Consider the following 72,089-nt stretch of genomic DNA (forward strand, 5'->3'; position numbering starts at 1 on the left):
TGTATTCATCAACAATGGTGGTGATTTTGGTTTCACTGCAGGCGGTGCGCCAGGTTCTGTGGGCAATACTCTGAAGGATAATCAGTTTCCTCCTTTCTTTGGAGCTGTGGAGGATAGAGAAGAATATCAGTTCTCGGTGATGAATGAGCAGTTTGGTCAGTATGGTGTTCCACCACCGAGCAAGGAGATTCAGGTACTAGTAGAAAAGATCAGGGCTCTGGAAAGCCATGCTACTCCTGGGGCTATCAATATGACAAACATGGGGCTGGTTGAGGGGATTGTGATCCACAGAAGTTTAAAGTGCCCACGTTTGATAAGTACAATGGAAGTTCTTGCCCGGAAACTCATCTTCAGGCCTTTGTCCGAAAGATATCTGCCTACACCATGGATCAGAAGCTCTGGATGTACTTCTTCCAGGATAACTTATCTGGCGGGTCTCTTGAGTGGTACACCAAGTTGAGATCATCAGATATTAAGAGCTGGCAGGATTTGGGAGATGCTTTCTTTAAACAGTACCAATTCAATGTTGACATGGCACCTAGCCGTACCCAGTTGCAGGGTATGTCTCAGAAGCCGAATGAAGGGTTTAAAGAGTATGCACAAAGGTGGAGAGAGTTGGTTGCCAGAGTTCAACCACCGTTAGTGGATCGGGAGATGTCTAATTTGTTCATGGGTACCCTTCAGGGGACTTTTGCTGAAAGGATGGTGGGTTGTCCCGTCACTGGTTTTGCAGACATAGTAGTGGCTGGGAGAGAATTGAAAGCTGGTTAAAAATAGGAAAGATACAGGGAAATGCTTTGTCGTCTGGAGCGAAGAAGCAATTTGGGAACGGACAGCGTAGGAAGGAGGGTGACACGAGTGTTGTGTATGCCCAGAGAGGACATGGTTGGGATCGTTACTACCAGCATACTGCTGCAGTAACAATTCCTGCTGATAATCAACCCGCACAACAGCAACAACAACAACAACGACAACCATTTCAGCAGAGAACACAACGGGCCAGGTATCAAGTGAGAGGAAGGATGACTGATCGTCAGTTCGACAGGCAACCAATGACGTATGCCCTTTTGTTGAAAAGGTTGAAGGATATTGGGTTGGTTCAGCTGAGGAAGTTGGCTCCGTTGAGACCAGATCAGAGGCCTGCAAGCTATGATGAGAACGCCAAGTGTGAGTTCCATTCTGGTGCCCCCGGACACAATGTTGAGGGTTGTAAGGCCTTTAAACATGTTGTTCAGGACTTGGTAGACTCCAAGGCCATCAATTTTGCACCATCGCCGAATGTTAATGCTAATCCCATGTCGACGCATGGTCAGATGGGGGTGAATGCAATTTTGGAGGATAAGAGGAAAATTGGGGTGATGGAAGTGGATCAGTTAAGGACTCCAATGGCTGTGGTTAATAGACAGTTGTTAAAGAATGGAGTTTTTTCAGGTTGTGATAATTGTTGTGCTGCTTGCACTGTCGCTACAAATGGGTGTGTAATATTGAGGGAGACGGCTCAGAGAATGATGGATGATGGGGGTCTCCGATTTGAGAAAGTTGATTTGGAGAAGGAGGATGTTTCAACAATAACCATTTATTTTGATCCTATCCACTTGTCAGCGCCGGAAGATACGGCTCCAGGTACCATCACGGTACCGGGACCCATTCCATGTGAAAATGATGATGTTGTGCCGTGGGACTATGGTGGGGAGGTGTATTGTAATGTAAAGAAGCAGGAAGATCAGGCTGCAGGTGATACCACCGTTTCAAAGGTGGATAATGTCGGACTTAGTGGTTTCACTCGCAGCGGGAGGTTGTTTGCGCCTGACACGTTAAGGAGTGGGGATGCAGAAAAAGAAAAGAGAGATAAGCCCGAGGCTTTAGCCAGGGCAAAAGGTAAACAGGTGGTGAATGAGGGTACTCCTAAAGCGGCACCGACGCATGTTGGGTCGGAAAATGAGCTTGATGATGAAGCCGAGGAGTTTTTAAGGATTATCAAGAAGTCTGAGTACAAACTTGTTGATCATTTGCAGCAGACTCCGTCCAAGATTTCAATCTTATCTTTGTTGTTAAGTTCAGAAGGGCATAGAGATGCTTTGTTAAAAATCTTGAAGAGGGCCTATGTCTCGCAGGAGATTACGGTCAATCAGTTGGAGACAGTGGTGTCAAATGTCAATGCCAACCATGGGTTGGGTTTCACTGATCTCGATCTTACTGTGGATGGACGTAATCACAATAAGGCATTATACATTTCGATGGAGTGTAAAGGAGCAGTGCTTTCACACGTTCTGGTTGATATCGGCTCGTCACTCAATGTGTTGCCTAAGAAGGCCTTGGCCAAGTTGGACTGTGAAGGAGTGGTTTTAAGGCCGACTGATTTGGTGGTTAGAGCGTCTGATGGCTCTAAGAGGGTTGTGTTTGTGGAAGTTGAGCTCCCTGTGAAGATTGGGCCCGAGGTGTTCAAGTCTGTGTTCTATGTCATGGACATCCAGCCGGCATACAGTTGCTTGTTGGGTCGACCATGGATACACGCTGCTGGGGCAGTAACTTCAACTTTGCACCAGATGTTAAAGTATATCTAGGACGGGCAGGTCGTAACAGTTTGTGGGGAGGAGGATATTTTTGTCAGCCAATTGTCATCGTTCAAATATGTAGAAATGGACGGTGAAATATTTGAAACACCAAGCCAGGCGTTCGAAACCGTCAGGGTGAAGAATGCCATTTTTGCTGAGAAAGAGAAGAAGTCGTCCATTGCTTCTTATAGACAGGCTATAGAAGTGGTGAAAAGTGGAGAGGCCCCATGTTGGGGAAGAATGATAGACATTGCGGCAAAAGAGGACAGGTTTGGGATTGGCTATCAGTCGGGCCAAGGCTCGTCTAGACAGAATAGAGGACGTCGTCAATCGTTCACGTTTACCAGTGCTGGAATGCTAGATCCAGATCGCGTCTGTGCGGTGGGTGAAGAGATTGATAGTGACTGCGAGCTCGACTCGTGGATAAAACCGTGTGTACCAGGGATGGAGATCCAGAACTGGAAGGCCGAAAAGATCATCACTGTCACTCTGCGTGAAGAGTAATATTTCTGTTTTTCAATTCTGTTTGCATGAAAGTCATACGTTTTGCCCGAAACGTAATGGTTCATTGTAAGGGCCACCTCATGTGTTTCATTTTGCAATATTTGCATCAGTAATAAACGGAAGTTTTCACATTAAAAGCGGTGTTCTCTGTTTTTCATTTATTTTTGCAGTTTATAAAAATAAAATAAAAATGGCAATGTTTATTTTCATTTTCCTTCCTTTTGATTTGTCTCGTCCCGACTCTAAAGCAATGCATGAATCAACATTCATGCAGATGCGATCATTCTCCGGATCTCATTGATAACAATTCTGTTGTACCCCTATATGACTTCGACAACCCGATCTATCATGCCGAAGAAGAAGGCGAAGAAGATTGTGAACTGCCGAAAGAATTAGCCAGGTTTTTGAAGCAAGAGGAGAAGGTGATTCAACCGCACGAGGAGCAAGTTGAGATTGTTAATCTAGGTACCGAGGAGGTCAGAAAGGAAGTAAAAATTGGGGCCGCTTTGGAGGTAAATGTCAAGAGCAGAATGGTAGCGCTGTTGAAAGAGTATGTTGATATCTTCGCCTGGTCTTATCAAGATATGCCAGGGTTGGATACCAATATTGTTGTACACAAGTTGCCATTGAGAGAAGATTGTCCTCCAGTAAAGCAGAAGTTGCGCAGAACTCGACCCGAGATGGCCACGAAAATCAAAGAGGAAGTACAAAAGCAGTTGGATGTTGGTTTCCTAGTTGTCACTAATTATCCGCCTTGGGTCGCGAATATTGTGCCGGTGCCGAAGAAGGATGGAAAGGTGAGGATGTGTGTGGACTACCGGGATTTGAATAGAGCTAGCCCGAAGGATGATTTCCCATTACCTCACTATAACACCCCAAAATTTTCCCTCCTCATTCATGCATTCATTTAGCATTTCATATTGCATTTCATCATGTCAATCAGAATTAGATCCAAAAAAAAAAAAAACGGAAAAAAATAAACAAATAAATAAATAAATAAATAATAATAAAAAAATAAACAAAATATAATAGAAAAAACATGGACTTCGACCTCTCTCATTTGGGCCCACAAAGCCATGAAATTCAGTCTATAAAAGAGGGAGATCGGACAGAAAAAGGAAGAGAAGCAAAATACTCTGAGGTTTCCTTGAAACAAAACCCTGGACAAAACCTGAAGAGAAACCTGATAGGGAACTCAGAGCAACCCCCAGGCAGCTCTGAAAAATTCAATCTGACTCACACACTTTCAGCTCAAGCAAACCCTGACATTGGTTTGCAATCCCAGCTGTGCCATTTGATTTCAATCGGTCTCTCCCATCAGGTTTGCCTCATTCCCATAATTTTATGCTCTTAATTTGGATCATCTGAATGTATGAGGTATGATGGATGAATTTCATTATGTTTTTGCCCACGGGTTTAATTATGCATGAATGGGTGAAACCTATGCCTTGAATGTTTAATCACATGATTTCTGAAATGTATGCCACAGGGTTTGAGGTTTCTGAAACCATACTGTTATCCATGAAAAAGATGCTTATCGTGTTTCACTAACCCTTTTGTTGAGTTTTTGTGAGGGCTCACTGACTCTTGCAGAGATGGTTTGCGTGGTATTCCCACTTTATTTGTGGGATACCCCCTGGAGGTTCATTCCGATTACCTGTACTGACTCACCTTTCTTTGATGGCATTAGCTTGGGATATCCCTGGGTTTCTTACTCCTTTAATTGCTGTTACTTCGGATCTTTATCCGTGTGGTACTTTTACCTCTTTTCCGCATTTTATCGCTTTCTTAGCTGGAAGACCTCGATAGGAGGCATTTGTTTTCTTTTGTTTATTTACTTCTGAGCCCCTTGTTGGCACATTTACTTTATACATGTTTGTTTTGTATGTGTTCGTATCCCTGCAGGTAGCGCGGTTCCTTCGTCAAGGACAACCTTTTTGCCCTTGAGCATCCCAAACCCTAAAACCCAAAGCAACACGTTAACTCCTTCTACTACAGGCGAGTAAGTCTCCAAAGGTCGAGCATCCGGTAGATTGCGTAGTAACGTCGTTCGTCCAAAACCCAATCCATAACCCCGTAGTTAGCCGAACTACGGCTTTCTCTGATTCTCATTCCAGATGAGATACGTAGACATAAGACGCGATGTCTTAGCGAGCACACATCCCCCCAACCCATAGGTCAGCCGAGCTACGAAGACTCTGATTCTCATATTCAGATGAGGTACGTATGCAGTGGATACGACATCCGCGCGAGTCATTTTCATTTAACCCTTTTTTTTGGTAAACAGCACAAGATAAACTCACACCCTTTAGACAAGAACTACAAAAGTGGATCCCGTAGAGTACTACGGATGCGTAGGGGTGCTAATACCTTCCCTTCGCATAACCGAGTCCCGAACCCAAGATTTGGTTGCGAGACCCCGTCTTGTCCTTTCCTTTTTCAGGTTTACTTCGAGTGTTTCCTTTCCCTTCTTTGGGATGAATAACGCACGGTGGCGACTCTTCTGTCATTTTCTTTCGCCGGTTGTTTTTTCGCGCACTGTATTTTTCAGGTTGCGACAGCTGGCAACTCTGCTGGGGACACTAAGAAGTTGACCTCTTGCTGGTCCATCTTCCCTAAGCGAGCCCCTCCTAGCTTTTGTGATTTTCTTGTTTATTGGGTGTTCATGCTTTTGTACATTTATTTACTTACCTGCTTGCATTCATCTGCTGTATCTGTTGGATCTGTTGTTTGTTTGTTGGGATGGGGTGTTCTATGAGAGATAAGCCCATTACCCAGGCTTGAGTGTACACACAGGTTTTATAGTGGATAATCATGAGGATTGCGTGGCGTGTTGCTACGTTAAGTCGTTCGTGAAGAACCACACCCAGACGAGGTTTCTTTTGGATATATTATGTCTTACGGGTGTTCCGTAATGGCAGGATGTTCCTCTAGAAATCGTCGACTCTGGTGACCATTTCCCGAGAACTCAGTCGAGGCCTCTCCTCCGAGACGTGATTATGTTAGCTCTGGTGGGCGCATTCTCGCTGCTCAATCCGAGGACCCCGAGGCTGGGAACTTGCTATTAGGATGTCCTGTTGAGGGGAGTCAGTGGAGGTCTTTTGTCTCGTAATAATACCAAACCTTCAGTGGTAAACGTATTATTCGCGACTGAAGGGCTGAAGCTGACGAACTTCTGTTCTTAGAACCTACCAGTGAGGGGCGGGCTAAATTCAGGAAACCTTAACCTCCAACCAACCCGGTTTTCTGGAGCAGAGTTTTGGTCTTGTATTATATTCCTCAGTGAATTTCTCTCCAGGCAGTGCAACCTGACAGATGTTCAAGCGGATCCATCAATTCTGATTGACATGCCTTTACATTGCATAACATCATCTGCATATTTGCACCCAATATCTCATGCTTATTCATTTGCAGGGTATTCCCTTTCAAAACGGGGGTGCCTTAAAACTGAACAAGCAGTGCATCGCATACCATGCATATTAACCCTTGTCTATTTTGCAGGTGTCACCGCAGTGTCTAATGTTTGTTCCCTGTATCAGGAAGTTATTGGTCCCAAGCGAGTCCACAGGTACCCGACAAAGGAAAATCGTCCACAGCTAGCGATGGACCAAATACAGAAAGAGCTAGCTGATATGTGTGAAAGGATGGATCAGTTCATGACATTGATGACTGGTATGGCAGAAGGCCAGGAAAAGCTTAGGGAATTGGTTGAGCAACCGAGACCCGATCCGGAGGTGGAGATACCAAATGCTGAGGGAAACCCTGGTAACCCTGGGAACGCTGATAACCCTGTGAACACTGGTAACGCGGGTAACGCAAATGCTGATGGAAACCCGGGTAATGTTGGCAACACAGGGAATGTTGGAAATGGTATTGGCGGAAGGTACAATGTGAATCAAGGAGTTCGGATTAACGGGCGCCCCGTTACTGAAGATTATCAGTATGATCAATTTTCTTTGCACGACGAGGCCCTCGAGACCACGCGCCGTATGGATGAGCTTGCTGAGAAGCTCAAATCTTTGGAGTCTCAAAATTCCTTAGGCTTTGATGTCACAAATCTTGGTCTGGTTCAGGGAGTGAGGATTCCTCACAAGTTCAAACCCCCTACTTTTGAGAAATACAACGGGGCTTCTTGCCCACGCACTCATCTCCAATCTTATCTGGGAAGGTTGGGAGCTCACACGGAAGATGAAAAGTTGTGGATGTACTATTTTGAAGACAGTCTAACTGGAGCTTCTCGTGAATGGTATTCTCATTTGTCTCGTACTACCATCAAGAGCTGGAAAGACTTGGCAGAGGCTTTTGTCAAGCAATATCAATACAACTTGGACATGGCTCCAAATCGGACCTTGTTGCAAGGTATGACTCAGACTGCCAAGGAAACCTTTAGAGAGTATGCTCAGCGTTGGAGACAGATTGCTGCGTCCGTCCAACCCCCTATGTCTGAAAGGGATATGGCGGACATGTTCATGAACACTCTTCAAGGCAATTATATAGAGAAAGAATCGAGTGTCTGTTGAAGATGGGCCGAATTCAAGACAATAGTGCTTCCAACTCATCAGGTCCCAAGAGACTGTTTGCTGGTAACGGTCAGCGAAGAAAAGAAGGCGAGGCAAGCGTTGTGTATGCCGGCAGAGGCAGGGGTAGAGGACGCCCTAATTCTTATCAAGATCAAGTGGCCACAGTTACTATTCCAACACCTGTTCCTCAACCGCAATATCATCCGCAATAACAACCCAAGTACAACAATCAACAACAAGGAGGTAATCCGGGTCAGCAGAGACACTATCAACAACGTCCAAGGCAGACGGACCGGGTCATCGAGCCAATCCCAATGCCTTATTCAGTATTACTTCCCAAGCTGATTGACATGAATCTGGTTACGTTGAGAACTCTGGCCTCACCAATCGATCCCAATAATTTGCCTAGAGGTTATGATGTCAACGCCAGATGTGCTTTTCACTCCAACGCACTTGGCCATACTACAGATAAATGCAAGGCTCTCCAGTTAAAGGTACAAGATTTGAGAGATACCCAGGCTATCATTTTTGCTCCGGTGCCTAATGTTATCCAGAACCCGATGCCGGCTCACGGCGGGCAGAGGATTAATCCTGTTGATAGTGGGAAAACTTTGAATTTGGTTTCTGATGTGACTAAGGTGAAGACATCGCTATCGGTGGTTAAAGACCGACTTCTGAAAGGACATATTTTCCCGGGCTGTGGGGAAGAATGCAGAAATTATCAAGCTGCCGAAAATGGATGTGACAATTTGAGAAGAGGTATTCAGCAACTGATAGATGAAGGTTGTCTTCAGTTCGATCAGGCCCGTCCAGTGAAGAATGATGTATCGACGGTGACGTTTTATTTCACTCCTGAAGAAATATATGTTCCCGAGAGACTCGCTCCGACAACAATATATTTCCCAGAAAGTACAGAACCAGCAGCGGTGAACATCGAAAGTTCAGCACCAGTTGCAATTTACTCTGACAGCCCTCAACCGACTTTGGTTGGTCCGATCACCATCATAATACCAGGACCTGTTCCGTATGAAAAAGACAGTGCTATCCCGTGGCACTATGGGGCTGATATCTACTTCCAGGGGCAGAAAGTTAACGAAGAAGACATTGACATTGGTAGCTCCGCTGTAGACAATGTTGGAGGGGTTGGTGGCTTCACTCGCAGTGGACGCCTATTTGCACCATCAACATTACGCGTGAATACTGAAGTCGAGGCAGCTGCCAAGGCTAAAGGGAAACAGATGGCCGCCGAAGAGGTTACTACTGAGGAAGATCCTCCTAAGACCGCATTCGAGAAGGAAGTGGGTGAGTTTATGAGGATTATAAAGAAAAGTTACTACAAGGTAGTCGACCAGCTAAATCAGACACCCTCAAAGATCTCCATTCTCTCACTATTGTTGTGCTCTGAGGCGCACAGAGCAGCCTTGTTGAAAGTACTGAATATGGCCTATGTTCCACCGGAGATAACTGTTAACCAGCTGGAGTCGGTAGTTTCTAATGTAAACGCTAGCCGGAGGCTAGGTTTCACCGATAATGACCTGACATCTGAGGGCAGGAATCACAACAAAGCCTTGCATATCATAATGGAGTGCAAAGGGGTGATGCTTTCCCATGTTTTGGTTGATACAGGCTCTTCTCTGAATGTTCTTCCAAAGAAAGCCTTAATGAAGTTGGATTACGATGACACCATCCTGAGGCCAAGTAACTTAGTGGTGAGGGCTTTTGATGGCTCTAAGAGAGCTGTCTTTGGCGAAGTTGAGTTGCCAGTTAAGATTGGACCGCAGGTGTTCAAGAGCACCTTTTATGTGATGGATATCCAGCCTGCCTACAGCTGTCTGCTAGGTCGGCCTTGGATTCATGTTGCCGGTGCTGTTACTTCTACCCTCCACCAGAAGCTCAAATATGAACTAGAAGGTCAGGTCGTCACTGTCTGTGGTGAAGAGGATATTTTTGTTAGCCACCTGTCTACATTTAAGTATGTAGAGATGGACGGCGAGATGCACGAGATGCTGTGTCAGGGCTTCGAAGCCATAAACATCAATGAGGCCGCGCCAAAAGCTGTCTTTTCACCTGAGTTTGAGAAGGTTGGGACTTCTATCTCTTCATACAAGCAAGCTGTCGAAATGGTTAAAGCTGGTAATGCCTAAGGCTGGGGCAAATTTGTGGAGCCAGTCATCAAAGAAGACAAGTTTGGATTGAGGTATGCTCCGGGATCTCAGAAGAATGAAACCGGTACTCTCTCCAGCGGGGGTTTGGTTTCTCCCCACATCGGCAATGCTGCAGATGAAGACAAGGCTGACAGCGACTGTGACTTAGATAGCTGGATTCGCCCGTGTGTCTCGGGAAAAAAGCTCGACAATTGGTCGTCTAAAAAAACCGTCTGGGTTACTATACTGAAAGAGTGATTTTTATTGTTTTCCTTTTATTACATGCATAATAAAGTCTTACACTTTGCCCAAGGTGTAACGGCTCATTTGTAGGGCCATCCATTTAGTTACATTTCGCAATTATATTTATCATCAATAAAAGACGGCTTTTGCAAACAATTTTGTGTTCTCTTTCTTTCAGTTTTTTTAACTTTTACAAAAAAAATGGCAATGTTTCTTTTTTCGTTCTTTCTTTCTTTCCAAAAAAAAATCTCTCATTCTAAGGTAAAGCATGATCCTCCATCTTGCAGAGCGGACCACCCGGATCTCACTACTAACGACACTGCTATGGCCAAGTATGACGTCGACAATCCTATCTATTAAGCCGAAGAAGGGGTTGAGGAAGATTGTGAATTGCCTGAACGGTTAGCCAGATTGTTGAAACAAGAGGATCGAGTTATTACACCTTATCAAGAGGTGATTGAGACCGTCAACATCGGTACCGCAGACGACAAGAAAGAGATCAAGATCGGGGCAAGTCTATAGGCCAAGAGGAAAGACCGTTGATCATGTACTTGACTGTGTTAGAAAGGTCAATGGGTTGTGTGCTCGGTCAGCATGACGAGTCAGGTCGAAAAGAGCATGCAATATACTACCTTAGCAAAAGTTTACCGACTGTGAACAAAGATACTCATTGCTAGAGAAAACTTACCGCGCTTTGGCATGGGCTGCTCGCCGACTAAGACAGTATATGTTGACTCACACGACTCTATTGATATCAAAAATGGATCCAGTCAAGTATATTTTTGAAAAGCCAGCACTTACCGGAAAGGTTACTAGGTGACAAATGATACTGACAGAGTATGACATCCAATACACTTCACAAAAAGCCATCAAGGGAAGTGTCTTGTCAGACTATCTTGCAGAGCAACCGATTGATGATTACCAACCTATGAGGTTTGACTTTCCTGATGAGGACATCATGTTTCTCAAATCGAAAGATTGAGAGGAACCACTCCCGGAGGAGGGGCCTGACCCTGAATCCAAATGGGTTATGATGTTTGATGGGGCGGTCCACGTCAATGGTCGCGGAGTTGGTGTAGTGTTGATCACACCGGAAGGGGGTTCAAATGCCATTTGGTGCCAGAATAACTTTTCCCTGCACCAACAATGAAGCCGAATACGAAGCTTGTATCCTAAGACTTGAGGAAGCCATCAATATACAGATTAAAACCCTGGATGTATACGGGGATTCAGCTTTGGTCATCAATCAAACCAACGGGAAATGGTATACACCTCAGCCTCATTTGGCTCCTTATAGAGACTACACGAGAAGATTGTTGACTTTCTTTATGACGGTGAGGCTGCATTACATTCCTCATGAAAAAAACCAATTTGCTGATGCTTTGGCTACCTTGTCTTCGATGATTAAGGTGCTATGCTGGAACTACGTACCCAGAATTGACGTATCTCGGTCAGAGACGAATGAAGAAAGCATTTGGTCAGAAAGTGCGCCCTCGGGGGTATCAAGTCGGTGAATTGGTACTCAAAAGATTTCTTCCTCCCAACACAGATCACAGGGGCAAATGGACACCAAACTATGAGGGTCCGTACGTGGTTAAAAGGATTTTCTATGGCGGAGCTTTGATGCTAACAACCATGGATGGCGAAGAATCCCCGTCTCCTGTCAACTCAGATTCAGTTAAAAAAAAATACTTCGCATAAAATAGACCCGCTGGACGATAAAAAGAATAGTCCAGGCAAAAAAAAGGGCATCCCGACGAACCAAAAAAAAAAAGAATAAAGAGGTTCGGGCAAAAATTAGGGATATAAAAAAAGAGTACACCCGGTGAGTCGAAAACCCAAAAGGGCGGCTCAGGCAAAAATGGGTATCCCGGTAGATTGAAAACCCGAAAAGGGGGCGATCCAGGCAAAAGTTAGGGAATAAGCGAATGACTGTGATCTGAGTTCATCAGTGTTATATCACCGTTTCATTCAATCCGGCAATCTTCGAAGGTTAAAGATCGACTAATCATCCACTTCAGAAAGCAAGATGAGTAGAGCGTCTTGAGGACATACGAGCCATAGCAGAGTCGAAACTCGGTGGGACCCCGTATCCCCATTGCCATTAGGATAGTTCTCTTTTTATAGCGATCACCTCTTTTCAGGGATCAGCTTCCTGATACCCTCGCCTATTCCTGGCACAAATTTTCTCCCCAGTAAGAGTCGAATAATTCAGTTAAAGAGCCTCTTTATTTTTCATTTATCAGTTTGTTTGCAAAAATGTCCGAATTTTTGATAAAACATATTGCATATGAACATAATGGTGGCTTTTGCAGATGATTTGCACAGGAAATCATTTAAAATTGCTTTGAATGTGCTTAATCCCGGACGGTGAATTCAAACCGAGTAATTCCCCCGAGGCATACGTGTATTTTTGGTTGCAGGTCACAGGAACCGGATGCCAAGTCATGAATCCTCATCCCTAAGCGGTTGATAAAGTCTCTCCTCAGCAGAGCATGTTCCCCAGCAGAGTTGACAGTATCCAGACTATATATCCCCAACGGAGTTGACAGTGTCAGACTGTATCTTCCTAGCAACAGCGGAGTGGTTGCATAACCAACAGATGATAGGGTGGCGTTCCCAGTGTTCATCTTATTCCCCAGCAGATTATTTTTAACAGATTTGTTAATCCCCAGCTTGAGGGCGATTAGCAAGTTCATATCCCCAGCAAAGGTCGTTTCCTATGACATTTCCCCAGGAAGTGTTTTCCCCACAGACTCTCCTCACAGAGCCTCGCCGAACAAAGTTTCCATAGTTTATACGCCCCCCCCCCCCCCCCCCCCGCAAAGTCAACTTTTCAAGCAGCCAATTTGTTTTTGGTGGCTCATTGGTCCCGGCAGACGGATCATTCCCCACAGAGCATTCAAGGATTGATACAGCGATCTGTTCCCAACTGGAGTTTGCTTCCCCAAGCAGATTTCTTTTTACACCATGCATAACATTTGCATTTGCATGCATATCATATCAAGCATACACATAAGCTGATAAACAGGTTCTTCCAAGCAAACTGAAGAATTACTTTACAACCAAGGTCATGAGATCCAGCCAGAGGATCAAGCGTGAGTGATCCAGCCTGAGGGTCATTTCGAAGATTCGGCCTGAGAATCGTTTTCCAGTGATCCAGCCTGAGGTTCATTTCGAAGATTCAGCCAGAGAATCGTTTTCCAGTGATCCGGCCTGAGGTTCATTTTGAAGGTTCAACCTGAGAATCGTTTTCCAGTGATCCAGCCTGAGGTTCATTTCGAAGATTCAGCCTGAGAATCGTGTTCCAGTGATCCAGCCTGAGGGTCATTTCGAAGATTCAGCCTGAGAATCGTGTTCCAATGATCCAGCCTGAGGGTCATTTCGAAGATTCAGCCTGAGAATCGTGTTCCAGTGATCCAGCCTGAGGGTCATTTCGAAGATTCAACCTGAGAATCGTGTTCCAGTAAGCCAGCCTAAGGCTCAATTTGAAGATTCCCCAGTGAAGTCGCCTACAAGCTTTATTTCCCCAACAAGCCCAAGTCTAATTGAGGAGTCGTTACAACGTGTTCTAGCCCGAAGAATATTTACGAAGCCCAAAAGTGGAATATTCTCGAAGCTGCATATCTAATATTAAGGTTGGGTGTAGAATTTATCATCAAATCAATCCAGATCTAGCCAGAAGATCGAAGTAGATCTAGCCAGAAGATCGAAGAAGATCTAGCCAGAAGATCGAAGTAGATTCAGCCAGAGAATCGAAACAAAGAAGATCTAGCCAGAAGATCGAAAATCGCGACAATTCAGATCTAGCCAGAAGATCGAAGTAGATTCAGCCAGAGAATCAAAGGAAATAGATTCAGCCAGAGAATCGAAACGAAGGAGATCTAGCCAGAAGATCGAAGAAGATCTAGCCAGAAGATCAAAATCGTATCCAGCCCGAGGATCAAAATTAATATCCAACCAGAGGACTAAATGGAGTATAGGTTCAGCCAGACGATCGACACTCCAGATTAAGCCAGAAGACTGATTCAGATCCAGCCAGAGGATCGGAAGAAAAATAAACAGCGCGGTGTATTTCCGCATTTTTGTGGTGTTCTCGGAGCGTAAATTTTTGGTCTGTCTTTGGTATTCAATCACAGTTCACCCCGTTTGTCTGATAAGCTGTTCGCTTTCATCCTACTCGAGTTAGCTGATGATTGAATAGGGGCAGCTGTAACACCCCAAAATTTGCCCTCCTCATTCATGCATTCATTTAGCATGTCATATTGCATTTCATCATGTCAATCAGAATTAGATCCGAAAAAGAAAAAAAAAACGAAAAAAGAAAACGAAAAAAAAAAACGAAAAAAATAACGAAAAATAAATAAATAAATATATAAAAAATAAAAAAATAATAATAAAAAAATAAATAAAATATAATAGAAAAAACTTGGACTTGGACCTCTCTCATTTGAGCCCACAAAGCCATGAAAATCAGGTTATAAAAGAGGGAGATCAGACAGAAAAAGGAAGAGAAGCAAAATACTCTGAGGTTTCCTTGAAACAAAACCCTGGACAAAACCTGACAGAGAACTCAGAGCAACCCCCAGGCAGCTCTGAAAAATTCAATCTGACTCACACGCTTTCAGCTCAAGCAAACCCTGACATTGGTTTGCAAACCCAGCCGTGCCATTTGATTTCAACCGGTCTCTCCCATCAGGTTTGCCTCATTCCCATAATTTTATGCTCTTAATTTGGATCATCTGAATGTATGAGGTATGATGGATGAATTTCATTATGTTTTTTCCCACGGGTTTAATTATGCATGAATGGGTGAAACCTATGCCTTGAATGTTTAATCACATGATTTCTGAAATGTATGCCACAAGGTTTGAGGTTTCTGAAACCATACTGTTATCCATGAAAAAAATGCTTATCGTGTTTCACTAACCCTTTTGTTGAGTTTTTGTGAGGGCTCACTGACTCTTGCAGAGATGGTTTGCGTGGTTTTCCCACTTTATTTGTGGGATACTCGTGTTTCACTAACCCTTTTGTTGAGTTTTCGTGTTTCACTTACTCCTTTAATTGCTGTTACTTCGGATCTTTATCCGTGTGGTACTTTTACCTCTTTTCCGCATTTTATCGCTTTCTTAGCTGGAAGACCTCGATAGGAGGCATTTGTTTTCTTTTGTTTATTTACTTCTGAGCCCCTTGTTGGCACATTTACTTTATACATGTTTGTTTTGTATGTGTTCGTATCCCTGCATGTAGCGCGGTTCCTTCGTCAAGGACTGCCTTTTTGCCCTTGAGCATCCCAAACCCTAAAACCCAAAGCAACACGTTAACTCCTTCTACTACAGGCGAGTAAGTCTCCAAAGGTCGAGCATCCGGTAGATTGCGTAGTAACGTCGTTCGTCCAAAACCCAATCCATAACCCCGTAGTTAGCCGAACTACGTCTTGCTCTGATTCTCATTCCAGATGAGATACGTAGGCATAAGACACGATGTCTTAGCGAGCACACATCCCCCCAACCCATAGGTCAGCCGAGCTACGAAGACTCTGATTCTCATATTCAGATGAGATACGTATGCAGTGGATGCGACATCCGCGCGAGTCATTTTCATTTAACCCTTTTTTTTTGGTAAACAGCACAAGATAAACTCACACCCTTTAGACAAGAACTACAAAAGTGGATCCCGTAGAGTACTACGGATGCGTAGGGGTGCTAATACCTTCCCTTCGCATAACCGACCCCCGAACCCAAGATTTGGTTGCGAGACCCTGTCTTGTCCTTTCCTTTTTCAGGTTTACTTCGAGCGTTTCCTTTCCCTCCTTTGGGATGAATAACGCACGGTGGCGACTCTTCTGTCATTTTCTTTCGCCGGTTGTTTTTTCGCGCACTGTATTTTTCAGATTGCGACACTCACATCGATGTGTTGGTAGATAATACAGCTCAATTCTCGGTGTTTTCCTTCATGGATGGCTTTTCTGGCTATAATCAAATTAAAATGTCGCTAGATGATATGGAGAAAACAACGTTCATCACACCATGGGGCACTTTTTGTTATAATGTGATGCCATTCGGTCTCAAGAACGCCGGTGCCACGTATCAAAGAGCTATGGTGACTTTGTTTCATGATATGATTCATCATGAAATCAAATGCTATATTGATGACATGATAGCAAAGTCCCAAACAGAAGAGGGGCATTTGATAGACTGTAGCGGTGTATTCGTCGCTATATGATCTATCGATTAAATCATAAGCTAGAGATACGTTGAAATTTTCGAGTCGCCACCGCACTTTTATTTATCCAAAGGACTGGCTAAAAAGCGAACAAAAGCCTAAGAAGTTTTACACGTAGAAAACTAATAAAAAGATCAGAGATTCTGGGTAAGGGGTAAATTACGCAATGGGAAGGTGTTAGGCACCCACTACGTCCTAGGTACTCCTAGGGAGCCCTTTTCACACTTGTTATGCAAAAATTATTATTTGTTATGACATAAAGATTGTGCAAACATGATTGGGATGATGAGAAAAGAATATACATTTTTATTTGGGTTATTGGGTTCGAACGGATGAACCCGTTGCCTACGTACCTTCCATCAAAGGTAAGGATCAGAACGCCGTAGTTCGGCTAAAAGATTTCCAAAAGTGGGTTAGGTTCAATTTTAAACACAAACCCTAGGTCTTACGTTATCCACGGGAGAAAACTCAACCTTATACAAACAACAACGTCCACCATGTGAGAACAGCTTCAACTGGCCAGAGAGGGGTTAACCCTATAATAGGCGAGGAAGACTTACAATTCAATCACTAAAGACAGAAGGTGAGATTAACCTCAACCACTAAGATAAATCAAACCTATAGCTCATGTATAAAAAGATTAATGGACAAAGCCAAAACAAGTGAATGAGTGGAGTTACTGATTATGATTATGAAAATGAAGTCAAAATATGATTAAGATCAATTCAAATAAGTATTATGAAATGAAGTTTGGAAAAAGGTCAAGGACTTGAGTCCAGGTTTTTAGTTAGAAAAACATGAAGATGTTTGCACAACACTTATGTCAAGTTTTAAAAGATAAAGTGTGAAAAGGTTCTAAGACGTAATGAATGATGAATGGATGAAGGATGGATAGTAAAACTTCTTAGAAGGTTCACTTCTTGAAATCATATAACAGATGATTCAAGTGTGTCCTTTGGAATGCAATAGATAATAACAAACAAACAAAGCAAAGGCGGATATCGGATGCCAATCAATGGTCTTATACCAATCTCCTAAAACAAAACGGGATATCAGAAGCCACTCAATGGTCTTACACTAATCTCCACAGGAAAAGAAATAAAAGCGGATACCGGATACCAACAAATGGATTTACACCAGTCTCCTAAAATAGAACAGGATATCAGATGCCACTCAATGGACTTACACCGATCTCCTCAAAAGAAAAACAAAGATGAAATATGGAAATTAACTGCCAATCTATCTGGACTTAGGTTAACTCCACAGTATGCTCACAGGAAATCCAATGCCACATCACAGGGACTTACAATGGATCCTCACATACAAGAACAAGAGCAACAATATGATCACAGGTATGCAAATGCCAACTTACAGGGACTTATAATTGCAACCTCTCACACAAACAGATAAACAAACTATGATCACAGGAAAGCAGATGCCAACTTACAGGGACTTATAACTGCAACCTCACATACAAGAACAAAAGCAACAATATGATCACAGGAAAGCAGATGCCAACTTACAGGGACTTATAACTGCAACCTCACATACAAGAACAAAAGCAACAATATGATCACAGGAAAGCAGATGCCAACTTACAGGGACTTATAACTGCAACCTCACATACAAACCAAACAGATCAAATCATGATCACAGGATAACAGATGCCAACTTACAGGGACTTATAACTGCAACCTCACATACAAACGGATAAACAGAAGATATGAGTGACCAATGAGGTCTTACACTCTATCCTTCCATATCATAGGAGCAAAGGCCAAAAGAGATGGACTTACAATTGTCCTCAATGGGCAAACAACAATGATAACATCACAAAACAAATGAGATGATCATGCACTAATGGCAATTGATGATGATGATAAATGCATAGCATATAAGCAAGCAAGTACATATGAAGCAATCAGTCAATCAATGAATAGCAAACAACACACTCTATAGCCAAACAATGGGGGCTCACACAAGAGGGTTTGACTTAAAAAGTCCACTGTAATGGGTAAAGGTTGCTCTTAACCTGGCCATTGAGGGGCTCAGGTGAAGCAGATGAATAGGAAATGAGGGGTGTGCCTCATTGCTTCAATCTCATATCAGAGAGAGCATCAAAGAAAGTGTGGGAGTTCAGAAAGTAGGAACTCTCTCCACATTATTGACTCGATTAGATCTTGGGTATTTATCTCATTGCTTCAACCAGGTACTGGGAGCAAAGAGAGGACACACTGAATAGTGGGGGATAGATTGCTTATCCCTACCTTCCACCGATTGCCTTACTTGAAGGACTTTTCCTGCTTAGGACAAATTTAAACAAACACAGGCATTGCCTCTTAAGGAGGACTTCAGACAGTTTGCCCGGTCAAATAACAGACCGGGTCTCCAGACTACATGAAGAAGAAGTAATTATACCTCAAAGCAAATGCTAAAAAGCAAAGCAAGCAAGCAAGTTCAAAGAACTTAGGCAACTAAAGCACTTGTTCTTGAAGAAAAATGTGAAACAGTGGCCCTTGGTGTGTGATAGCTTGAAACAGGTGAAGACCTTGGCTCTAAATGATGGATGATAAACTCGTTTCAACTCACACTTGCTTGGACTTCTTCAAAACTCTAAACTGCCATGGTTGGTTCCTTGGAAAACAGAAAATGATGAAGGCTGGACAGATGAAATTTTTATGGTTCAAAGAAGCTCACCAAGGTGTTTTTGTGGAGAAACAATGAAGGGGATTCTAGGGTTTTCAGTGTTTTGTGCAGAAAAACCAATTTGGCCAAAATGCACAAGGAGAGAGTGAGTGGTTTTTTCCTGTGGCTGCTGCAAAACTAGGGTTTATTTGGACAGAAAAACATTTATATATCACCTGTTTTACATCACTTGATTAAATGGTAAGCTTGTTTTATGCTAAATGATTCAATTTGCCATTTTGCTAATTATGGAACAAGTGAAAATGGTGGGTGTGTTTGTCTGCACAAATGGGCTTATGAAATGCTGCAGAAGGACCAATGCAATTGCTACTTGTGGTTTGTACAAAAGCTGCTGTACTGGTTTTTACTCTTTTGAAGCCAATTGCTAAAAATGCCAACTTTGTATTTTGATTCAAAATGATGGGAAAATGGTGATATGATCATGGTTTATGGCTTGAGGCAAGTTTCAAATAATATATGGAACATTTCCCAATTGGTAAAAATGAGAAAAAATGCATAAATCAAAAAGTCAACTGTGAGTCAAACTTTGATTTTTAAAGGAATAGGTCCAAAAATGCCATTTTGAATGGTAAGGTTTTAGGTCATGAAATTTATATTTTTGGAAAGATGATAAAAAATGTGATGTGTAGGAAAAAACCCCACCAAATTTGGCCTTATGGTTTGAGAGATATGGCTTGTTGAAGTTCAAAAATTGGTGAAAATGATTTGATCATATCTTGACAACCACACATGGGATTTTGATGTTCTTGGACTTTTTGAAAATGGGAAGACAAGATCTTCAACTTTCATGTTGGGCAAAAATTCATTTGAAGCTTGTATCATGATGTAAGTTTAAGATCAAGAAGTTTCCATTTTTGGCAGTTGAAATTACAGGTCCACTTTCTATTTCTGGAAAATTTTCTGATTGACTTGATTTTCTTCCATGATGAGGTTGAACATGATAGATGAGGTTTATACAAGTATGAATGAACTCCTTCAAATCAATTCTATCCATTAAATCCCTGATTAAATCCGCAGTTGACCAAGTTTGACTGTCTGTTGACTTTTCTAGGGTTTTGAGTGACTGAACTTCTTCTGATGATTTCAAAACCCTAAATCCTTGAGACCTTAACTTCAAATGATGTCTCAAGTTGTATGAACTCTTGCTTAATGATCATGATGCCCAAATTCTGCAAGAATGGCCACCATCCATTGCTTTGACTGACCAATGACTGATTTTGACCTAATTGCTGATGATTGCTTCCACTGCAAGCAACAAGGTTAGACTGACAATATTTTTGTACTTTTTGAATGATAAACATATGAAAGCAAAGATATACAAATGCAAAGTATGCTTGGTGATCAAGAAACAAACCCACAAGGCAAACTATCCACTAGAAGGGGACAAAGGCATGCAATGATCCTTGAGGTTATGATATGATATGATATGGGCCATGAGGGATCTTAGGGCCCAAAATTGGGGTCTTACAGATGCCCCTATTTAAGGTCATTCTAGCCGGAGAAGTGAAGTTTAGAAATCTTCATCTCGACGCAGTAGAATGGGCTTAAATAACAGTAATGAGACAAATTTTGGTCCCTAAGAGACCTCATGATGCAGATGTATGCATGCAAAAGACACAAATTCTGTGGGGAATATGATTCACACAGAAGAAAAGACGATCCATCGGAGTAGTACACTCACCAGGAACAGAGACTCTAATAAGACTCTATGGGGATAATAAAAGAAAAGGAAATGTGTGGACAATACACGACTCCAAACTGGGGAAGATAAAACTGACATAACGTGAACAAGCCACGACTCTGATTAGGGAATACGGAAAAAAGATTGGAGAACTCACTGGGGAGTGAAGAACTCACACTGGGGAAAAGAATTCCAAAGGAAAATAAATCCATTGGAGAGACCCAAGCTGACTCCTGGGGAGAAGCAACAGAAAGTTCCACTGGGGAAGTAACAAAGCAAATGAGATGTTACCAGGCATACGGATAACAAACTCAGGAAAATCTGACTCCACAGGGGAACCGAGGTCATAATAGGGAGCAGAAAGGAGGGAACACCAAGGATACCGGTTACTGGGTATATAATAGGTGACCGACCAAAGCGTGAATTGGATTTCACTTCCAAAACACTCATCATCCTGAAGAAAGCTAGAAAAGCAGACTTGTTTATAGGATGGACATTCAATTCCACAAGGAAAATGAATCTTACTCATGAGGGGAAAACAATCAAAAGATCGACTCAAGGGCGAACGAGATATAATATCCATTACCGTCAGAACGTGGATAGAATACTCAGATGAGACATATTATTCATTACCGGCAGACCGTGAATAATATACTCGAAAGGAAAATTATCCTGAACCGGTTACTGGGTTGTTTAAGGATAAAATCCGAAGACGTGGATTGGTTTTCACTTCCAAAACACTCATCATCCGAAAGGAGGGCTTGAAAAAGCAAATCAACTTAAAGGATGGACATCCGAATCCACTACGGGAAAACGGATCTTACTCAACTAGGGACACAAACCCAAAGAGTGCATGAGATATAATATCCATTACCGGCAGACCGTGGATAAGATACTCGCATGAGATATATTATCTATTACCGTCAGAACGTAGATAATAAACTCGCATGGTAAGAAACACCAGAGATACCGGTTACTGGGTATATAATAGGTGGCTTACCGAAAACGTGAATTGGTTTTCACTTCCAAAACACTCATCATCCAAAACACAAACTGGTTAAAGGATGGATATTCGATTCTACAAAGAATACGAATCTTGCTCAGTTGGGGAAAATCAACAAAGGATTCCAACTAAAGAGCGCATGAGATATATTATTCATTACCGGCAGACCGTGAATAATATACTCGAAAAGAAAAGACACCAGAGATACCGGTTACTGGGTATATAATAGGTGACTAACCAAAAAGAGAGACGATCGATACCAAGCATACGGGTAAACGAAAGACAACTCAAAGGGATAAATTGCAAGCATCCGGCAATTATCCAACAACAAGAATATTCGACTCCACAAAGGGAAATAACGAATCTTACTCGACCGGGGAAACACAAAAGGCTTCGACTGAAGAGTGCATGAGATATATTATTCATTACCGGCAGACCGTGAATAATATACTCGCATGGAAGACTATCCACAACCGGCTACTGGGTCAACAAAGGATAAATCAACCGAACAGAAAGGCATCGGGATACCAAATTAGGTATATAATGATAACCAATCAAAAGGAGCAACAGACATTATCAACAAAAAGGGTAAATGAAAGGCGAACTGCTGAGGATAATTTGCAAGCATCCGGCAATTATCGACAGAAGACTAGCTGGGGATACATTGATAAACAACCAATGATCCGGGGAACAAATCACTATCATACGGTGAAAAGACCCACTGGGGATAAAATTGCTAGCATACGGCAATTATCCACAAAACTTGCTGAAGATATAAGTGCTGATCTGAGCAATTTATACAAGCAAAGGAAAATCATCATCAAATATTGGATGAAGATAACCACAAAATTAGGGTTTACATCTACCGAATACGGGGTAGAAGACCAACAACTCCGCGTGGGGATAGAACAAATCATAAATCCGCACGGGAAACAAAATAGGGTTTATAACAAACCACAAACTGCTGAAAAGCAGGAAAATAGGATTTACGACTACCGGGTAGTAGGTAGAAGACCAAAACTCTGGCTGGAGAATAAAAGGTGTATAACCACAAATTCTGTTTAAGAAAGCCAGGAAAGATAGGACTTACAACTACCGGTTACTGGGTAGAGGCCCAAAAACATTCCGCTGGGGAACAACCCACTGGGAAGTACAAGATGTTTGACAAATAGCCAATTCGGGAACGATCCGAAAAGACAGACTGAATCAAGACACGTCCTAATGAGGATATAACTCAAATAGGAACATCCATCCCAATATATGTGTTGGGAGGAAACGGAAGAAACCGTCATCCGCGAGGATATATCTCAGTGGGGAACTGCAGAAGGAAAGACAATATATTTTCTGCTTATGGGGTTGACTCTATATGGAGAGATTTTAAACACCCAACATCTGCTTGGGGAGATCTGTAAAGAGATCTATATCACCATAGCAGGAGACACGACAAACAAAAGATATATGGCAAGAAATGCAACATGAATATCTGAATGTTTATGAATATGCATGAATATGCGTGATTTATGTTTGATGAATGCTGACAAAACAGACAATTCTAACACAAACAGGTTCAGGAACCAAACGTCCGGTATTATACTTCCAGGGGAAAAACCAGCTGGAGAGCCAATCTGCGGAGATCTACATGCTGAAGAGCAAAGATCTGCGAGTACTGCTGAAGAAGCAGAGAATCAGAAATATCAGGAAACAACCCAATCAGGGTACAGAAAGTCACAACGGGCAAAACAGCCACCAAGACATATCTGTAGGGGAACAAGAGAAATCCCAAAGTATATGCAGGGGATCCCAGTGTCAACTGAGAAACAAAGAGTGCGTAAGCACGAACTGCTGTAAAAGCAAATCCACATAACTCCGCTGGGGGACAACCCACTGAGGGAGAATGATATCATCCAAATAGAATCTAACTGCATAAGCAACTCTATTGGGGAAAACTGTCGGCTACTCTCTTGGGAACAAACCACTGAGGGAGGACAGATCAAACAAGTTGATTCTGCAACGAACCATTCCACTTGGGAGAATATATACAGCAAACTGATCACAACAAGTAGATTCTGCAATACAAGCCACTCTACTGGGGATCACAAACAGTCAGGAAATCAGATCCGTTCACTGGAGGCAAAAGCAATCATCCGACTATACGGGGATTGAAGGGAGTAATCAACGGGTGAAACTGCCACAACAAACATTCTGCAGACTACGCTGAGGAAAAGATGATTGCAATACTGGGATGTCAATCCAAACAACCACTGAGTAGGAAAATAAATCCTGCTCTGCCGGAGAGAATAACTCTGATGGAGAGATAACAACAATTCCACAGACGACTTCGCCGGGGAAAAGGTAAAGTACCGGGTATCAAACCACTGACTTACCGAGTCTTCAAAAAGAAAGCGATTGTGCTGAGGAAACAGACAGTTCCGCTGGCACACTGCATGGGGAAAAGCGGTAACAACTCCACCTGCAACCCTGGTGGGGATATTAATAACAGCTATACTCGCGACTCCGAGGGGAGTATCAATCAATCAGTTATGCTCATGACTGTGCTGAGAAGACAAATAAAGTCTGGGGATATAACCCACTGGAGAAAGTGAAGGGGCACCAAGATGATAGACCATCAACCGCCGAAACTTCACAAGAAAACACCCATGCTGGGAAAACTGCTGCTGGAGAGAACAAAGTCTTCAACAACAAATCACTTGCGACTGTACTGGGGAACAACCCCACCAACAACTCTGCTTGAGGGATAACCTCAACAAAGATCTGGAGAAAGAAAATACCACCAAACCAGGAATATGAACCAATGTCTTACCTGTTGGGAATCATGCCACCCTCGGGAGAGCACTGAGATATTCTTGAGTATCCTTTCAATCTTGTGAATGTTCACCTTGTTTAAAACAAAAATTTTGAAAAATTTGATTTTAAAACAATGACATTTTATCAATTTAAAACATGCAAAACATTTGTTGAATTGAAACAAATAAGAGTGCAAATAATTGGATAAAAAGCTCAAATTGATTTGATAGAATGGTAGTCTGCAAATGGCAAGACTCCATAGATCTGTACAAATTTGAAATCAGTGATATATATTGGAAGAGGGCTACATTGAACATAATGATCCTTTCTCTACCAATTTGAATCTCGATGTATCCGAAGCTTCGGTTGACGACGAATCGAGAATCTTCTGACGAAATGACGACTGATAAACCAGAAAGTCTTGTCAGGATGCAGTTACTTGCCAAAATCCCTAAATTTTTGCCTAGATTGCCCCAGAGTGAGGTACTCAATCTAGCGGGTATGCAAATATATTATTTTTCAAGTCTCTAATTTTTGCCTGGATTACCCTTGCGGGTTCTCCACCGAGACGCTCATTTTTGCCTAAGCCGCCCTTTCGGGTTTTCAACTTAGCGAGCTATTCTGTTTTTTTCATTTCATTTTTTTTCATTTGCATATACTTTTTTTTAGGCAAAGTATCTCTTAACTGCATCTGAATTCACAGGACGAGTGAAATCCTCCCCATCCATTGTTGTAAGCATCAAAGCTCCGCCTGAAAAGGCTCTCTTAACAACATATGGACCCTCGTAGTTTGTAGTCCACTTGCCCCTGGAATCGGGCGCGAAAGACAAAACTTTCTTGAGCACGAGGTCACCTTCTCGGAACACACGAGGCTTGACCTTCTTGTCGAATGCTTTCTTCATCCTCTGTTGATACAACTGACCATGGCACATGGCAGTTAATCTCTTTTCTTCGATCAAATTCAGTTGGTCATAACGACTCTGAATCCATTCAGCATCTGTCAACTTGGCTTCCATCAAGACTCGCATTGATGGGATCTCCACCTCTACTGGGAGAACGGCTTCCATGCCATAAACAAGAGAGAAGGGGGTTGCCCCTGTTGAAGTGCGTACAGACGTACGATATCCATGCAAAACAAATGGCAGCATCTCATGCCAATCTTTGTACGTGACAGTCATCTTCTGGATAATTCTCTTGATATTCTTGTTAGCAGCTTCAACAGCCCCATTCATCTTAGGTCTGTAAGGAGAGGAATTATGGTGTGCAATCTTGAATTCAGCGCACAACTCATCCATCATCTTGTTATTCAGATTGGATCCATTATCAGTAATGATCCTCTCTGGCACACCATAACGGCAAATCAACTGGTTCTTGATAAACTTCACAACCACCTGCCTGGTTACATTCGCGTACGAAGCGGCTTCAACCCATTTGGTGAAGTAATCAATTGCTACGAGAATAAAACGATGTCCGTTGGACGCTTTCGGCTCAATCATACCGATCATGTCAATTCCCCACATAGAGAAAGGCCATGGTGACGAAATCACATTCAGGAGTGTCGGAGGAATATGAATCTTATCCGCATAAATTTGACACTTGTGACATTTCTTCACATACTTGCAACAGTCAGACTCCATTGTCAGCCAATAGTAGCCTGCTCTCAACATCTTCTTAGCCATGGCATGTCCATTGGAATGAGTACCAAATGAACCCTCATGGACCTCAGTCATCAACAGGTTTGCTTCGTGTCTATCCACGCATCTGAGCAAAACCATATCAAAATTTCTCTTGTACAGCACTTCACCACTGAGGTAGAAACTGCCTGACAACCTTCTCAAAGTTTTCCTATCTTTCACAGATGCCCCAGGCGGGTAGACCTGGTTCTGGAGGAAATTCTTGATATCAAAATACCAAGGCTTGTCATCTTTCACTTCTTCAATTGCAAATATGTGAGCGGGTCTGTCCAAACGCATCACAGTAATGTTGGGGACATCATTCCACCATCTGACAACAATCATAGAAGCAAGCGTAGCAAGGGCATCTGCCATCCGATTATCTTCTCGAGGAATATGATAAAATTCAACTTCTGTGAAGAAAGTTGAAATTCTCCTTGCATAATCTCTGTACGGAATGAGACCTGGTTGATTTGTCTCCCATTCACCCTTGATCTGATTGACAACCAAAGCTGAATCACCATAGACATCAAGATACTTGATTCTCAAATCAATGCATTCTTCAAGTCCCATAATACAGGCTTCGTACTCCGCCATATTATTCGTGCATTTGAAGGTTAGCCTTGCTGTAAATGGAATGTGCGAACCCTGGGGATTAACAATTACTGCCCCAATTCCATTTCCAAATTGATTAACAGCGCCATCAAACACCATCGTCCATCTGGAACCAGGTTCTGGACCTTCATCAAGCGTAGGCTCATCGCAATCTTTCATCTTCAAATACAGAATTTCCTCATCCGGGAAGTCATACTGAACAGACTGATGATCTTCAATTGGCTGGTGCGCTAGATGGTCAGCCAAGATACTACCTTTGATAGCTTTCTGAGCTCGATACTCGATATCATACTCAGACAACAGCATCTGCCAACGGGCAATCCTCCCAGTTAAAGCAGGCTTCTCGAAGATATACTTAATTGGATCCATTCTGGATATCAACCAAGTTGTATGATTAATCATGTACTGGCGCAAACGCTTAGCTGCCCAAGCTAAAGCACAGCACGTCTTCTCAAGCATAGAGTACCGAGACTCACAATCAGTAAACTTCTTACTGAGGTAGTAGATAGCAAACTCCTTCTTCCCTGATTCATCTTGTTGACCGAGTACACAACCCATCGAGTCTTCAAGAACTGTTAAGTACATAATCAGAGGTCTTCCTTCCACTGGCGGAGACAAAATCGGAGGTTCAGACAGATAATCTTTGATACTGTCGAAAGCTTTCTGGCAATCCTCGGTCCAATCATGAGACTGATCTTTCCGGAGGAGCTTGAATATCGGCGCACATGTGGCAGTCATGTGGGATATAAATCTGGAAATGTAGTTCAAGCGGCCAAGAAAACCTCGGACTTGCTTCTCAGTTTTGGGTGCGGGCATCTCTTGTATTGCTTTGACCTTTGCAGGATCAACCTCAATACCTCTTTCACTTACCACAAAACCCAACAACTTGCCGGAACGGACTCCAAAAGTACATTTGTTCGGATTCAGACGAAGCTGGAATTTCCTCAAACGCTGAAAAAGCTTCAACAAATGCTCAATATGCTCAACTTCCGTTCGGGACTTAGCAATCATATCATCAACATAGACTTCTATCTCCTTGTGCATCATATCATGAAACAAGGTAGTCATAGCTCGTTGATACGTGGCTCCGGCGTTCTTCAAACCGAAGGGCATCACTCGATAACAGAATGTTCCCCAAGGTGTGATGAATGTTGTCTTCTCCATATCCTCTGGTGCCATCTTGATTTGATTATATCCGGAAAATCCGTCCATAAAGGAAAAGACTTTGAATTTAGCCGTATTGTCTACCAACATGTCAATGTGTGGTAGAGGAAAATCGTCTTTTGGGCTAGCTTTATTCAAATCTCTGTAGTCAACGCACATACGGACTTTTCCGTCCTTCTTAGGAACAGGCACAATGTTGGCCACCCATTGAGGATATGTCGAAGTCACCAGAAACCCCGCATCAATTTGCTTCTGAACTTCCTCTTTGATCTTCACTGCCATATCTGGATGAGTTCTTCTGAGCTTCTGCTTCAGAGGCACGCACTCAGGCTTCAAAGGCAGGAAATGTTGCACAATATCTGTATCTAAACCTGGCATGTCTTCATAGGACCAAGCAAAGATATCTGAATATTCTCGTAGCAATCTGATCAAATCTTCCTTAACAGACTCTTCAAGAAGTGCCCCAATCTTCACCAGGCGCTCACAATCTTCAGATCCCAAGTTGACTGTTTCCAAGTCTTCGAGATGCGGCTGAATGATCTTCTCTTCGTGCTCAAGGAGACGGGTGATCTCATCAGGAATCTCTTCAACGTCATCTTCCTCTGCCTCAAATACAGGGAATTCAAAATTGGGAGATGGCATTGGATCATTATGTTCAATGGGTTTTAGGATCAACCTGCATAATGATTTTGGTTAAGAAAAACTTCAGAATTTAAGCAAGCAAATCATTATGCAGATGAAAGAATGTTGCTTTTACAGCTTTTATTTTTGTTTTTATGTTTTTTGTGATCACTGATTTCATAAAGAAAAGCAAAAAGTGAAAACAAAGGAAAAACAAATGTTTTGACAATGCAAAAATTGAATGAAAATATCATTGTATATATGCTTTGCCAACAATGTCATCACTTCTCCTTTTGGCATGGGAGAAGGGTTTTAAACAAAATGAACAAATTACTCTGATCTATGGATAACTGTAGGAACATCCACAGCGACCCAATTGTGGCAGACACCACCAGGAATAACAAAATTGTTCAAGTCTTCTGCATCTTCTTCTTCGATGATAGCAGCAGCTTCCTCTTCTGCAGGTTGATCAGCATGGATGAATCCTCCACTGGTGAACAGACCTTGCTCATTGCATGCCCCAGAACCAAAGCCAATGCCAACCCGGGAACGGTTATCTTCGAGTTCAAGCACTTTCCCTAATCCAGCGACTGCACCACATTCAATGGCCAGTTTAGCATCTCGGTAGGAAGTGAATGAAGGAGACTTCTTCTCGATTGGTTTATCAATAGATAAAGCTTGGAACTGAGTTCCAACTTCATCCTCAGCATCAATGTACGAGAAAGAAGATAAATTACTGACCAGGAGAGCCCTTTCTCCCCCTACTACAACCAATTTCTTGTTTTTCACAAACTTCAACTTTTGGTGTAGGGTGGATGTCACGGCGCCAGCCTCGTGAATCCATGGTCTGCCCAAGAGACAGCTGTATGATGGGTGAATATCCATTACTTGAAAAGTGATCTGGAAATCACTTGGTCCAATCTTGATTGGGAGGTCAACTTCCCCAATCACGGTCTTGCGTGACCCATCAAAAGCTTTAACAACAACCCCACTCTGCCTCATAGGAGGACCTTGATATGACAGACGAGAGAGTGTGGATTTTGGCAATACATTAAGGGACGATCCAGTGTCCACCAGCACATTGGACATCGCATCAGATTTGCAATTCATAGAGATATGTAAAGCCATGTTGTGGTCTCTTCCCTCCTCAGGGAGATCAGCGTCACAAAAGCTCAGAGTGTTGCAAGCGGTAATGTTTGCAACAATGCTATCAAATTGTTCCAAGGTGACGTCGTGATCAACGTACGCCAGGTCCAAGACTTTCTGCAGAGACTCCCTATGAGGCTCTGAATTCAGCAAAAGAGAAAGAATGGAGATCTTGGAGGGCGTGTGTAGAAGCTGGTCTACAATATTGTACTCACTCTTTCTGATGAGCCTCAGCATCTCATCAGATTCTTCATCAACAATGCCACTCGGGCCATCTGAAGAAACAGGAGTCTTTTGTACAGACGAGGAGGGTTGGGCAACATCAAGTGCCGGATTCTGAACATTCACAGCATTCCCTACAGGGCGCTCAACAGATTCAGAAGAAACAGCCGGAGCTTTGGCAGGTGCAGAAAACACACGACCGCTTCGGGTCAACCCACTAACATCAGCAATAGTGGTCACGGAAGTAGACGGCAAAGGTACTTCCACCCCATCCTGGACAGCAACAGGATTGTACCGGAAAGGTACGGCTTTGTCGGATGAATAAGGCACAGGGCCAGCTGGCTTGATTACCAAAGAAGGCGAAGCTTTCGACTTGTTGCTATTATAGCGAATAACAACTGGCTCTGGCAACTTGAACACCGGGGAGATGACACTCACTTCGGGTTCAACTGTATCAACATTGCGATTCTGGAGAATCTCAATGGTACCTTCATTCAACAGCATTTGCAATTCATTGCGAACCTGATCACAACCCAAGCGGTTAACGGAACAGACGCGGCACTGGTCATGGTTATGCTTCAAATAGCTGTGCTGACACAGCATCTTATGTAAATCAACCAATGATTGCCGGATATGGCTAACATATTTCACCTTGTACTTCCCAAGGTCTTCCTGGATCATATTCACGGATTTCCCATGCGAAGGCAATGGGTTCCTGGTGACATTCGGGTTGGAGTCTTCAAAACTCAATATTCCACTTCTCATAAGGTCTTGAACCTTATTCTTCAGCGGGAAACAGTTCTCAACGTTGTGGCCCGGAGCACCGGAATGATAGACACAATGCTGGTCTGGTTTGTACCACCATTGCGGGTTGGCAGGAATTGCAGGAGGATCCCTGGGTGAAACCAACTTTCTCTCCAACAAGGAGGGATAAAGCTCTGTATATGTCATCGGAATCGGGTCGAAGCTGACCTTCTTCCTATCATAGTTCACATTTGCTTGATTGGTTGTACTTCCACGAGGCTGGTAAGCCTGTTGCTGTGGACGTTGCTGTTGCTGTTGATATTGCGGTTGTGGATATTGCTGCTGATGCTGATATTGTTGAGCATTATCCTTGAATACAGGTGCCACACTAGCCACCTGATGCTGATGTCTGGCACGATGTGCAGGCTTCCTCTGAACAGAGGGTCTTCGATGCTTGGGCTGAGACTGCACAGCATGGGCTTCACCTTCTTTCCTCTTAAACGCTCCATATCGCTTAGAGGAAGAACCATCATCTTTAGCTAATCGTCCTTCACGGACACCTTCTTCAAGACGCATCCCCATGTTCACCATCTCGGTGAAATCAGAGGGAGCGCTGGCCACCATTCTCTCATAATAAAATGACCCAAGAGTCTTTAGAAAAATCTTGGTCATCTCTTTCTCTTCTAATGGTGGAGTAATCTGAGCTGCCAGCTCACGCCATCTCTGGGCGTACTCCTTGAACGATTCCTTGTCCTTTTGTGACATAGACCTGAGTTGATCTCTGTCAGGCGCCATGTCAACATTGTATTTATATTGCTTGACGAAAGCTTCGCCAAGATCGTTGAAAGAGCGGATGTTGACGCTGTCCAGGCTCATGTACCAACGGAGAGCAGCACCAGACAAACTGTCTTGGAAATAGTGGATCAAGAGTTGATCGTTGTCGGTCTGCGTTGACATCTTTCTGGCATACATAACCAGATGTGCCAAAGGACAAGTGTTCCCCTTATACTTTTCAAAGTCTGGGACCTTGAACTTGACTGGTATTTTAACACCGGGAACTAGACAAAGTTCAGCTGCTGACTTGCCGAAGAGATCTTTGCCACGGAGAGTTCTCAATTCCTTCCTCAGCTCGAGGAATTGATCGTTCATTGCATCCATTTTCTCGTGAACATCTGAGCCTTCAGACGCTTCAGAGTGATAAATGGTGTCGTCTACCCTAGGCATGGTATGCACGACAGGAGGAACAGGTATAGGGACCGGGCTAGATGCCGGCATTTGTGCAAATGTTGGAGCTGGCAGATCAGGCATGAAGCCAGGAGGCATCCCCCAAGGAAAACCGGGAGGCATAGCATTCGGCTGCTGGGCACTGACAGGCACCGCTGAAGTAGCTATCTCAGATATAACTGTCCGCTGAACCGGAGTTGCTGGCTGTTGGGGAGCGGGCTGATTCTGGGCAGCAAGAAGTTGCTCCATCAGAGCGCCAAGTCTGGCGACTTCATCTCTCAAACTCTGATTCTCTTGTTCCAACTGCTCCATAATCCTTGCAGAGTTGACCCTCGTATAATACCGGTGAGTCAGCTTGTCTTCAAAATAAATGAAGAGCAGATGTTAGAACCGGAAGACCAGAAAAAAAGGTACCTGTTTATGCAGGAATGATGCATGAAATGCTTGTGCAAATGCTTTATTTTCAAGGAACCCTTAGGGTTTTGTTTGCAATATTTTGAATATTAAACATTTTAATTGCTCATGGAAAATATTTCATTCAAAATATTAAGACAAAGAAATACAGCATTCTTTTAAATATTACAAAGAGAAAAGGTAAATGACATCCTATGGATCCCTATTAGCTCGGGATGCTGGAAAACGAGAAGTGCACAACTTCTTGATCTCTCTCTCATAGGCAGCTTCCATATCAGCCTTCTCCTTTGCAAGTTGATCATACTTCCTTTTCCAGAATTTGGAAGACTGAGGAAGCAGAGAAGTCCAAGTGTCGTTCGGATCATCGATCACTCGGTGCTCGAGAAATTCAATCATATCATCTTTCTCCTTGAGCTGCTGCAGCAATTCCTCTCTCTCGCGGATCCAGGCACGCGAAAGGTCTTCTTCTCTCAACTCCTCTACACGTTGGGTAGGGAGGGTTGAAGGCCCAGCCACATCCAACAGTGTAGGTCTCGGATGATCATATGGCATCAGGTAGGTAGCAGCCCTCTGTCTGACCCAAGAGGTGTAGGGCTCCAAAGCAATGCAGTTCTTTGGACCCAATTCATTCCTACTCTTTATGCGAATATTGCGCCAAGCGCGGACAAATCTGGCTTTCAGGCCTTGGGGATCTTTACCCTCCTGAAAGAACACACCTTCTAACAGAATGTTATGGGGTTTATCCTTTAGGGGGAACCCAAGCTGACGACGTGCAAGCGTAGGGTTGTAGGTAATCCCACCACATGTACCAAGAAGAGGCACATTGGGGAATTCACCACAAGAATTGATGATCTGAACGGTATCATACACGCGATCATACCAGGTGATATCATCATTGGTGAGAGACATGAGTCTCTGAGACCACCGTAGACATCCCTTGTTCTCCTTGAAAGCAACTGTCTGCGGCAAGTGCGAAATAAACCACTTGTACAGCAGGGGTAAACAGCAGACAATGACTCCTCCATTCTTCATATTTCTTAGATGCAAGGAGACATACGCATCACCCAACAAGGTCGGAACCGGATTAAGGACTGAAAAGATCCTAATAGCGTTCATGTCGACGAACTTGTCGAAGTTGGGAAACAACACCAATCCATAGATGAGTAATACGAATAGAGCCTCAAAGGCATCCTCACTCATGGCCTTCCCATAAAAGGTAGCTTGAGCAATAAGGAACTCGGAAGGAAAACCCTGAATTCCGCCTTTGGTAGTCAGATTAGCTCTAATCAGATCTTCATCTATGTGCAACAAGCTGGAAATCTCTCGAGCAGATGGAATACTCTCTAAGCCACTGAACGGCACTTGATCCAGAATAGGAATCCCAATAAGGTGAGAGTATTCTTCCAAAGTTGGCAACAACTGGAAGTCCGGAAATAAGAAGCAATGATAGAGCGGATCATAGAACTGAGCAAGAGTGCTCATCAATCCCTCATCCACTTGAGTAGTCAGCAACGGCAGAAGCTTCCCATAGCGAGCTTTGAAACCCAAGGGATCTAATACATACGATGTCAGATTCCTTAACTCTTTTACATCGGGCTGCTTAAAGCTGTACTTCTTTGTATGCCTTTTCGGTCTTTCCATGTCTGAAAATTTTGCAAATAAACCCTTTAAGTTCCTTGAAAATTTTCTCTTTTGATGACATGAATGCGGATGAATGCGTGAATGCATGAATGCAACAAACACACTCAAGGATCAAGCAAAGCACACCAAACAAAGGTCGTGGGAAAGCTCTATGTATCCCTAATATCAATCATCCATTTTGGTGGATTTAGGTTTTCACCTTATCGACACCCAAGTTCCATTGATATTAACGGTACATGAACCGGTTCAAACATTCCTAATATCAACCAGCCGCTTTGGTGGATTTTAGGTTTTACACCTGATCCGGGATCCATTGATATTAATAATGTTTGAACGACTCAACCACGAATCACGGGTTTGTTGAGAGTCACGAGCATGGAGTCTCGGTTAAGAACCACCCAAAGGGAGTGTACTAGGGTTTAAACCTGCCAGACATGTTCTATCAGAGGTTCCCATAATCATCGTTCCATCTTTCGAATATTATCGGAGGAACGAATACTCGTATTCCAAGAATATTCTCAAGAGAAACTCTTATGAGTGTAGTATCGCGTAACAATCGTATCAGAACTGACATCTGAACGACCTCCGCACTACGGTCCTAAAAAAATAGGCCAAGATGGGTTTGGTAAACTACGGTCCTTGGCTTCTGCGGAACATGATTGAAAGAATAATGTCTAACCACAAATAACTTGTGTGACATTATTAGTTCAACATGACCTCCACCAAGTGAATGGGCTCGCAAGTCAATTGGCTAAGGACTACTCCACACCAATCGACGAGACTATGCCATTCTCCTATCCTAGAGTGCACTCGAGTTCGGGTATAGAACTCATCTCACAGATCACCAAAGCAAACAGGCAAATGCATATCAAGCAATTCACACATTACAATCAATACAGTCATCCCAAATTGTACAAAAATATGTCAAGTGACAAATAAACAATATAGCACAACAAGGGTGATAAGTAGGCAATACCACCAGGGATTCTGGTTGGATTTTCCCCAGCAGAGTCGCCACTTTTCTGTAGCGGTGTATTCGTCGCTATATGATCTATCGATTAAATCATAAGCTAGAGATACGTTGAAATTTTCGAGTCGCCACCGCACTTTTATTTATCCAAAGGACTGGCTAAAAAGCGAACAAAAGCCTAAGAAGTTTTACACGTAGAAAACTAATAAAAAGATCAGAGATTCTGGGTAAGGGGTAAATTACGCAATGGGAAGGTGTTAGGCACCCACTACGTCCTAGGTACTCCTAGGGAGCCCTTTTCACACTTGTTATGCAAAAATTATTATTTGTTATGACATAAAGATTGTGCAAACATGATTGGGATGATGAGAAAAGAATATACATTTTTATTTGGGTTATTGGGTTCGAACGGATGAACCCGTTGCCTACGTACCTTCCATCAAAGGTAAGGATCAGAACGCCGTAGTTCGGCTAAAAGATTTCCAAAAGTGGGTTAGGTTCAATTTTAAACACAAACCCTAGGTCTTACGTTATCCACGGGAGAAAACTCAACCTTATACAAACAACAACGTCCACCATGTGAGAACAGCTTCAACTGGCCAGAGAGGGGTTAACCCTATAATAGGCGAGGAAGACTTACAATTCAATCACTAAAGACAGAAGGTGAGATTAACCTCAACCACTAAGATAAATCAAACCTATAGCTCATGTATAAAAAGATTAATGGACAAAGCCAAAACAAGTGAATGAGTGGAGTTACTGATTATGATTATGAAAATGAAGTCAAAATATGATTAAGATCAATTCAAATAAGTATTATGAAATGAAGTTTGGAAAAAGGTCAAGGACTTGAGTCCAGGTTTTTAGTTAGAAAAACATGAAGATGTTTGCACAACACTTATGTCAAGTTTTAAAAGATAAAGTGTGAAAAGGTTCTAAGACGTAATGAATGATGAATGGATGAAGGATGGATAGTAAAACTTCTTAGAAGATTCACTTCTTGAAATCATATAACAGATGATTCAAGTGTGTCCTTTGGAATGCAATAGATAATAACAAACAAACAAAGCAAAGGCGGATATCGGATGCCAATCAATGGTCTTATACCAATCTCCTAAAACAAAACGGGATATCAGAAGCCACTCAATGGTCTTACACTAATCTCCACAGGAAAAGAAATAAAAGCGGATACCGGATACCAACAAATGGATTTACACCAGTCTCCTAAAATAGAACAGGATATCAGATGCCACTCAATGGACTTACACCGATCTCCTCAAAAGAAAAACAAAGATGAAATATGGAAATTAACTGCCAATCTATCTGGACTTAGGTTAACTCCACAGTATGCTCACAGGAAATCCAATGCCACATCACAGGGACTTACAATGGATCCTCACATACAAGAACAAGAGCAACAATATGATCACAGGTATGCAAATGCCAACTTACAGGGACTTATAATTGCAACCTCTCACACAAACAGATAAACAAACTATGATCACAGGAAAGCAGATGCCAACTTACAGGGACTTATAACTGCAACCTCACATACAAGAACAAAAGCAACAATATGATCACAGGAAAGCAGATGCCAACTTACAGGGACTTATAACTGCAACCTCACATACAAGAACAAAAGCAACAATATGATCACAGGAAAGCAGATGCCAACTTACAGGGACTTATAACTGCAACCTCACATACAAACCAAACAGATCAAATCATGATCACAGGATAACAGATGCCAACTTACAGGGACTTATAACTGCAACCTCACATACAAACGGATAAACAGAAGATATGAGTGACCAATGAGGTCTTACACTCTATCCTTCCATATCATAGGAGCAAAGGCCAAAAGAGATGGACTTACAATTGTCCTCAATGGGCAAACAACAATGATAACATCACAAAACAAATGAGATGATCATGCACTAATGGCAATTGATGATGATGATAAATGCATAGCATATAAGCAAGCAAGTACATATGAAGCAATCAGTCAATCAATGAATAGCAAACAACACACTCTATAGCCAAACAATGGGGGCTCACACAAGAGGGTTTGACTTTAAAAGTCCACTGTAATGGGTAAAGGTTGCTCTTAACCTGGCCATTGAGGGGCTCAGGTGAAGCAGATGAATAGGAAATGAGGGGTGTGCCTCATTGCTTCAATCTCATATCAGAGAGAGCATCAAAGAAAGTGTGGGAGTTCAGAAAGTAGGAACTCTCTCCACATTATTGACTCGATTAGATCTTGGGTATTTATCTCATTGCTTCAACCAGGTACTGGGAGCAAAGAGAGGACACACTGAATAGTGGGGGATAGATTGCTTATCCCTACCTTCCACCGATTGCCTTACTTGAAGGACTTTTCCTGCTTAGGACAAATTTAAACAAACACAGGCATTGCCTCTTAAGGAGGACTTCAGACAGTTTGCCCGGTCAAATAACAGACCGGGTCTCCAGACTACATGAAGAAGAAGTAATTATACCTCAAAGCAAATGCTAAAAAGCAAAGCAAGCAAGCAAGTTCAAAGAACTTAGGCAACTAAAGCACTTGTTCTTGAAGAAAAATGTGAAACAGTGGCCCTTGGTGTGTGATAGCTTGAAACAGGTGAAGACCTTGGCTCTAAATGATGGATGATAAACTCGTTTCAACTCACACTTGCTTGGACTTCTTCAAAACTCTAAACTGCCATGGTTGGTTCCTTGGAAAACAGAAAATGATGAAGGCTGGACAGATGAAATTTTTATGGTTCAAAGAAGCTCACCAAGGTGTTTTTGTGGAGAAACAATGAAGGGGATTCTAGGGTTTTCAGTGTTTTGTGCAGAAAAACCAATTTGGCCAAAATGCACAAGGAGAGAGTGAGTGGTTTTTTCCTGTGGCTGCTGCAAAACTAGGGTTTATTTGGACAGAAAAACATTTATATATCACCTGTTTTACATCACTTGATTAAATGGTAAGCTTGTTTTATGCTAAATGATTCAATTTGCCATTTTGCTAATTATGGAACAAGTGAAAATGGTGGGTGTGTTTGTCTGCACAAATGGGCTTATGAAATGCTGCAGAAGGACCAATGCAATTGCTACTTGTGGTTTGTACAAAAGCTGCTGTACTGGTTTTTACTCTTTTGAAGCCAATTGCTAAAAATGCCAACTTTGTATTTTGATTCAAAATGATGGGAAAATGGTGATATGATCATGGTTTATGGCTTGAGGCAAGTTTCAAATAATATATGGAACATTTCCCAATTGGTAAAAATGAGAAAAAATGCATAAATCAAAAAGTCAACTGTGAGTCAAACTTTGATTTTTAAAGGAATAGGTCCAAAAATGCCATTTTGAATGGTAAGGTTTTAGGTCATGAAATTTATATTTTTGGAAAGATGATAAAAAATGTGATGTGTAGGAAAAAACCCCACCAAATTTGGCCTTATGGTTTGAGAGATATGGCTTGTTGAAGTTCAAAAATTGGTGAAAATGATTTGATCATATCTTGACAACCACACATGGGATTTTGATGTTCTTGGACTTTTTGAAAATGGGAAGACAAGATCTTCAACTTTCATGTTGGGCAAAAATTCATTTGAAGCTTGTATCATGATGTAAGTTTAAGATCAAGAAGTTTCCATTTTTGGCAGTTGAAATTACAGGTCCACTTTCTATTTCTGGAAAATTTTCTGATTGACTTGATTTTCTTCCATGATGAGGTTGAACATGATAGATGAGGTTTATACAAGTATGAATGAACTCCTTCAAATCAATTCTATCCATTAAATCCCTGATTAAATCCGCAGTTGACCAAGTTTGACTGTCTGTTGACTTTTCTAGGGTTTTGAGTGACTGAACTTCTTCTGATGATTTCAAAACCCTAAATCCTTGAGACCTTAACTTCAAATGATGTCTCAAGTTGTATGAACTCTTGATTAATGATCATGATGCCCAAATTCTGCAAGAATGGCCACCATCCATTGCTTTGACTGACCAATGACTGATTTTGACCTAATTGCTGATGATTGCTTCCACTGCAAGCAACAAGGTTAGACTGACAATATTTTTGTACTTTTTGAATGATAAACATATGAAAGCAAAGATATACAAATGCAAAGTATGCTTGGTGATCAAGAAACAAACCCACAAGGCAAACTATCCACTAGAAGGGGACAAAGGCATGCAATGATCCTTGAGGTTATGATATGATATGATATGGGCCATGAGGGATCTTAGGGCCCAAAATTGGGGTCTTACATAGACTTGGCCAAGTTGTTTGATCGGTTGAGACAATTCAAGTTGAGGTTGAATCCGAATAAGTTCACTTTTGGAGTACGGTCCAGTAAGTTGCTGGGGTTTATTGTGAGTGAAAGAGGAATTGAGGTTGATCCTGCTAAAGTAAAAGCAATACAAGAAATGCCTGAACCGAGAACAGAAAAGGAGGTTCGTGGTTTCTTAGGTAGATTGAACTACATTTCACGGTTCATATCTCATCTAACAACCACGTGTGAACCCATATTCAAGCTGCTAAGAAAAGATCAAACGGTCAGGTGGAATGTTGATTGCCAAGCGGCATTTGAAAAAATAAAAGAATATTTGCAGGAGCCTTCGATGCTGATGCCTACTATGGAAGGGCGACCGTTAATCCTGTACTTGACAGTCCTCGAGGGGTCTATGGGGTGTGTACTGGGACAGCATGACGAGTCTGGTTGAAAAGAGCATGCAATTTACTACCTTAGCAAAAAGTTTACCGACTGTGAAACAAGATATTCACTGCTCGAGAAAACTTGTTGCGCTTTGGCATGGGCTGCTCGCCAACTAAGACAGTATATGTTGGTTCATACCACTTTGTTGATTTCCAAGATGGATCCGATCAAGTATATATTTGAGAAGCCAGCATTGACCGGACGGGTTGCGAGATGGCAAATGATTTTGACTGAGTACGATATCCAGTACACTTCTCAGAAAGCAATCAAGGGGAGTGTATTATCTAATTACCTCGCCCAACAACCCATTGAGGATTATCAACCGATGAAATTTGAGTTCCCTGATGAGGACATCATGTTTCTCAAATCGAAAGATTGTGAGGAACCTTTTCTGGAGGAGGGGCCTGACCCTGAGTCCGAATGGATTCTGATGTTTGATGGGGCCGTTAACGTGAATGGTAGTGGAGTTGGTGCTGTTTTGGTTACGCCGAAGGGATCCCACATTCCTTTTGCTGCCCGGCTAACGTTTGAATGCACCAACAATGTGGCTGAATACGAAGCTTGTATCTTGGGTGTCGAAGAGGCGATTGATTTGTGAATCAAGAACCTTGTTATTTATGGAGATTCAGCTTTGGTTGTGAACCCGGTTAACGGGAAATGGTATACGCATCAATCCCACTTAACTCCATACCGGGATTATACGAGGAGATTGTTGACGTTCTTCACAAAGGTGGAATTAAAACATGTGCCGAGGGAAGAGAATCCTTTAGCAGATGCCTTGGCTACTCTGGCCGCTTTGATTAAAGTGCAATGGTGGAATCAATTTCCTAGTGTTGAGGTGGGACGGTTGGATAGACCGGCTTATGTGTTTGTTGTCGAAACAGCGCCTGATGATGAAAAGCCGTGGTATTATGACATCAAGCGTTATCTGGAGACCCAAGAGTATCCCGAGGGAGCGTCTAAGAGGGACCGAAAGACTTTGAGGAGGTTGGCCATGGCGTTCTATCTAAATAAGGATGGGGTTTTGTACAAGAGGAATTTTGATTGGGTTTTGCTCAGATGTGTCGATGACAAAGAAGCAAGCCAATTGATGAAAGAGGTGCACGAGGGGTCGTTTGGTACCCACGCCAGTGGGAATGAGATGGTGAAAAAGCTGCTAAGGGCTGGATATTACTGGATGACAATGGAGGCTCAGTGTTTCAACTTCGTGCGGAAATGCCATAAATGCCAGATTTATGCTGACAAGGTGCACGTGCCTCCAAATCCATTGAGTTTGATGTCGTCTCTGTGGCCGTTTGCTATGTGGGGCATTGATATGATCGGAAAGATTGAGCCTACGACTTTGAATGGGCACCGATTCATATTAATGGCTATTGACTACTTCACCAAGTGGGTGGAAGCGGCGTCTTATGCAAACGTGACGAGGCAGGTCGTGGCCAGATTCCTGAAAAGAGACATCATTTACAGATATGGGGTTCTTGAAAGAATCATCACCGATAATGGTTCTAATCTCAACAACAAGATGATGGCAGAACTATGTCGGGAGTTCAAGATTGAGCATCACAACTCTTCTCCTTATCGTCCAAAGATGAATGGGGCGGTCGAGGCGGCTAATAAGAATATTAAGAAGATCGTGCAAAAGATGGTCGTGACCTATAAGGATTGGCACGAGATGTTGCCGTTTGCATTGCCTGGGTATCGAACCTCAGTGCGTACGTCTACTGGGGCAACGCCTTTTTCGGTTGTGTATGGGATGGAAGCTGTGCTACCAGTTGAGGTCCAAATTTCGACACTGAGAGTCCTGATCGATGTGAAATTGGAAGAGGCTGAATGGGTAAAGACTCAGTATGAAGAGTTGAGCCTGATTGAGGAAAAGAGGCTGGTGGCCATTTGTCATGGGTAGTTGTACCAGCAGCAAATGAAGCGTGTTTTTGACCGAAAGGTGCGACCTCGTGTGTACCACATGGGAGATATGGTGTTGAAAACGATCCTTCCTCCTCAGAACGATCGTCGGGGCAAGTGGACACCCAATTATGAAGGTCCATTCGTGGTCAAGAAGGTTTTCTCTGACGGAGCCTTGTTGTTGACGACCATGGATGGCGAGGATTTTCCATCCCCTGTGAATGCGGATGCAGTTAAAAAATACTTCGTATAAAGAGACCCGCTGGACGGAAAGAATAAAAGAGTCCAGGCAAAAATGGGCATCCCGGCGAACCGCAAAAAATGAAAAGGTTCGGGCAAAATTTAGGGATAAAAAAAAAACTGTACACCCGGCAGGTCGAAAACCCTACAAGGGCGACCTGGGAAAAAAAGGGTATCCCGGTGGACTGAAAACCCAAAAGGGCGGTCCAGGCAAAAGATGGAATGAAACGAACAACTGCGTTTAGCATGCTTGTTTGTACTTTGGTTAAGACACATGGATAATCCCCAGCAGAGATCGGTCAGAAGCGTCTTGTTTCAGAAGGCAGAAAGCGTGGAGAGTCTTGAGGGCATATGAGTTGTAGCCGAGTTGGAACTTGATGAGATCACGGGTTCACATTGCCATTAGGATAGATTTTCCTTTTGTGCGCAATTACCTCTTTTCAGGGATTGCTTCCTGTGTACTGCTCAGTTACGAGCCACCTTTCCCAATCAATAAAATGCATATTTAGTCAAATAATTTTGTTTTTGTTTTCATTACCGCTTTGATTGCAAAAACATCTGTTTATTTTGATAAGAATCTTTGCATTTTGAGATGTAGGGGGTCTCTCCCAATGCATTCTTAGAGGATTGAAACTTGAAATCTTATTCGGAAGGTAGAGTGACTTGGGTGTTGAAATTTTGCCACGCCTAGGGCACGTTTTATCTAACGATCTCTTTTGTAGGTGCTGTTAGTTATTTTCATTTACTTGCAGGTTGTGGCGCGAAGCGTTTCCTTTTGACAAAAGGTTCCTTTGAGGTCCAATCAGGGACGAGGAATTGAAGAATGGTGTAGAGACGGCGAGAGAAGTGCGACGATCCTAGAGGGTTAATCAAGAAGACTCTTCAAAGTCTGAAGAATTGGAAAGTTGGCACGAATCTAAGGAGGTCGATCTTCATGAAGTAGGGAGAAGTCGAGAATACAAGGTGATGAATCAGAAAAGACCGGATGAGTCTGGGAGTTCTCAAAAATGGAAAATTGACACTGTGGTTGGATAGTGAATACCAGTGTTCGACGAGTCAACGGGTGTTCCATGTCAAATATTCCGTATCTCCCCAGCAGGGTTGAGATTGTTATTTCCCCAGCAGGTCTGAAGGTTGCTGTTCCCCCGGCAGGGGTGTGCGTTGGAAGTTTCCCCAGTAAAGTCCCCAAGCAGATCGGGTTCAGTAGAGGTCATCCTTAGTAAGGGTTGCTCTTTCCTCGGCATTAGGGTTATCCCAAGCAGGATTGGAGATTGGAGTGATATCGAGTTCCTCAACAAAGTTACTCGTGTCGTCCCCTGAGGGGGATATTTTTTATGCATTCATCATTTAAAGAAGCATAGCATATTGCATAATTAATTGCGTAGCATTTCCATGGTTATGGAGCATTACACTGTAAGGTTCATGCATTGGCATTGCAAGCATAAACTAGTCTCGAGTCGTGGTTACCGTTTGAGAGTTGGTTTAGCTGGTTGGTGAAGATGTTACTCTGAGGAGTCTGGCATCGTGATTTTGAATCCACAGTATTCCCCAGTAGTACGATATTGGGGGAAAAATTTCTGTCGTTCGGAGAAGGAAGTCAATATTGAAGAACGTTACGCAATCAGCGCGGAGATTGGGGTCCATCAGGAGAAAAGGAGACGCAGAGTGTCTTCTGGAGAACGGGGTTCAAATGGAGAACGGAGTTCATTGTTTGGCAGTAAAATCAAAGAAGTTTTTGGGGGTTCAAGAAAAGAAAAATAATAATAATAATAATAACAAAGAGAAAATCCCCAGCAAAAGTGGCATTCAGGCCAGTTCTTCCGGTATTCAGACCGAAGTGGCATTCAGGCCAGTTTTCCGATGTTCAGATCGAAGAAGTTTCTGACATTCAGGTCGATGCAACTTGTGGCATTCAGGCCAGTTCTTCCGGTATTCAGACCGAAGTGGCATTTAGGCCAATTTTCCGATGTTCAGATCGAAGAAGTTTCCGACATTCAGGTCGATGCAACTTCTGGCATTCAGGCCAGTTTTCCAGTATTCAGATTGGTAAGCGGCATTCAGGCCATGGGTATCCCTGTGTTACCATTTATTTTGGTATCCGGGTTAACATTCTTTTTCGGTATTCAGACCGACTCTCACCGTACCAGACGGATTCTTCTTTCAAGACCACCTCTTTGCCGATTCTGACAGGCATTGTTACTTCACTTCACTCCGGTGAAAATTTTCAGGTTTTTATTGTATTCAACCACTCTTCACCCTGATCATCTGAAAGCCGAGGCTGTTCATATTGACAGGTTCACAGTGGATTGAATAGGGGCAGCTGTAACACCTCAAAATTTGCCCTCCTCTTTTTGAAACTAGTTTGACACATTGCATTTCATATTTTAGGACATTAGGCATTGCATTTTGCATCTCATATGAAGATAAGAAGGTCATCCTCCAAAGTCATTTCAAAAGATGGAGAAGTTACATGATTCAAGCCTGAGGGTCTCTATGAATTGATGATCAACCATCTGAGGGCATGGGCTTCAGTTAGGGTTTCTTAATTCTTCAAAGGTCTTGAGCATTATCTTGTTTGCAAGGATATATTATCGTCATCATGGTTCTATCATCATCAAGGGTTTCATAGTTGATTCTCAAGTTCCTTTGGATTAGGGTTGTGACCTCTGGTCAACCTTGATCAATGCCATTCTTCCAACTAGGGTTTCTCAAAGAGATGAGGTATTTTCTTGGGATGAGGATCACATGGTTATCATAAGGGGCTTACATGAGCTAGGGTTTCATTTTTGAGCAATTTCCCCAAGTGGTAGAGGCTTAAGTGGATCAAGACATTTCAAGGTCATCTAAGGACCAAAAAGTCAACTGTGTAGTCAACTGAGGGCTATGAGGTGGGGAAATGAGTTGAGACACCTCAATCATGTTCAAATGGGGTCCATTCATCATTTTAAACATTCATCTTGAAGATTCAAAGGTCATGGCAAAAGTTACTAAAAAAGGAAATGACCTATAATTCAAAGTTTCCAAATTTGGCAAGTTTTTGGTCCACTTTCAACTTGACTTTTCAATATCAAAGATGTTTCAAATGGATTTTTGGTGAACATGAAAGTTGTATATCTTTGTCTCCCCTTTCTAAAAATCCCTAATTCATTTCCATATAATGAATGGTTGAGGAGTTATGGTCATTTGATCACAAGGTGTGCATGGAAATTCAAAATGGCATAACTTTTGATACAATGCTCCAAATTGGCTCATTCTTTTTGCAAAATGTTTCTCATGTTCAAGACTTCTCAAATGTGCTTTTGCCATGCATGGGAAAAGTTTGTATGCTCATTATTTCACACATGTTCAAATTAAAGTGAATCTTCACCATTCATTTTTGGCTTATGATACAAGCAAGATAACACTTCAATCTTGGCCTTTGGTTGCTTATAAGTGAAATGGAAGCCTTGCATGGGAGAGTGTACGTGGATTATGGCCATAATAGCTCACTTTTCATTTTTTGCAAATGGTTTAATAATTCCCTAATCATGATTAGTAAAGGTCTAAATTGATTTTCAGTGTAATTAGCATGAGATATAAATAGCCAATTCCTAATTGTAACTGCCATAACTAACTTTTGAGATCAAGATTCAAGAAACTCTCCAAATTTTCTCTCTCTTCGATTTTCATTTTTCTGCACACAAATCTCAAAGATCTTTGCATAATCTTGATCCTCATGCTTCACTGAGCAAGATTCATCCATTGATTGGAGCAATTCAGCCAGATTTCGAGCAGTGCAAGAGCAATATCATATTGATGGAAGTTGGAAATTGAGGTGGATTCAGGTGGATGCAACTGATTCTTTTTGCACCAAGCTTCAAGAGAAGTTCAAAGGAGTAGATCTGGAGCTTATGAGCTTGTGAGAACGCGTGTACAGCAACCTCCATTTCAAGGTGACTTCAATTTCGATCTCTTCTTTTGCTATTTCTTGATCATAGATGTGTAGATCTTGTTGAGTAGAGAATTTACATGTGTTTAGATTTTGAAATGGTTGAGAATTGAGCATGTATGATGAACTGTAAGTTTAGATCTAGAATATGTTTTCATTCGATCTGGAAAATATAGGTTGAATTAGGATGAATTGATGTTATATTTGGAATGTACATGAGAAGGCGGTTCGAATGATGTATACCTTGTTAATTTATGGAAATTTTTTCTGTTGAACTCGCCGGAGCTGGCCGAAGAAGACGACCGGAGACTGTAGCTCCGGCGTCTGAGTGTGTTAGGGTTCGATGACTGTGTTTGCCTTGTGTGCCATTGTGTGGATGCTTGATTGGCTGTGATTTGTTTGACCAATGTCGCGTGTGCTTTGAATGATGACTATGCATGCTGACCGTTTAATGAAACGGTGCGTTTTAGCTAGTTTAAATGTGGACCTTTGATCTGTTTGCGCGCCAGATCCAATGGCTGTGGATTATTCTGATTTGATTCAAATAAATACATTTCCCTCCTTTATTTCCATGTTATTTCAATTATTTTGCTTGTTTTGTAAAAATCATAAAAAATGCAAAAATGATCCAAATGAGTTCCAATTTTTTTTCATGGTTTTGTATGGATGTCTAGTTTTTTATGGTGTTAATTTCATGAATTGTTGATGTCTGGATTTTTATTTGTGAATTTTTGAATGAGCATTGTGCTAAATTGACCTATTGCATTCCATGCATTGTGAAATTCTCTATGTTGAGCCATTTGATCCAACTTTTTGCATGTTTGATATTCATACATGATGTGAATTTTTGGTCACTAGTTTGGATTTTTCCTCACATGTTATCATTATTTTTGACACATAGAGAATAATGTGACAATTTGTGTCACATTTTTGACATTGAATTGGTGCATTTTTATTCACATAGCATTTGTATCATTTTGGATTTGATTTTTTTCATGTTGAACATTCATGACATGATGAACTTGTACAAAAAAATCTCAAAGAAATTGCATGCATTTCTGATTTGATATGAATTTTCTAAGTTGGAAGTTCATTTTGTGCACATTTTTGGTCCTTGCATGACATAGATCATTTGCGACACTTGCTTATTGACTTGATGCTGGTCCTTTTGAGGAAATTTTGTGGAGTGTTTGAAGGTGTAATGTGTAGAAGATTGGGTTCTGTTTTGGTCATTTTGTTAGGTTTTGAATCTAGTCTTTGCACTAGTGTTTTGTACATAAACTAACTTTGTCTTGTGTTTCAGGTTTGGACATTTAGCATTGATGGTTGATTTGTTCTCACTTGTGAGATGCAAATGAATTGAGTACTAACCTACTTTTGTTTTGTAGGGTTTTAATTGATGTGGTCAACTCATGAGCTCATTTGAGTGCTAGGGCACTTATGCATTGAATTGTGTAACTGTTTGAGAGTTTCATTGTTTGTCTGTTGGTTTTATGACTGAAGTACTAACCGTTTAGTCTTTGTACAGATACCTTAGTTGCTTGCTTGCTTTTGCTCTTGCTTGAGCATTGGATTGTGGTTGACACACCACTCAGGTAGTTAGCTTCTTACTTCATGTAGTCTGGAAGTCCTGTCACCTTTTTGGCAGGCATTTTGCTAGCAAGTCCTCCTTCAGAGGCTCTGTTTGTGTTTGTTTAACATTATGCCCAAAGACCTCCAAGAAGAGGCATGTGATATTTGACAATACCTCCAAGAGAAGAGGCAATTGACGGAAAAAAGGGATTAGTAGTCAATCCCCCGTTATTCAGTATGTCGTTCTTTATGCTCGCACTACGTGCTGATGCTCCAGAACAGGTGCCCCAAATCTTTGTCCAGAGTCTGTCAAGTGGAAAAGGATCCCACTTTCTGGATCCCCATGCTTTCTATGTCATGAGCTCACCCTGGCCAGGGTTAAGAGTATGGGGTCTCATCCTCATTACCGTTTTGATCAGCTTCACCCTAACGTTCGATGTTAGTGGTTAAGAGCTACATATTACCCTTATAGTTTGGCTTGTTTGTCGAGGTTGACATGACCCCTCTTGACTAAAGCCCACCCATTGTTTGAGCCTTTTGTATGGATATAGTGTGTGATGCTTGTTCACTGGTGTTTGTGTGTTTACTTGCTTTCCTCTTCTCATCTCCTTTTCTGTAGGATTCGTACGATTAAATTCTGAGGATGTTGAACATACGTAGAGATAGACTTGAGTTGACTCGCTTCCTGTGTGAGTCAAATTATTGTTAGAGACCTCAACTTAGGGATGTTGATTGCATGACAACTATTAGGCTCGAGCTCTAGTCTCCCTATTTAGTTTGTTGTTTCCCTGGTCTCTGGTTAGGAGAGTGTTTTACCCTTGTTAAGGGGAACTACGTCGCCCTGATTCTCATACCAGATGAGATACGTAGGCAGGAGGTTGTGAGCAATCTCTTCGGGCACCCTTTTCTTTTTTTGAGTCTATGTTTGTTCACCCATTTTCTTTGTTTTGTATGCGTTTACACTTTATTTGTTTCCTTGGTGTGAGTACCCGTTGGTTCAGCGTGTGTGTGTTGTATGTTCATACCTTGGGGAATTTCTTCTGTTTCCTTTTGGGGTTCATATTGGGGTTCATTTATGACGATTATCATTCACATTGGGGTTCATTTATGACGGTTGTCATGTATTAGGGTTCATTTTGTGAAGATTGTTAATCTTTGGGGTTCATCATTGAGTATTTGGTTACTTTGTTGGGGTTCGTTCTGATAATCTTTTTCTTTGGGGTTCGTTGGTTAGCGATTGTTTGTTGGGAGTCAGATGTAAGTCCATGTATTGGCATTCTGTTTCCTTTTTGTTATTGTTAGGAGTCGGGAGTAAGCCCATGTATTGGCATTCTGTTTCCTACTTGTTGTTGTTAGGAGTTGGGAGTAAGCCCATGTATTGGCATTTTGTTTCCTGCTTGTTGTTGTTAGGAGTCGGGAGTAAGCCCATGTATTGGCATTCTGTTTCCTGATTTGTGTTGTTGGGAGTCGGGTGTAAGTCCATGTATTGGCATTCTGTTTCCTTTTGAGTGTTTCTTTTGATGTCTTAGCGTCCCTTTTTGGTGTTTTGTTTCGGCGTGCGTTAGCCGAGCTACAAGTGCTCTGATTCTCCTCTGGATAGAGAAGATACATAGGCATAGAACGCGATGTCCTAGCGAGCATGTCTCCCTTCCCCGAACTACGTTGACTCTGATGTTTGTTTCCGACAAACTACGTAGGCCCAGGATGCAATATCCTGCCGAGTCCACTTCCTCCATCTTCTTCTTTTTTCTTTCACCTGTTTTATTATTCTAGTTTGTGCAATTTCTTTGAGCAGTTTATTAGCAACCCTTTTCCTTTCCTTTGAGATATCTTTTGAGCGTGGATCCCGTCGAGTACGGCGGACGTGATCTTAGGAGAAGAAAAATCAATGAGTTTGGGGTGTTTAGGGATGCTCATGCAAAAAGGCAGTCTTAGAAGAAGGAACCGCGCAACCTTAAATGACATGCCACGAGAGGCTATGCGAAACCTAAGAAAGCGGTATTTTCCCGCCGGTTGTTTTTCGCGTTGCGACAGTTACCATTAGAGATATTGACTAAATCCAAGGTAAATCATACAAGTCGAGTCGCCACCGCACTTCTATTTATCCAAAGGAATGGTTAGAAAGCGAACAAAAACCTAAAAGTTTTATCGAATCAAAAACTAGTAAAAAAGTCAGAGATTTGGGTAAGGGGGTTGGTTATGCACGTGGAAGGTATTAGGCACCCAAAGCATCCTAGGTACTCCTAGGGAGCCCTTTTCACATTTGTTGCAAAGGTTGTTGTTTTTTTTTTGAAAATTTATTTGTGCAAACATGATTGAAGGGATGAGAAAAGCATGTATGTTTATCTAATGTACTACTTACTAAAAGAAGGGTCAAAAGAAAATGACTCGCACGGATGTCGCATCCACTGCATACGTATCTCATATGAATCTGAGAATCAGAGTCTTCGTAGCTCGGCTACCTAGGGTTAAAGGGGAAGTGTGCTCGCTAAGACATCGTGTCTTATGCCTACGTATCTCATATGGGATGAAAATTAGAGCAAAACGTAGTTCGACCACCTATGGGGTAAGGGTTGTGTTTTATAGTGAACGACGTTACTACGCAATCTACCGGATGCTCGACCTTTGGAGACTTACTCGCCTGTAGTAGAAGGAGATAACGTGTTCTTAGGAGAAGAAAAATCAATGAGTTTGGGGTGTTTAGGGATGCTCATGCAAAAAGGCAGTTCTAGATGAAGGAACCACGCAACATTAAATGACATGCCACGAGAGGCTATGCGAAACCTAAGAAAGCGGTAAAATGCGGGAAAAATAAAGTACCACGCGGATAAAGATCCGAAGCAACAGCAATTTACGAGGTAAGAAAACCAGAGATTCCCAAGCTAAACACCATCAAAGAAAGTGAGTCAGTACAGGTAATCGGAATAGACCTCCAGGTGGTACCCCACAAATAAAGTGGAACACCAAGCAAGCTATCGCTGCAAAAGTATGTGAGCCCTCACAAAAACTCAACAAACAAGTTAGAGTAATATGACGGAATTAGAAGAAAACAATGCCATAACAAACACAAAACAGGTTAGAGCAAACAGGATGGGGTAATCAAGAGTTGCCCCCAAATCAAAATGTAACCACATGAATCATGCCATTAAAATTCACAAAAAGCTCACAAAAAGAAACCAAGAGTAGGAGGCCTAAACCTCTTGTCAAACACATGCATCAAAAGGGTATCAAATTCACCCATAATACCTCATACATTCAGAGCATTCAAATTAAAAGAATAAAGTAATGGGAATAAAGGCAAACCTGATTGGAGAGACCGATGAAATTGAATGGCACGGTTAGGTTTGCAAAGCACTCTTAGGGTTTATATGAGAGGGAATTGGTTCTTTGCCGATGAGTTCCCTTCAGTCTCTGGAGGTTGCTCTGAACTCTGTTAGCTCTTCTCTCACTATCTTTTTCCCTGCCAGGGTAATAGGAATAGAATGAAATTTTGTTTCACTGAAACTCTGAATTTATAACCTGATTTTTGTGGACCTGTGGGCTCAAATGAGAGAGGCCCAAGTCCAAAAATTTTCTGTTATATTTTATTTATTTATTTATTTATTTATTATCTTTTTTTTAACACATGGGCTTCGCCTAGCGAGCATGACAGTTCAAGAAATTCCTCTGAGCGTAGGTGATTCTGGTGGCTTTTCTTGGGACTCGCTAGGCGACCCATTTTGCTCGCCTAGCGAGCATGACAGCTCATGAACAAACTTTTGCTCCTTCAAGATTAACGTTTTGACTGACGAATAGACCCCATTTGAACCTGTTGGAAGTATCTCAAGCCATTCCCTTGTGTTGACTGTTCATCTAAATAGAACCCACAAAGTGTCTTGGATGGTACTCAAGCTTCAAACAAAAGATATTAGTGACACATTTTTGTGCTTTTTGTTAGTAAACAAAAGTAAGAGAAACAATGATGTATAATTCAAGCATGCTTGGCGATCTCAAACCAATCACAAGGAGTCCCACCCAAAGGCAAAGGGAACCAAGATGCTAAAGATCCTTGAGGCAATGCAAATGCAATGTTATGATGCCATGAGGGATCTTAGGGTCAAAATTGGGGTCTTACAGGCATATAGCATGATTCTTGATAAATCAGACCACAACCTGCTTGGTCACATTTGCATATGATGCCGCTTTAACCCACTTTGTGAAATAATCAATAGCCACCAAAATGAAGTGATGCTCGTTTGAAGCTTTGGGCTAAATCATGTCAATCATCAATTCCCCGCATGGAGAAGGGTCATGGAGAGGAAATGACATTCAACAGTGTCAGAGGAACATGAATCTTATCTACATAAATTTGACACTTGTTGCATTTTTTCAGAAACTTGCAACAATCATATTCCATTATCAACCAATAGTAACATGCTCTCAACATCTTCTTTGCCATAGCATGTCCATTGGAATGAGTACCAAAGGAACCTTCATGGACTTCTTTTGTGTCTATCCACGCATCTGAGCAAAACCATATCAAAGTTTCTCTTATAAAGAACATCACCATTCAGGTAAAAGTTACTAGCTAATATTCTCAAAGTCTTCTTATCTTTCAAAGATGCCCCATACGGGTAAATCTGACTTTGAAGGAAACATTTGATATCATAATACCATGGTTTTTCATCTTTGACTTCTTCAATAGAAAATACATGAGCTGGCCTATCAAGACGTATCACAATCAAATTGGGAACTTCATTCCAAAATTTTACCCCAATCATTGAAGCTAACATTGCAAGAGCATCTGCCATCTAGTTTTCATCTCGAGGAATAGGATGAAATTCAACCTTTGTAAATAAAGTTGATATCCTTCTCGCATAATCTCTATACGGTATCAAACCGGGTTGATTCATCTCCCATTGACTTTTGATTTGATTCATAACCAAAGTTGAATCTCCATAGATGTCAAGATACTTAATTATGTGATCAATGGCTTCTTCGAGCCCCATAATGCAAGCTTCATACTCAACCATATTGTTTGTACATTTGAAGGTCAATCTAGCTATAAATGGGAAATGAGTGCCTTGAGGAGTAATAATCATTGCCCCAATTCCATTACCATACGAATTAACAGCTCTATCAAATACCATGCCCCAACGAGAACCAGGTTTTGGCCCTTCTCCAAGCAATGGTTTATCACAATCTCTCATCTTCAAGTATAAAATCTCTTCGTCAGGAAAATCATATTGCACTGACGGGTAATCTTAAATAGGTTGGTGAGCTAAATGGTCAGCCAAGACACTACCTTTAATAGCTTTTTGAGATTGGTATTCAATATCATACTCAGACAACAACATCTGCCAACGAGAAATCCTCCCAGTTAAACCAGGCTTCTCAAAAATGTACTTGATTGGATTCATTTTGGATATCAACCAAGTAGTATGATTCAACATATACTGGCGCAAACGCTTAGCAGCCCAAGCCAATGCGCAACATGTCTTCTCAAGCATAGAATACTGAGTCTCACAGTCGGTGAACTTTTTACTGAGGTAGTAAATTGCATATTCTTTCTTCCCAGATTCATCTTACTGAGTCTCACCACCTTTAGAATTCCTCAAATGCAAAGAGAAGTACATGTTACCCAACAGAGTCGCAACATGATTCCCAATCAAGAAAATTCTAATAACGTTAACATCAATAAAATCGTCAATGTTAGGAAACAAAGCTAGACCATAAATGAGCAATACAAAGATAGCTTCAAAAGCGTCCATGCTACTGGCTTGAGCAAAAATAGTAGCTCTACCAATGAGGAACTCAAAAGTCAACCCAAGAACCCTCCTTTCTTCACCAAATGAGCATCAATATCATATTTCTTCAGATGAAGAGCTTCGGCTATGACATGAGATCTCGAGATCTCCTCCATTCCACTGAAAGGTACCTTGTCAGATATGGGCATACTCCTCCAACGTGGGCACAAGCTAATAGTTGATAAAAATGAAGCACCGTGTAGCGGGGTATTTAGATTTATTGACTAAATCAAAAGTAAATCATACAATTTGAGTCGCCACCGCACTTCTGTTTATCCAAAGGAAAAGTTAGAAAGCGAACAAAAACTGAGAAGTTTTATCACATCTAAAACTAATAAAAATGTCAGAGATCTGGGTAAGGGGGTTGGTTATGCAATGGGAAGGTTTTAAGCACTCAAAACATCCTTAGTACTCTAAGGGAGCCCTTTTTGCAAAGTTTTATGGTAGGTTGGTATTTATGAAAATATTTGTGCAAACATGATTGGGGAGATGAGAAGAGAATATACAAATTATTTACAATTTTTGTTGTTTGAATGGATAAACCCATTGCCTACGTACCATCACAAAGGTAGGATCAAAACCTCATAGTTCGGGGTAAAAATCTCAAAATATGGGTGGATTGATTTGACAAAAGCCTTAAGGTCTTTTGTTATCAAAGGGAGAAAACTCAACCTAAACCACAATCCACCATGTGAGGAGAGCTTCAACATACTAGTGAGGGATCCACCCTATAATAAGTATGGAAGACTTATAGTCCAATCACTAAGGATACAGGTGAGGTTTATATCAACCACTATGATAACTCAAACCTAATAGCTAATGTTCATGAAAAAGCTTTTGGCAAAGGTGGCCATTGGAACCACAAAAACAATCTTGAGTGAGTTGTATTTACAAATTAGAAGTATTCACAAAATAAAGTCAAAGTTGACACAAGGTTCAATTCAAAATAAGTATTAATGAAAAGAGTTTGAAAAAATCAAAGGCATAATGCCTAGGTTTCTAGTTTTGAAAACAATGTCAATGTTTGCACAAAATGAGTTTGGCTTGGGTTAGAGTGGAGAGAAGAAGAGAAGGGCTAGTCCTAAACATGCAAAGATGAGAGAAGAGAATAAAACTCTTGGAGTTACCTTATTGAGATCATAAAGATGATTCAAGAGCTCATTTCCTTTGGACTTAGCAAGCAATAAGCAACTAACTCAAGCAATCAATCAAATATACAATCAAGGTCCTAGGATCTTCCAATTTGGCTTGTCTTTCTCTTAACTTGGATGCTTATGACAATGGTCCTTCTAACTAGCTCAAGTTTGGAATCCCTATCACAAGAACAAACAATCAAAAAGTTCCACAATTCAAGAATAGAAATGGACAAAGATAGAGTTTATATTAGGGGTCCTTTCAAGTCATCTTCAAGATTAAGCATTCTAAAGGCATGAGGCCTAGTTGCTCTTCAACAATTCTAGCATTCTAAAGACATGAGGCCTAGTTGCTCTTGAAACTCCATTAAGCAAAGGTAAGGTCCTAATTCCAAGTCCAAAATTTTTTTTATTATATTTTTATTATTTAATTATTTATTTAATTAATTAAAAAAAAAATTATTTTTTTTTTTGTAAAATTTTTTTTTTTTTCATTTTTTTTTTCTACTTTTTTTTTCGTTTTTTTTTTTTTTTTTTTTTTTGGATCTAGTTCTGATTGACATGATGAAATGCAATATGAAATGCTAAATGAATGCATGAATGAGGAGGGCAAATTTTGGGGTGTTACACTTGTAAATTGTATTTTCTGTGATGAATGTTATGATGCGCATGTATCCATGAACGCAACAATCACACACAAGGGATCAAACACAAGGCAAACATAAACAAAGGTCAAGGGATGAATCAAGTCATCATCAAGATGAATCATCCATTTTGGTGGATTAAAGTTTTCACCTTATCAACACCCAAGTACCATTGATATTAATGAGACTTATCGGATCAACCAAGAATCAAAGGGTTTATTGTGAGTCATGAGCATGGAGTCGGGTTAAGAACCATCCCAAAAGGAGTTTAATAAGGATAAAAACATGTAGATCATGTTCTAAAAAGTTCCCTGAGTCGTGATCCCATCTATCGGATTAGGATGACTGCCTCATCAACCCATAGTATTCTCAAGAGAAACTCGTCTGAGTGTAGTATCGCGTAACAACTATTATCAAGTCTACAATTGAATAGTCTCTATACTACGTCCTAAATAGGCCAAGTTAGCTTAAATGTTCTACAGTCTTCAGCTTCTCGGACCCCCCAATTAGAGAAAGTATTGCCTATCCACGACTTACTCGTGTGACATCAGTAACTCCAAAGAGGTCTCCACTGAGTGGGGGATCTCATGTCAACACTTTCAGGACTATTCCTTCAAAGTCAACATGACTATACTGTAGCGGTGTATTCGTTACTATATGATCTATCAATTAAATCATAAGCAAAGTATACAATGAATATAGAGTCGCCACCGCACTTTTATTTATCCTGAGGACTGGTTAAAAAGCGAACAAAAACCTAAGAAGTTTTACACATAGAAAACTAATGAAAAAGATCAGAGAGTCTGGGTAAGGGGTAAATTACGCAATGGGAAGGTGTTAGGCACCCAATGCGTCCTAGGTACTCCTAGGGAGCCCTTTTCACACTTTGTTGTTTGAAAATTATTATTTGTCATGACATAAGTATTGTGCAAACATGATTGGGATGATAAGGAAAGAATGTACAAATTAATTATTTTTGTGTTCGAACGGATGAACCCGTTGCCTACGTACCTTCCATCAAAGGTAAGGATCAAAACGCCGTAGTTCGGCTAAAAACTTTCCGAAAGTTAGTGGATTCAATTTTAAACAATAGCACAAAGGTCTTACGTTACCCACGGGAGAAAACTCAACCTTATGAAACAACACGTCCACCATGTGAGAAAAGCTTCCACTTGCCAGAGAGGGGTTAACCCTATAATAGGCAAGGAAGACTTACAATTCATCTACTAAGGACAAATAGGTGAGATTAATATCAACCAACTAGGGTAAATCAAACCTATAGCTAATGTATGAAAGCTTAACAAACATGGACAAAGCCACAAAATCATTTGAATGGGTGAAGTTATTTGGATTATTTACAAAAGGGTCAAAGTATGATTAAAGTCAACTCAAAATGAAGTATTTACAAAAATGAAGTTTGGAAAAATCATGGACTTAAGGTCCAAGTTTCTAATTTGGAAAGAAGGTGAGAATGTTTGCACAACACTTATCTCAAGTTTTTTAAAAGTATGTGTGAAAAGGTAGGACACAATGGGATGGATGGATAATGTAATGTAAAACTTCTTAGAAGGGTCCACCTCTTGAAATCATATAGAAGATGATTCAAGTGGGTCCTTAGGAATAGGCTACAAATGAGCAATGAGCATGGTAACAGATGAAAGTAAATAAAAGCGGATACTGGATGCCACTCAATGGTCTTATACCTGTCTCCTAAAACAAGTAAGGATATCAGAAGCCACTCTATGGACTTACACTAATCTCCATCAGAACAAAACAAAAACAAAACAGGGAAGTCAACTGCCAATCTATCTGGACTTATGTTAACCTCCACAGTATGATCCTAGGAATACAAATGCCACATCACAGGGACTTACAATGAATCCTCACATACAACGACAATGCTCAAGGCAATGGGTATGAGTGACCAATGAGGTCTTACACTCTACCCCTTCCATGTCATGGGAACAGATGCCAACTCACAGGGACTTATAACTGGTTCCTCAATGGGTAAACAACAATGTCACAAGGACAGAAGAAATGATCATGCACTGATGGCAAACAAAGATGATAAATGCACAACGGCAATCAAGTAATCATGTATAAATGAATCAAGTAATCAATCACATAAATTCAAGTAGCACACGCTATAACCATTCAATGAGGCTCAAGCAAAAGGGTTTGACTATGAAAGTCCACTGTAAGAGGTAAGCGTCGCTCTTAACCTTGCCATTGAGGGGCTAAGGTGAAGCAGATGAGAGGATATGAGGGGTGTGCCTCATTGCTTCTATCTCAAGTCCGAGAGAGCATGTAAATATAAGAATGTGGGGGAGTTCAGAAAGATGGAACTCTTTCCCCGATTAGACTCGATAGATCTTGGGTTTGGATCTCAATGCTACAACCATGTAATGGGAGCAAGGAGAAGACTCACAGAATAGTGGGGGATAGATTGCATATCCCTACCTTCCACCAATTGCCTCAAATGAGGACTTTTCCTGCTTAGGACAAATATAAACATACACAAGCATTGCCTCTTAAGGAGGACTTCAGACAGTTTGCCCGGCCAAATAACGGGCCGGGTCTCCAGACTACATGAAGAAGAAGGTGCAATACCTCACTGCTAATTGCTTATAAGCAAAGCAATGCAAGTTCTTAAGAGAACTGAGCAACTAAGGGTACCTGTAATCATCAAACAGAATCAGCATCCCATTCAAAATCAAACAACAACAATAAGAATCAACAATGTACAATCATAATCAAACAATAATGTGCATAGCACAAAGCTCCATGTGAACCAACATCCTACAAAACAGCCACATTAGTTTACAAGTCAAGTAAGATAATCCCAAATGTGAAACAATTCCTTTAATCATTAACTCCTTAACCTGAAAAGCCAAAAACAACTTCAAATGTAAGTAATAAGACCACTAGGACTAGTCTAGGGTCCAAAAGAAGGAAAAATCTTAAAACAGCAGCCAATTCATGATCAAATTCAAGTAATATCAATAACAAAGGGATCCCAATTGGTCCCATATTCAAACTATGCTCCTATTTCTATTTATGCAACATGGAAGGCAAAAGATGCAATGTGGAGTCTCATACAAACAACCAGCAAGATCACATTCAAATAAATGCCAAAATGGCACCAAAAAATCCACAAAAATTATGTTCTAACCTGAAAACATTCAGCAAGCCACATGTTAATTTTCAAGTCATTTGGACTAGTAGATCAATAGGAATTAATTACACATAACAAGGCATGCAAAAACAACATCAAATGAAGCCTACAATTATACACCAACTTCAATTAGATGGTAAACAGCAATGGTACATTAGAAATTAGTAGGACCAAAGCCAAATGCTACATTAATGTGTTAGGAACTATGTCATCAATTTTCATGGTCATTGGACAAGGCATGAGAATATGGCAACATGAATAAGAATGTGTCACTAGCTAGGTTCAAAAAATGATAGGCAGCAAGGAAAAATATGAATCAAATCGAAAATGGATTGTAAAAATCCACAAAAATTCACAGGGGATGTTAACATGTCAAACAAGCTTCACGCAAAAATTTAAGGCCATTGGCCAGAGGGAAGCATGGTAAACAATTAGAGTAATTCAGCATATCAACTTATGTCACATTTTTACACATCCAAATTCAATAATTCACATATAATAAACCATAGACTCAAAAATTATGAAACCTATGTCAAAAAATCCAGAAGGATGTCAAGAATCAATATCTCAATTTTCACTTAGTTTGGATTAAGCATGTGGTCTCTATAATTAAAATGGCAAAGCATATGAAAATGGTATACATTGTAAAGATCCCTATGGCAATTTATTTTTCTACCAAGCACTATTTTTAATTTTTATTCCATAAAAAAGTAGAGAAAAAATAAAGATCAACAAAAAAATCCTTGAATTTTTTGGATTAAAATTGAGCATTTTGTGATTTTTAGAAGTTCTTAAATAATTATTTAATATTTATTTGGAATTAAAATGGATTTATTTTAATTAATTTGGTGACAATGGCAAAGTGGTAATAATTTAAGCCTGGCCTTAAACGGTGCCGTATCAAATAGATGGAGTGGACGGCTGTGATTTGCTCTGGCCATTGAAAACACAAAACGGAAATGAAACAAGGACGGAACGGATCTACGAAGCATTTTTTCCAGAAACACTTGAATGTTCATCGTCTTCAACAACGGTTCTTCATCTCCAGAACTAGGTTTTCGCAAATGGCAATGGAAATCCACAAACCATATACCGGTCGAACCGGTTTTGCTTCAGGAGTACGAATATATAAATGAAAATGTCCAGAATTCACTATACGCAACGGATCGAACAAAATAGATAATGGTACACAAACTTCAATCGCGGATTATTCGACCAATTCTCAACGAAATCCTAATCTACAACCTGTTACACGATCTATGATACATACTCTACAATATCCCTAACTCAATTTGACGAAAGGCGATGATCGAAATCCAACCTTTCTTGATGACAGTTGCGGAATTGGCGATTTGCAGAGCTCAAAATGCAAAACAGACGGAGTGTGTTGCTTCAGGATGCGTATGATGATGTTCTTGCAGCTCCAGCACGCTCTGATCGAACAATTTTCCGGACTGTTATGGGAGAAGGATGCTTCAACAGTTGCGGTTCATGAACGGTTCTTGAGCACACACCTGCAAACAGAAACTCAACAACCAATACAGATAATGAATTTGTCAAGAAATTGCTCCAAGATTCATGAGATTGGTGAATTCATGCCAAAAGAGTGTTGTGAACTTTTTGAAGAAAATGAGAGAAATGAGAGAATTTTCTTGTGAAATTTTTCTGTTAGATTCTGAAAAATGATTAGTTCCCTGCAAAATTCTGTTAGATTAACCTTATATATGGATCCTCTAATCCAATAATTAACCTTAATTAGTAAAAAATGAAATTAGTGTAAACATGGTTTATGTGCATTTTGCTTTCTTTTCTTTTGATTTTAGAAGCATGACAGCAGAAAATTGATACTTGAAACAAGTCAAAAATATCCTTTGGGAGCTGTTGGTATTGGCCTCATTTTCAAATTCCCAATATTTTCAAATGTGGACCATTTTGCCCCTCCTTCTAAACAATTCACTTCAAAAATGGCCTTTTGCATGGAGCCTTTTCCAAAAAATCCAATTATGCACCCTTGAAGTACACATTAAATGGAGTTTATGCATATAAAGAACTTGCAATTTGGACAATCCATGTGGTAGTTATGCCCTCCTGATTACGGGTCTTTTTTGAAATTCACTGAGCCATATCTTGCAAACCATACATGAGAATTTCAAGTTCTTGGACTTTTTGGAATGGTGAGAACAAGATCTTCAACTTTCATGTTGGACACATTTTTATTTGAAGCTTGTATCATGATGTAATTTTGGGGAGAGAAACTTTCCATTTTGGGCAGGTGAGAATTACAGGTCCACTTCCATTTTGGGAAACTTTCTGTCTGAGCTCAATTCCTTCAACCTTGGTCTTTGAAATGACAAATGAGGTTTATATAGACATGAATGAGGTCTTTCCAACCAATTCCAATCATCAAATCACTGATTAAATCCACAGTTGACCACAGTTGACTTTTGTTGACTTTTCTTGACTGGGCCATGTTCTGATGAATTCCAAGTCTCTTTCACATGAGATCTTGATTCCAAATGATACCACAAGTTATATGAACTCTTAATGAATGATCATGGTGTCCAAATTCTTCAAGAATGGCCATCATCCAATGCTCAAGGCCTGATTTGATTGTTTGACTGATGATTGCTTCAGCTGCAAGAAACAAGGTTAGATGACAATATTTTTGTACTTTTGGTTAGTAAACAAATGAAAAACAATGATATACAAATGCAATACATGCTTGGTGATCAAGAACCACACTCACAAGGTATCCCACCCACTAGGAGGGAAGCTAGGGTATGCATTGATCCTTGAGGCCATGATATGATATGATATGGGCCATGAGGGATCTTAGGGCCAAAATTGGGGTCTTACAGATGCCCCTATTTAAGGTCATTCTATCCGGAGAAGTGAAGTTTAGAAATCTTCATCTCGACGCGGTAGAATGGACTTAAATAATAGTAATGAGACGAATTTTGGTCCCTAAGAGACCTCATGATGCAGATGTATGCATGCAAAAGCAAATTCTGTGGGGAATATATGGTTCACACAGAAGAAAAGACGATCCATCGGAGTAATACACTCACCAGGAACAGAGACTCTAGTAAGACTCTTATTGGGACTTCCACTAGGGGATAGTAAGAAAAAGAATGCGTGAGCAGGACACGACTTTGATTAGGGAAAACAAAACTGACACAGCGTGAATAAGACACGACTCCGAGTGGGGATAACAGACATCGGACTGGAGAACTTGCTGGGGAAGCAAAGGACTCACACCGGGGAATAAAGGATTCCAGAGGAAAATAAACCCATAGGAAAGACATAAGCTGACTCAAATTATCCGCGAGGGATACTTCGGATAAAAATCCGGACTCGGACCAGGAAAAGATTCACATAGAATCTCCCTGCCGGGAAAATGCATATACTGGGGAATAAACACCCATATAGCAAAGGGGTAAAAATCACCAAAGGAAACTCCGCAGGGGAATGTCTAACAAAGAGACTCTCCTGGGAAAAGCAACAGGAAGTGAGGTGTTACCGGTATAAGGGTAACAAACTCAGGAAGAATGAATATCTAAGACCGGTATAAGGGTGAGAGATATCAATCAACCAACATCTGAGAAAGACCAACAAAGGGTACAAAAACTCAGGAAAATCTAACTCCACAAGGGACCAAGGTCATAATAGGGAGTAGAAAGGAAGGAACACCAGGGATACCGAGGTATATAATAGGTGACCGACCGAAAAAAGTGAATTGGTATATATGCCAAGACACTCATCATCCGAAAGGAGGGCTTGAAAAAGCAAAACGACTTACAGGATGGACATTCGAATCCACGACGGAAAAACGAATCTTACTCAACTGGGGACACAAACCCAAAGAGTGCATGAGATATAATATCCATTACCGGCAGACCGTGGATAAGATACTCGCATGAGACATATTATCTATTACCGTCAGAACGTAGATAATAAACTCGCATGGTAAGAAACACCAGAGATACCGAAGTATATAATAGGTGATCTACCGAAGACGTGAATTGGTATATATGCCAAAACACACATCCGAAACACAAACAGGTTAAAGGATGAATATTCGATTCTACAAAGAATACGAATCTTGCTCAGCTGGGGAAAATCAACAAAGGATTCCAACTAAAGAGCGCATGAGACATATTATTCATTACCGGCAGACCGTGAATAATATACTCGAAAGGAAAAGACACCAGAGATACCGAAGTATATAATAGGTGACTAACCAAAAAGAGAGACAATCGTTACCAAGCATCCGGGTAAACGAGAGACAACTCAAAGGGATAAATTGCAAGCATCCGGCAATTATCCGACAACAAGGAAGAATATTCGACTCCGCAAAGGGAAATAACGAATCTTACTCGACCAGGGAAACACAAAAGGCTTCAACTGAAGAGTGCATGAGATATATTATCCATTACCGTCAGAACGTGGATAGTATACTCGCATGGAAGATTATCCACAACCGGTATAAGGGTTAATAAAGGATAAATCGACCGAAAAGAAAGGCATCGGGATACCAACAGGCATATAATGATGACCAATCAAAGAGTGTAACAACATTACCAATCAAAAGGGTAAATGAAAGACTCACTGGGGATTAATTGCAAGCATCCGGCAATTATCCGCAAAAGCTGGGGATACATTGATAGACAATCAAGGATCCGGGGAACAAATCACTAGCAAACGGTGAAAAGACCCACTGGCGACTTTAAAAGGATAACATTGCAAGCATCCGGCAATGATCCAGGAGACTGCTGGGAATACAAGTGCTTACTCAAGAGCAACTACCCAAAGCAGGAAGGAATATCAACATCGAATATTGAATGAAGATAACCACAAAGGGGATTAGGGTTTACATCTACCGAATACGGGGCAGAAGACCAAGAATCTAGCTGAGGAAACAAGGGGTTTAACAATACCGACTACTGGGTAAGAAACCAAAGACTCAGCTGAGGATAAAATTGCTAGCAACCGGCAATTATCCACATGTATCATAAGATACAACTCCGCTGGAGAGAAAAAATCACAGCGACAAAGGATTTACAACTACCGAGTACGGGGTAGGAGACCACAAACTCCACTGGGGATACAAATCACCACCGGGAACAGAACTCTGTTAGGGATAACACCACAACAACAGAAGATCCACCGACAACCAGATCGGACCGCAAAAGGTTACCACTGCTAGGGGGAAAGAGATAGGACTTACGACTACCGGTATGAGGGCAGATGCCATACTCTGGTGGGAATAACCACGAATTAGGGTTTACATCTACCGAATACGGGGTAGAAAACCAAAACTCTGCGTGGGGATAGAATAAATCACGAATCCGCACGAGAAACCAAAAACGAGGTTTATAACAGACCGCAAGCTCTGTTGGAGAGTAGGGAATTAGGATTTACGACTACCGGCTATCAGGTAGAAAACCAACAACTCTGGCTGGGGACTAAAAGGTATATAACCACAAGTTCTGCCAAGGAAGCCAGGAAAATAGGACTTACAACTACCGGTATAAGGGTAGAGGCCAAAATCGACTCTTGCGGAGGAATGAAAGGTATATAACCACAAATTCCGCCAAGAGGACAAGGAACAATAGGACTTATAACTACCGGTATAAGGGTAGAGGCCCGAAATCCGCTGGGGATAAAAATCACCACGGGGAAGCACAATGAACAGACGACAAATGTCAATTCAGGAAAGATCCGAAAAGACAGACTGAATCAAGACACGTCCTAATGAGGATATAACTCAAATAGGAACCTCTATCCCAGTATATGTGTTGGGAGGAAACGGAAGAAACCGTCATCCACGAGGGAATATCTCAGTGGGAAACTGCAGAAGGACAGACAGACACTTTCTGCTTACGGGGCTGACTCTATATGGAGAGATTTTAAACACCCGACATCTGCTTAGGAAGATCTATAAAGATCTATATCACCATAGCAGGGAACAACAAACAAAGGATATATGGCAAAAAATGCAACATGAATATCTGAATGTTTTATGATTATGCATGAATATGCGTGATTTATGTTTGATAAATGCTGACAAAACAGACATATCTAACACAACAGGTCCAGGAATCAAACGTCCGGTATTATACTTCCAGGGGAAAACCAACTGGAAAGCCAATTCTGCTGGAGATCTATATGCTATAAAGCAAAGATCTGCGGGTACTGCTGGGAAGCAGAAGCAAAAGAATCAGGGATATCTTGGAGAATACCAAATCTCTAAGCAATGGATCAGCGATCATCCCAACTGGGCACAGAAAGTCACAACAGGCAAAGAGCCACAAAGACAAATTTGTTGGGGAACAAGAGAATCTCAAAGTCCTGCAGGGGATCCGAGCAAACACTGCTATGGAAACGGATCCAACATAACTCCATTGGGGAACAACCCACCGAGGAAGGAAAGCACCAAACAAATAGATTCTGCAACAAACCACTCTACTCGGGGTGAACACACATCTGATGGATCACATCAGCAGATTCTGCAACAAAATCCGCTCTACTGAGGATCGAAAAGTAATCGGGAAATCAATACAATCTCTGGATGACGAAGCTATCAACCGACCATACCGAGGATTGAAAGAGGTTCAACAGGCAATACTGCCACAACAACCGCTCTGCAGACAAATGCTGGAGAAAGATGGATGAAAATACCGGGGTATCAACCCAATCACCCACGGAGTAGGAAAATAAATCCTGCTCTGCTGAGAATAACAACCATTCTGATAGAGGGAAAGTAAACACCTCCACTGACTACTTTGCCGGGGAAAAGGTAAAGTACCGGGTATCAAACCACTGACTCACCGAGTCTTCCAAAAGGAAAGCGACCGTGCTGAGAAAACAGACAAATCCGCTGGCAACTGCGCTGGGGAGAGTGACAACAACTCTGCTCGCGACTGCAATGGGGATATCAATAACAGCTCTACTGTGCCAAGGAGACAAATAAAGTCTGGGGATAGCGATCCACTGGAGAAAGTGACGAGGCACCAAGGTGACAAACCATCAACCGCCGAATCTTCCACAAGGAAAACATCCATGCTAAGGGAAAATTGCTGCTGGAGAGAACTGAGTCTTCAACAACACTCTGCTTGGGGAACAACCCCACCAACAGCTCGACTTGCAATTATGCTGGCAACTCACTTGGGGAGAAATACGGGATACGGGGATATCAACCCACTAACCACTAATCTTCTGAACAACTGGGCAATCAAGCCGGGGAGAGACTACTGCTGGAGAACAGACTGAGCCTTCAACACACAACTCTGCTTCGGGGAGTCAAAATCCACAGAAGCTCTGCTTAGGGAACAACCCCAACAACTAAATCTCTGCTTGGGGGACAACCCCAACAATCAAATCTGGAGAGAAGAAGGATACAAACCAAACCAGGAGTATGAACTAATGTCTTACCTGTTGGAAATCATGCCACCCTTGGGAGAGCACTGAGAAATTCTTTAAGTATCCTTTCATCATTTGTGAATGTTCACTTTGTTTAAAACAATAAATTTTGAAAATTTTTGTTTTTAAAACAATGATATTTTTATCAAGTAAAACATGCAAAACATTTGTTGAATTGAAACAAATAAGAGTGCAAATAATTGGATAAAAGCTCAAATTTATTTGATGGAATGGTAGCCTGCAAATGGCAAGACTCCATAGATCTGTACAAATTTGAAATCAGTGATATATATTGGAAGAGGGCTACATTGAACATAATGATCCTTTCTCTACCAATTTGAATCTCGATGTATTCGAAGCTTCGGTTGACGATGAATCGAGAGTTCTTCTGACGAAAAGACGGCTGGTGACCAGAAAGTCTTGTCAGGATGCAGTTACTTGCCAAATCCCTAATTTTTGCCTAGATTGCCCCAGAGTGAGGTACTCAATCTAGCGGGATGCAAATATGCTTTTTTTTCAAGTCTCTAATTTTTGCCTGGATTACCCTTGCGGGTTCTCCACCGAGACGCTCATTTTTGCCTAAGCCGCCCTTTCGGGTTTTCAACTTAGCAAGCTATTCTGTTTTTCATTTGCATATACTTTTTTTTTTAGGCAAAGTATCTCTTAACTGCATCTGAATTCACAGGACGAGTGAAATCCTCCCCATCCATTGTTGTAAGCATCAAAGCTCCGCCTGAAAAGGCTCTCTTAACAACATATGGACCCTCGTAGTTTGGAGTCCACTTGCCCCTGGAATCGGGCACGAAAGACAAGACTTTCTTGAGCACGAGGTCCCCTTCTCGGAACACACGAGGCTTGACCTTCTTATCGAATGCTTTCTTCATTCTCTGCTGATATAACTGACCATGATACATGGCAATTAATCTCTTTTCTTCAATCAGCTTCAACTGGTCATACCGACTCTGAATCCATTCGGCATCAGTCAACTAGGGACTTGAGGGTATCAGGCTTCCTTTATTCTTTTTTTTTTCTATTTGAAAATTTTTTCCTGATTTTTGCCTTTACTTTGATTTTTCACCCTCTTTTTTTTTTTTTTTTTTTTTTTTTTTTTTTTTTATTACATTTGTAATGCCCCAGTTTGACTGTTTTGCTGATTCTCATGATACAGCTGAATGAGCTTCTTTCGTGCTCAAGAAGGCGGGTACTCTCATCAGGAATCCCCTTCAACATCATCTTCCTCTGCCTCGAATACAAGGAATTCAAATTTGGGAGATGGCGTTGGATCATTATGTTCAATGGGTTTAGAAATCCCTGCATAATGATTCTGGATAATGGAAAGCTTTTGTATTTAAACAAGCAAATCATTTATGCAGATGAAAAAGCTGTTTTCTTGTTTTTCAGGTTTTTTGTGATCACTGATTTCATGCAAAAGCAAAAAGTGAAAACAAATGGAAGAACAAATGTTTAACAATGCATTAATTGAATGAAAACATCATTGTATATATGAGCCAACAATGTCATCACTTCTCCTTTTGGCATGGGAGAAGGGTTTCAAACAAAGTGGACAAATCACGCTGACTTATGAATGACCGTAGGAACATCCACAGCGACCCAATTGTGGCAGACACCGCCAGGAATGATGAAATTGTTCAGGTCTTCTACATCTTCTTCAATAATAGCAGCAGCTTCCTCTTCAACAGACTGATCATCATGGATGAATCCTCCACTCGTGAACAGACCTTGCTCATTATATGCCCCAGAACAGTAGCCAATGCCAGCCCGGGATTTATCCATCAAAAGTACTCTGTCTGGAAAATTCCTCCTCTGAGTTCACAATTCTCTTGTTCAAACTGATCCATCAATCTGGCAGAATTGGCTCTGGTATAGTACCGGTGAGGTGCGTCTTCAAAATAAATGAAGATCGCAGGGTCAGACCACAGGACAGGAGACCGGAACAAAACACCCGCTTATGCAAATGATGCATGAAGTGTTTATGAATATGCTTGTTTTTTTTATTTCAAAGGAACTCGAGGGTTCTATTTGCAAACTTTGAAATATTTAAGCATTTTGATCATACATGAGAATATCTCATCAGACATATCAGGTGAAAAAATTTTCCCGGTTTTTTCCATGTTTGAAACTTTTTGCAAATAAACTCCTCTGAGTTCCTTGAAAATTTTCTTTTTATCTGATGATATGAATGCGGATGAATGCGTGAATGCATGGATGCAACAATCACACTCAAGGATCAAGCAAAGCACACCAAACAAAGGTCATGGGAAAGCTCATTGTATCCCTAATATCAATCATCCATTTTGGTGGATTTAGGTTTTCACCTTATCAACACCCAAGTTCCATTGATATTAACGGTACATGAACCGGCTCAAACATCCTTAATATCAACCAGCCGCTTTGGTGGATTTTAGGTTTTACACCTGATCCGGGATCCATTGATATTAACGATGTTTGAACGACTCAACCACGAATCACGGGTTTGCTGAGAGTCACGAGCATGGAGTCTTGGTTAAGAACCACCCAAAGGGAGTGTACTAGGGTTTAAACCTGCCAGACATGTTCTATCAGAGGTTCCCATAATCATCGTTCCATCTTTCGAATATTATCGGAGGAACGAATACTCGTATTCCAAGAATATTCTCAAGAGAAACTCTTATGAGTGTAGTATCGCGTGACAATCGCATCAGAACTTACATCTGAACGACCTCCGCACTACGTCCTAAAAATAGGCCAAGATGGGTTTGGTAAACTAAGGTTCTTGGCTTCTAAGGCACATGATTGAAAGAATAATGCCTAACCACAAATAACTTGTGTGACATTATTAATCCAACATGACCTCCACCAAGTGAATGGACTCGCAAGTCAACTGGCTAAGGACTACTCCACACCAGTCAACAAGACTACGCCATTCTCCTATCCTAGAGTGCACTCGAGTTCGGGCATAGAACTCATCTCACAGATCACCAAAGCAAACAGCAATTGTATATCAAGCAATTCACACATTACAATCAATACAGTTATCCCAAATTGTACAAAAATATGTCAAATAACAAATAATAATATATCACACAACAATGGTGAAAAGTTGGCAATACCACCAAGGATTGCATCCCCAGTGAAGTCGCCACTTTTCTGTAGCGGTGTATTCGTTACTATATGATCTATCAATTAAATCATAAGCAAAGTATACAATGAATATAGAGTTGCCACCGCACTTTTATTTATCCTGAGGACTGGTTAAAAAGCGAACAAAAACCTAAGAAGTTTTACACATAGAAAACTAATGAAAAAGATCAGAGAGTCTGGGTAAGGGGTAAATTACGCAATGGGAAGGTGTTAGGCACCCAATGCGTCCTAGGTACTCCTAGGGAGCCCTTTTCACACTTTGTTGTTTGAAAATTATTATTTGTCATGACATAAGTATTGTGCAAACATGATTGGGATGATAAGGAAAGAATGTACAAATTAATTATTTTTGTGTTCGAACGGATGAACCCGTTGCCTACGTACCTTCCATCAAAGGTAAGGATCAAAACGCCGTAGTTCGGCTAAAAACTTTCCGAAAGTTAGTGGATTCAATTTTAAACAATAGCACAAAGGTCTTACGTTACCCACGGGAGAAAACTCAACCTTATGAAACAACACGTCCACCATGTGAGAAAAGCTTCCACTTGCCAGAGAGGGGTTAACCCTATAATAGGCAAGGAAGACTTACAATTCATCTACTAAGGACAAATAGGTGAGATTAATATCAACCAACTAGGGTAAATCAAACCTATAGCTAATGTATGAAAGCTTAACAAACATGGACAAAGCCACAAAATCATTTGAATGGGTGAAGTTATTTGGATTATTTACAAAAGGGTCAAAGTATGATTAAAGTCAACTCAAAATGAAGTATTTACAAAAATGAAGTTTGGAAAAATCATGGACTTAAGGTCCAAGTTTCTAATTTGGAAAGAAGGTGAGAATGTTTGCACAACACTTATCTCAAGTTTTTTAAAAGTATGTGTGAAAAGGTAGGACACAATGGGATGGATGGATAATGTAATGTAAAACTTCTTAGAAGGGTCCACCTCTTGAAATCATATAGAAGATGATTCAAGTGGGTCCTTAGGAATAGGCTACAAATGAGCAATGAGCATGGTAACAGATGAAAGTAAATAAAAGCGGATACTGGATGCCACTCAATGGTCTTATACCTGTCTCCTAAAACAAGTAAGGATATCAGAAGCCACTCTATGGACTTACACTAATCTCCATCAGAACAAAACAAAAACAAAACAGGGAAGTCAACTGCCAATCTATCTGGACTTATGTTAACCTCCACAGTATGATCCTAGGAATACAAATGCCACATCACAGGGACTTACAATGAATCCTCACATACAACGACAATGCTCAAGGCAATGGGTATGAGTGACCAATGAGGTCTTACACTCTACCCCTTCCATGTCATGGGAACAGATGCCAACTCACAGGGACTTATAACTGGTTCCTCAATGGGTAAACAACAATGTCACAAGGACAGAAGAAATGATCATGCACTGATGGCAAACAAAGATGATAAATGCATAACGGCAATCAAGTAATCATGTATAAATGAATCAAGTAATCAATCACATAAATTCAAGTAGCACACGCTATAACCATTCAATGAGGCTCAAGCAAAAGGGTTTGACTACGAAAGTCCACTGTAAGAGGTAAGCGTCGCTCTTAACCTTGCCATTGAGGGGCTAAGGTGAAGCAGATGAGAGGATATGAGGGGTGTGCCTCATTGCTTCTATCTCAAGTCCGAGAGAGCATGTAAATATAAGAATGTGGGGGAGTTCAGAAAGATGGAACTCTTTCCCCGATTAGACTCGATAGATCTTGGGTTTGGATCTCAATGCTACAACCATGTAATGGGAGCAAGGAGAAGACTCACAGAATAGTGGGGGATAGATTGCATATCCCTACCTTCCACCAATTGCCTCAAATGAGGACTTTTCCTGCTTAGGACAAATATAAACATACACAAGCATTGCCTCTTAAGGAGGACTTCAGACAGTTTGCCCGGCCAAATAACGGGCCGGGTCTCCAGACTACATGAAGAAGAAGGTGCAATACCTCAATGCTAATTGCTTATAAGCAAAGCAATGCAAGTTCTTAAGAGAACTGAGCAACTAAGGGTACCTGTAATCATCAAACAGAATCAGCATCCCATTCAAAATCAAACAACAACAATAAGAATCAACAATGTACAATCATAATCAAACAATAATGTGCATAGCACAAAGCTCCATGTGAACCAACATCCTACAAAACAGCCACATTAGTTTACAAGTCAAGTAAGATAATCCCAAATGTGAAACAATTCCTTTAATCATTAACTCCTTAACCTGAAAAGCCAAAAACAACTTCAAATGTAAGTAATAAGACCACTAGGACTAGCCTAGGGTCCAAAAGAAGGAAAAATCTTAAAACAGCAGCCAATTCATGATCAAATTCAAGTAATATCAATAACAAAGGGATCCCAATTGGTCCCATATTCAAACTATGCTCCTATTTCTATTTATGCAACATGGAAGGCAAAAGATGCAATGTGGAGTCTCATACAAACAACCAGCAAGATCACATTCAAATAAATGCCAAAATGGCACCAAAAAATCCACAAAAATTATGTTCTAACCTGAAAACATTCAGCAAGCCACATGTTAATTTTCAAGTCATTTGGACTAGTAGATCAATAGGAATTAATTACACATAACAAGGCATGCAAAAACAACATCAAATGAAGCCTACAATTATACACCAACTTCAATTAGATGGTAAACAGCAATGGTACATTAGAAATTAGTAGGACCAAAGCCAAATGCTACATTAATGTGTTAGGAACTATGTCATCAATTTTCATGGTCATTGGACAAGGCATGAGAATATGGCAACATGAATAAGAATGTGTCACTAGCTAGGTTCAAAAAATGATAGGCAGCAAGGAAAAATATGAATCAAATCGAAAATGGATTGTAAAAATCCACAAAAATTCACAGGGGATGTTAACATGTCAAACAAGCTTCACGCAAAAATTTAAGGCCATTGGCCAGAGGGAAGCATGGTAAACAATTAGAGTAATTCAGCATATCAACTTATGTCACATTTTTACACATCCAAATTCAATAATTCACATATAATAAACCATAGACTCAAAAATTATGAAACCTATGTCAAAAAATCCAGAAGGATGTCAAGAATCAATATCTCAATTTTCACTTAGTTTAGATTAAGCATGTGGTCTCTATAATTAAAATGGCAAAGCATATGAAAATGGTATACATTGTAAAGATCCCTATGGCAATTTATTTTTCTACCAAGCACTATTTTTAATTTTTATTCCATAAAAAAGTAGAGAAAAAATAAAGATCAACAAAAAAATCCTTGAATTTTTTGGATTAAAATTGAGCATTTTGTGATTTTTAGAAGTTCTTAAATAATTATTTAATATTTATTTGGAATTAAAATGGATTTATTTTAATTAATTTGGTGACAATGGCAAAGTGGTAATAATTTAAGCCTGGCCTTAAACGGTGCCGTATCAAATAGATGGAGTGGACGGCTGTGATTTGCTCTGGCCATTGAAAACACAAAACGGAAATGAAACAAGGACGGAACGGATCTACGAAGCATTTTTTCCAGAAACACTTGAATGTTCATCGTCTTCAACAACGGTTCTTCATCTCCAGAACTAGGTTTTCGCAAATGGCAATGGA

This window comes from Lathyrus oleraceus, chromosome 5, assembly GCF_024323335.1.
Source record: "Lathyrus oleraceus cultivar Zhongwan6 chromosome 5, CAAS_Psat_ZW6_1.0, whole genome shotgun sequence".
Lineage (NCBI taxonomy): Eukaryota > Viridiplantae > Streptophyta > Magnoliopsida > Fabales > Fabaceae > Lathyrus > Lathyrus oleraceus.